Source organism: Coregonus lavaretus (assembly GCF_964263955.1).
Source record: "Coregonus lavaretus genome assembly, chromosome: 29".
In the NCBI taxonomy this organism is placed as follows: domain Eukaryota; kingdom Metazoa; phylum Chordata; class Actinopteri; order Salmoniformes; family Salmonidae; genus Coregonus; species Coregonus lavaretus.
The window spans coordinates 30,088,962-30,161,050 of NC_140016.1; the positions used below are offsets into that span (position 1 = coordinate 30,088,962).

The 72,089-nt window shown below is 43.7% G+C and overlaps 2 protein-coding genes and 1 pseudogene across 3 annotated transcripts in view; all 3 read right to left on the reverse strand.

Moving 5' to 3' along the window:
• Nucleotides 1-5,504: 5,504 nt before the first annotated feature.
• Nucleotides 5,505-33,138, reverse strand: LOC311105062 (neuronal membrane glycoprotein M6-a; the record flags this gene model as incomplete). The annotated part of the gene is made up of 7 exons (XM_084147052.1): nt 5,505-5,657; nt 7,456-7,521; nt 7,802-7,878; nt 8,140-8,293; nt 8,791-8,947; nt 12,864-13,056; nt 33,102-33,138. The coding sequence occupies 7 exons, from the start codon at nt 33,136-33,138 to the stop codon at nt 5,505-5,507; spliced, it is 837 nt and encodes a 278-aa protein (XP_084003178.1).
• A 12,057-nt stretch (nt 33,139-45,195) lies between these two features.
• Nucleotides 45,196-68,187, reverse strand: LOC311104626 (spermatogenesis-associated protein 4-like; annotated as a pseudogene). The gene is made up of 6 exons: nt 68,172-68,187; nt 67,322-67,425; nt 67,087-67,216; nt 66,767-66,885; nt 66,319-66,543; nt 45,196-45,484 (listed from the first exon to the last, which is right to left on the reverse strand). The product of its transcript is annotated as a spermatogenesis-associated protein 4-like (transcript).
• Nucleotides 68,188-68,394: 207 nt separating this feature from the next.
• LOC311105184 (ankyrin repeat and SOCS box protein 5-like) overlaps nt 68,395-72,089 on the reverse strand; it is a gene marked incomplete at both ends in the record, with an annotated part of 4,652 nt that continues 957 nt past the window's right edge. The window contains 6 exons of the mRNA XM_084147240.1: nt 68,395-68,522; nt 68,735-68,926; nt 69,233-69,367; nt 69,659-69,809; nt 70,024-70,131; nt 70,223-70,302. Of these exons, the coding sequence (XP_084003366.1) occupies nt 68,395-68,522; nt 68,735-68,926; nt 69,233-69,367; nt 69,659-69,809; nt 70,024-70,131; nt 70,223-70,302 (794 nt within the window). The remainder of the gene's footprint in view (nt 68,523-68,734; nt 68,927-69,232; nt 69,368-69,658; nt 69,810-70,023; nt 70,132-70,222; nt 70,303-72,089) is intronic.

The following is a 72,089-nucleotide window of genomic DNA, read 5'->3' on the forward strand; positions in this document are numbered from 1 at the left end:
ATTTGTTTAACACTTTTTTGGTTACTACATGATTCCATATGTGTTATTTCATAGTTTTGATGTCTTCACTATTATTCTACAATAAAGAAAAACCCTTGAATGAGTAGGTGTGTCCAAACTTTTGACTGGTACTGTATATATTTGTCACATGCGGCAAATACAACAAGTGTAGACCTTACTGTGAAATGCTTACTTACAAGCCCTTAACCAACAATGCAGTTTTAAGAAAATAGAGTTATGAAAATAGTTATTAAATAAACTAAATTAAATAAAATATAAATAATGTTGTACAATAAAATAACGATAATGAGGCTATATACAGAGGGTACCGGTACCGAGTCAGTGTGCGGGGGTCCAGGTTAGTCGAGGTAATTTGTACATGTATGTAGGGGTAAAGTGACTATGCATAGATAATAAACAGCGAGTAGCAGCAGTGTAAAAACAAAGCGTCTGTACTTAAATCCGAGACATGTTACGTTTTTATAGTATGTATTAATTTGTGGAAGTCCATCATCCATTTGGTATGATATGTTACGAATCACAATTTGCATGATATGTTACAAATTGCAATTCGTACAATATGTTATGAATATGGAAAATGTACAACATGTTACAAATTTGCAAAACGTATGAGATGTTACGAATTCCAATTTGTTGTGGCTAACATTAGCTAGGTGGCTAGGTGGCTAACGCTAATGTTAGGTAGCTGGCTAACATTAGCTCTAGGGGTTAGCGTTAGGGGTTAGGGTTAAGGTTAGGGTTAGGGGAAGGGTTAGCTAAAAGGGTTAAGGTTAGCGTTAGGGTTAGCTAACATGCTTTGTTGCAAATAAGCTAAAAAGTAGTAAGTAGTTGCATAGTTGCTAATTAGCTAAAATGCTAAAGGCCTGTAATTTTTATCATAGGTACACGTCAACTATGACAGACAAATTGAGATTGGATCATCCAAATGCACTCTAGCAAACTTCAGACGGGCCTGGACATGTACTGGCTTAAGCAGGGGTACACGTCTGGCACTGCAGGATTTGAGTCCCTGGCGGCGTAGTGTGTTACTGATGGTAGGCTTTGTTACTTTGGTCCCAGCTCTCTGCAGGTCATTCACTAGGTCCTCTCCTTGTGGTTCTGGGATTTTTGCTCACCGTTCTTGTGATCATTTTGACCCCACGGGGTGAGATCTTGCGTGGAGCCCCAGATCGAGGGAGATTATCAGTGGTCTTGTATGTCTTCCATTTCCTAATAATTGCTCCCACAGTTGATTTCTTCAAACCAAGCTGCATACCTATTGCAGATTCAGTCTTCCCAGCCTGGTGCAGGTCTACAATTTTGTTTCTGGTGTCCTTTGACAGCTCTTTGGTCTTGGCCATAGTGGAGTTTGGAGTGTGACTGTTTGAGGTTGTGGACAGGTGTCTTTTATACTGATAACAAGTTCAAACAGGTGCCATTAATACAGGTAACGAGTGGAGGACAGAGGAGCCTCTTAAAGAAGAAGTTACAGGTCTGTGAGAGCCAGAAATCTTGCTTGTTTGTAGGTGACCAAATACTTATTTTCCACCATAATTTGCAAATAAATTCATTAAAAATCCTACAATGTGATTTTCTGGAAAAAATTGTCTAAATTTGTCTGTCATAGTTGACGTGTACCTATGATGAAAATTACAGGCCTCTCTCATCTTTTTAAGTGGGAGAACTTGCACAATTGGTGGCTGACTAAATACTTTTTTTCCCCACTGTATATACACTGCTCAAAAAAATTAAGGGAACACTTAAACAACACAATGTAACTCCAAGTCAATCACACTTCTGTGAAATCAAACTGTCCACTTAGGAAGCAACACTGATTGACAATAAATTACACATGCTGTTGTGCAAATGGAATAGACAACAGGTGGAAATTATAGGCAATTAGCAAGACACCCCCAATAAAGGACTGGTTTTGCAGGTGGTGACCACAGACCACTTCTCAGTTCCTATGCTTCCTGGCTGATGTTTTGGTCACTTTTGAATGCTGGCGGTGCTTTCACTCTAGTGGTAGCATGAGACGGAGTCTACAACCCACACAAGTGGCTCAGGTAGTGCAGCTCATCCAGGATGGCACATCAATGCGAGCTGTGGCAAGAAGGTTTGCTGTGTCTGTCAGCGTAGTGTCCAGAGCATGGAGGCGCTACCAGGAGACAGGCCAGTACATCAGGAGACGTGGAGGAGGCCGTAGGAGGGCAACAACCCAGCAGCAGGACTGCTACCTCCGCCTTTGTGCAAGGAGGAGCAGGAGGAGCACTGCCAGAGCCCTGCAAAATGACCTCCAGCAGGCCACAAATGTGCATGTGTCTGCTCAAACGGTCAGAAACAGACTCCATGAGGGTGGTATGAGGGCCCGATGTCCACAGGTGGGGGTTGTGCTTACAGCCCAACACCGTGCAGGACGTTTGGCATTTGCCAGAGAACACCAAGATTGGCAAATTCGCCACTGGCGCCCTGTGCTCTTCACAGATGAAAGCAGGTTCACACTGAGCACATGTGACAGACGTGACAGAGTCTGGAGACGCCGTGGAGAACGTTCTGCTGCCTGCAACATCCTCCAGCATGACCGGTTTGGCGGTGGGTCAGTCATGGTGTGGGGTGGCATTTCTTTGGGGGGCCGCACAGCCCTCCATGTGCTCGCCAGAGGTAGCCTGACTGCCATTAGGTACCGAGATGAGATCCTCAGACCCCTTGTGAGACCATATGCTGGTGCGGTTGGCCCTGGGTTCCTCCTAATGCAAGACAATGCTAGACCTCATGTGGCTGGAGGGTGTCAGCAGTTCCTGCAAGAGGAAGGCATTGATGCTATGGACTGGCCCGCCCGTTCCCCAGACCTGAATCCAATTGAGCACATCTGGGACATTATGTCTCGCTCCATCCACCAACGCCACGTTGCACCACAGACTGTCCAGGAGTTGGCGGATGCTTTAGTCCAGGTCTGGGAGGAGATCCCTCAGGAGACCATCCGCCACCTCATCAGGAGCATGCCCAGGCATTGTAGGGAGGTCATACAGGCACGTGGAGGCCACACACACTACTGAGCCTCATTTTGACTTGTTTTAAGGACATTACATCAAAGTTGGATCAGCCTGTAGTGTGGTTTTCCACTTTAATTTTGAGGGTGACTCCAAATCCAGACCTCCATGGGTTGATAAATTTGATTTCCATTGATACTTTTTGTGTGATTTTGTTGTCAGCACATTCAACTATGTAAAGAAAAATGTATTTAATAAGATTATTTCATTCATTCAGATCTAGGATGTGTTATTTTAGTGTTCCCTTTATTTTTTTGAGCAGTGTATATACATACATACTGTACATACGTACATACCATTTTCTTTTTGTAATTACTCAATGTTACACTGTACTTACTGCAGTAACCCTACTCTTACCCCAACCCAATTGGACATTGGAAATTACAATACTTGTTAAATTGTACTTACACGAATAGTTACAGAGTATTATGAACACTGCAAAGTGTTAACGGGGAATAAACACACAAGACCCACATAGTATTTATTAACAAGTACACAAGTGATTTTTATTAATGCAAGCACATTTTTTCAATTGAAAGCCTGCTACTACGTAAGTAAGCATTCTTGTGAAAGTACAAAAGATAAAGCCGAAAGCATTGTCAGGTCATTTACTGTAGGAGCTACATTGGCACAAGAATCAGTTTAAGACATTGTTGATAGCTCATCACAAACTAAACAGACACAACTCAAACAAAACAGTCTAATATCAGTAACATAATGCTGTTAGCGTGGGGGGTTTATTACTGCACATAACAAAGGGTTGACCCAGCAAGACAGGCAAAGTGTAAATAAAATGACTTTTGAGTTAATAATTCTATACCATTAATGCATGTCCATGCCACGAAAAACATCTAAATTCACAGTCTTTACCTAACATTACAGTTATCCAACTCTGAGTTGAACAGCAATGTGCTTACACCTAGAGAGAGCACAGAAATGGTCAAATAAGTTCACGAAACTAGCCAGGCAATGAAATGGTAGGCCACCTTCATAGTCCTATGGCATAATGATGTGTAAGCATGAAAATCAAACGTTTAATGTCATAAACAAAATAACTTACTGTGTGACAAACACTTTTCTTACGTCTGATAAATCCACCAAAAAGTGACATTTTATCCCAACAACTTTTTTTAGCGTCAAGATTTTTTGAAAGACTGAGAGATGAATAGTGGATTCAACCACAGTAACTTATTTTTATTATTTTATGAATTGTCCTGAATTTGAAGTGCTAAACATATAAGTATGCATTTATATATCAATATATACAATGCAGAAATCTGCAAAAACTTGTTTCATACCAGTATCTATAAAGTTTGACTTTATGAAATTAAAAAAGGAGGTATGAGGACATATTTGCATGTGCTTGTGTGGCGTATGATTACAGACAATGGAATCATTCACAGTTCTTGGAACAGGGTTCTCCAACCCTGTTCCTGGATAGCTACCCTCCTGTAGGTTTTTGTTCCAACCCTATTTGTAACTAATCTGATGCAGCTGATCAACCAGCTAATTATTAAATTCAGGTGCGCTAGTTACTGTTGGAGTGAAAACCTACAGGACGGTAGCTCTCCAGGAACAGGGTTGGAGAGCCCTGCCTTACATACATAGCTTTAAATTGTCAAGATGCCTCATATAGTAATAAAATAATCCATTGTTTATCATTTTGGGGACAAATGTCTTATTTGATATTGATCTAAGTGTTTCCTGTTTAACAGGCTTGGCACAGCTAGTAAATAATATATTTTTTAATAAAAATTTGGTAACACTATCGTGTAACTGGAGTAAAAAAAAAAAACTTCTAGTAAGATTCTAATTTATTTCACTTCAAAGTTATTATTTAGATCCCTGGCAGTACTGGTATGTAAAGGCTTCAGGAGCTTTAAAAGTTCCCCTGTGTGATTGAAAAAGTATTAAAAACTGATCACCCAGCCATTTACATAGTTCTTTAAAATGATATTTATATAGACACACAAACATGAGAAATGTGCTTGAAACCCGTTTAAGCCCCAACTGACCACCTCAAAAATGAAGAGAAATAAATAATACAAGGGGAAAAAATAATGACACTTGATGCAACTATAAAACTTGTAAAAATCCAAATGAAAGTTCTCCAAAGTAACAACGTATCCGAAAAATACTGCAGCTATCTACTTCTAATTCTACTACGTGCTAAACTACCAAATAATATTTAAAAAAACACAATAATACAGGTGATGATAATAATGATAATAATAATAATAATAATAATGCAGTCCATAAGAGTGGTAATGGGGCTCGTCATCTGAAATGCTGTTTGGGGGGGTTGTATGAGGGTCCCCCGGACCACTTTGTCATATGATGCACCAGTGACATCAGCGGTGGCGAGGACCCCGGGCACCACCCAACCCCCTCTTTAGGGGATGGTGGAGAGGAGGGGAGGGGGGCAGGGTGGCAGGGCCAGGCCTCACACTGGCCTTATGTGTAGGCGTTGAGACGCTCCTTGGAGCGGGTGGAGTGGATGTCGTGGAGCTCCTGCTCTTCTTTGGACTTGATGTCCTCATACTTCTGCATCCTACACGCGTCCTTCACGTAGGCCCAGTTGGCCGACAGCACCATCAGGTAGTGGATCTGAAACAGAGATGAGTCACCAACAAGTTCAGTCAGGGAGAAAATCAAACATGCCGCAAACTATTGGTCTTTCAATTCACCACTGACATTGATTAGGGAAAGATGAATGCCTGCCACAAAATGGAAGAAAGTGTACCATATTTTCACCGTGTACTTAATTGGAAAACACAATTTTGGGTCCATTTCTCTTTCAAATGTGGAATAGTCTCTATGAATGAATATAGCCTCTAATGAAGCTCCTTTTGCCAGACTCTATTAGAAGAGGGATTTGCAGCAGAAATATAAAGTGCAATTATTGTGGGCCACAACTTTTATTCAAGCTGAAAAAATGAGTTACAATAGGTATTTTAGGGGTGAAAAACAGTGTATTGAATTCAAGATATTCTTTGTTGATATCTTTTAATTTTCTAGTACAATTGTGTCATTTCACTGACATGCCAGCAGGTGGCAGTACATTAGAAAAAGTGGGCAGTATCCAGGGTTTCCATGGCAGCAAAGGCTCCATTGAGACACTGCCATTGTGAATGTGTTGTGGTTAAATGACTGTGGTTGTTACATTGCCACACCTTTCACATTGAATCATGGTCATTATTAGCAGCCTGCTAATGGATTTAATTCTACACAAAGACCAACTGGTCTATAAAGGATTCAAACATACGGGGGGTATGAAAAAGAAAAAAAGAATGTATGCACTAACTGTAAGTCGCTCTGGATAAGAGCGTCTACTAAATGACTAAAATGTAAATGTAAACAAAAGCTATAGTCTCAACTGTGAGGACTGGAAAATACTCTACATCCATTCATCATCTCATCTCATAATTTGTATTTACATTTTAGTCATTTAGCAGACACTCTTATCCAGAGCGACTTACAGTTAAGTGAGTGCACACAATTTCATACTGGCCCCACGTGGGAATCGAACCCACAACCCTGGCGTTGCAAACGCCATGCTCTACCAACTGAGCTACATCCCTGCTGGCCATTTCCTCGCCTACCCTGGACGACGCTGGCTAATTGTGTGCCGCCCCATGGGTCTCCCGGTCACGGCCGGCTACGACAGAGTCTGGATTCGAACCAGGATCTCTAGTGGCACAGCTAGCACTGCGATGCAGTGCCTTACACCACTGCGCCACTCGGGAGATTTTGTTTTATTAATCAATTAAATAATCAGCTAATCAGCTTTATTGACGGGTGTGTGTACCACTGTTTAATTTTCCCAGCAATTTGTTTTGTTAAATGTCGGGCCGCACTTTGCACCATCATCCTTGACTAACGACCACATTCCCTTTCTTAGAAAATGGCTCCTCACAAATTACTGAGTGATGTTTTCACCAAGCTCTGGGCCTTTCTTCTCCCAGTTTCCATGACAACGATGTGACATGCCTTGCATCTCTGAGAGAGAGAAAAACCTTGTCCCTCCACTGCGCCAAATACAGCCTCCCTAGCCATTCTCACAGGCATATAGCAAAACATAGATTTTTAGCTATAGAAATCAACCCCGTTACTGCTTGTATTTGACCTATTATTGTAATTTATAAAATGGCCATGTCAAATGAAAACCTTGTATTTCTATTTGTTAGCCTATAGACTAGTTCAATAAATCGGACATGTCTGATTCATATTTTCTCATGAGAAACATGAGATATAATCTATACAGCGGCTTGTACAGATCTCAGAGGTTCACATACAGATTACATGGTCCATTAGATGTGATATTGTCTTCAAATGGATATGAATCAAAGCTGTAATGTCACATATATCAACAGAGATAAAAAAGTCATTGGTTTTTGTGTCTCACCATAGCAATGACAGCTGCTCCAGCACCAGCCAGGGCACAAATGAACAGGTGGAATGTCATGTCCAGCTGTGTTAAAGACAAAGTAGAGGACATGTTAGTCAGGCATCCCCATGTTACTCGCCTTTTACTTTGTGATCAAATTAATTACATGAGAAGCAAAAGCCTTCATATGAATGGGAATGTTTTTAAATACATGGTAATTATGTATAAGCTTTCACACATCCATATTTCAATATTATTTCAGATGTTTTATTACTTTGGAAGCAGGAATCACATATTACATAAACAAACATATACTGTACTCACATGATATGTCAATGTTTGTCAAGTGTTTTATTTGACATACCTCATTTGATTCACACATTTTGTAAAACTTCTCAGAACCAGCGCATACAGTTTTCCCCTCCCCAATTGGCACAATACCTGAAATGAGGGGAGAACAAGACATTTGCACCTGTTATTTCCATTGTCAAATACAACACCGAAATCAAACTAAACCATGAAGCTGTCCTTTACACGTCATGCCTTCCCAAAGCTGTATTTCACCTTTTCAACCCATTTCTGTGCAACAGTAACAACACTTAGTAAATCTGTCCATCAGTAGCCCACCCCCCATGGACAATACTGTATGTTGGAAAAAGCCCAGAGAGAAGCATCAGACCAAGCTATATCCTGATTCCTTACCATATTGGCGCGGGTCCAAGCACAGAGTGGCACCCTCCAGGATAGTGGTGTTTTGGCAAATGGTCCAGATGTTGAAGTACATGAAGACGGGGAGGGAGGTGAACGCTGTTACCCCGAGCCAAGCCAGCATGAAGATGTACGTCAGCATGATAAACTAAGACAGATAGAGGAGAGTCATTAGATTTCAGGTTGCAATTGTTATACCGTGCTCCAAACAATGATTTAGGAATAACATTGACATCCCACCAATTTCCCATCAGGATTTATTGAGACCGAGTCTATATAAGTGTTTCCCAAACCTCTCCTCAAGTACCCCCCATTCCACTTATTTGATCTATTCCAGTACTAGCACACCTAATTCAATTCATCATGGACTTGATGATTGGCCACTGGAAACAGGTGTGCCAGTACTGGAATAGAAAGTGGAATGGATGGGGCTACTTGGGGAGAGGTTTGGGAGACATTACGGTCATTAAGCTCTAAATTACGCACACATTTTATCTACAATATTGTGATATATGGCATTACAATTTTAAAAGCTACTTTGCCCCTAAGGGCCACTGCATTACATACAGGTCATTCATAGAAAACATTACGAGATACTCTTGAATGTCAGTAAACCTCATCATTCAGTGATCAATTATCCCTTACCCAAGCACTGACGCAACGTCCACAGGTGGTGATCTTGAAGTCTCCATACAGGTCCTTGATGGCTCCGCTGGTAAAGAAGCCCTCCACCATCAACAGAATACCGTAGACAAAGAACGCTGAGGCGATGCCATAGATCACATACTTGATTATGTCAATCCTAGAGGGAAAAAGGGAAATGTGTGTGAAAACAACTTTAATGTACAGTTATTGCATTGTTGTTTCATTGTCGTTTCATTGTTGTTTATACAATCTCTGTAACTTCTGCTTAGTCAAACTTATCATGAAGTTGTATAGATAGCATGTACTTACATTGGATAGTGTATTTATATAGTAATTATACAAGTGACTTATTGTCCCCCACAATGAAATCGGGGAGGGAACTGTGGATCTGTCTCCGTCCGTTAGTACATTAGCACGGTCGTACGTTCGTCACACAAGATATCTCAGACAGCACTGGCCTGATTTTGATGAAACGTGGTTGAATGATGCATCTTGCCATGGAGATTCATCATTTACAAAATTACACTGATTGGAACAAGAGGGGTGCTATAGTACTCAACTGAAATTCCCAAATTACACTGATTTGCCCAAGAGAGGGTGCTATAGTAATCAACTGAAATATCAAACTTTGCTATTGTCATGAAAATTGGTTCACATATGCAGCCTCATAAGGACCTATAAGCTCCGCCCATTCGTTTTTCTGCTAATTAGACTTTTTGTCCGCCACCAAATTTGAACAAGCATATCTCCTGCCCCACTTGAGCTACAGTCATGTAATTTTGGACATATGCATCTCCTCATGAGAAACAAGTTTCCCATAACAACCTATATAATTTTGGTACTTATTTTGCACACGCACAGGTAGTGTACAAAACATAACTTATATTTCATTCCTCCAAATTAACAGTGAGGTCTGGTCGCCCGACAACCTGCCCGCTTGACCCCATCCCCTCCTCCCTTCTCCAAACCATCTCTAGAGACCTTCTCCCATTCCTCACTTCCCTCATCCACTCATCCCTGACCACTGGCTGCGTCCCCTCTGACTTCAAAATGACCCGAGTCGCTTCCCTCCTCAAGAAACCAACACTCGACCCCTCTGACATCAAACATTTTCTTTTCTTTCCAAAACACTTGAGTGTGCTGTCTCTGACCAACTCTCTCGCTATCCGTTCCAGAACGATCTTCTTGACCCTAACCAGTCAGGCTTCAAGACGGGTCACTCAACCGAGACTGCTTTCCTCTGTGTCACGGAGGCTCTCCGCATTGCCAAAGCTGACTCTCTCTCCTCTGTTCTCATCCTCCTAGATCTATCCGCTGCGTTTGACACCATGAACCTTCAGATCCTCCTCTACGCCCTCTCAGGGCTGGGCGTCTCAGGCTCCGCACACTCTTGGATTGCATTCTACCTGGCAGGCCGCTCCTACCAGGTGACATGGAGAGGATCTGTGTCTGCACCACATACTCTCACTACTGGTGTCCCCCAGGGCTCAGTTCTAGGTCCTCTCCTCTTCTTTCTATACACAAAATCATATTCTCACATTGTCTCTCCTATCATTGCTATGGGGATGACACTCAACAACTTTTGTCCTTCCCCCCTTCTGACACCCAGGTGGCAAAACGCATCTTTGCGTACTTGACAGATATCTCATCTTAGATGTCGGCCCACCACCTCAACCTCGACAAGACGGAGCTGGTCTTTCTCCCGGGAAAGCCCTACCCACTCCAAGACCTCTCCATCATGGTTGACAACTCCATGGTGTCTCCCTCCCAGAGTGCAAATAACCTTGGCATGACCCTGGACAACACTCTGTCGTACTCTGCAAACATCAAAGCAGTGAGTCGCTGCTGCAGGTTCATTCCCTACAACATCCGTAGAGTTTGACCCTACCTCACACAGAAAGTGGTGCAGGTCCTAATCCAGGCCGTTGCCATCTCCCATCTGGACTACTGCAACTCGATGTTGGCTGGGCTCCCCGCTTGTGCCATCAAACCCAACTTATCCAGAACACTGCAGCTCGCTTAGTGTTCAACCTTCCCAAGTTCTCCCATGTCACCCCGCTCCTTCGCACAAGTCGAAGCTCGCATCCACTACAAGACCATGGTACATGCCTACTGAGCAGCAAGAGGAACTGCCCCTCCCTAACTTCAGGCTATGCTCAAACCCTACACCCCAACCCGTGTACTTCATTCTGCCACCTCTGGTCTCTTGGCCCTCCCACCTCTACGGGAGGGAAGCTTCCGCTCAGCCCAGTCAAAGTTCTTCTCTGTCCTGGTACCCCTTGCCCAAACATCTGAAACCCTACCTCTTCAAAGAGTATCTGAACTAATCAGTAACTGAAAAAGTGTTAAACAAATCAAAATATATTTTATATTTGAGATTCTTCAAAAGCCACCCTTTGCCTTGATGACAGCGTTGCACACTCTTGGCATTCTCTCAACCAGCTTCATGAGGTAGTCACCTGGAATGCATTGCAATTAACAGGTGTGCCTTCTTAAAAGTTAATTTGTGGAATTCCTTTCCTTCTTAATGCATTCTTAATGCATTTGAGCCAATTGGTTGTGTTGTGACAAGGTATACAGAGGATAGCCCTATTTGGTAAAAGACCAAGTCCATATTATGGCAAGAACAGCTCAAATAAGCAAAGAGAAACGACAGTCCATAATTACCTTAAGACATGAAGGTCAGTCAATATGGAACATTTCAAGAACTTTGAAAGTTTCTTCAAGTGCTGTCGAAAAAACCATCAAGCGCTATGATGAAACTGGCTCTCATGAGGACCGCCACAGGAATAGAAGAACCAGAGTTACCTCTGCTGCAGAGGATAAGTTCATTAGAGTTACCAGCCACAGAAATTGCAGCCCAAATAAATGCTTCACAGAGTTCAAGTAACAGACACATCTCAACATCAACTGTTCAGAAGAGACTGTGTGAATCAAGCCTTCATGGTCGAATTGCTGCAAAGAAACCACTACTAAAGGACACTAATAATAAGAAGAGACTTGCTTGGGCCAAGAAACACGAGCAATGGACATTAGACCGGTGGAAATGTGTCCTTTGTTTTTGAGTCCAAATTGGAGGTTTTTGGTTGTGAGAAGCGGTGTGGGTGAACGGATGAGCTCCGCATGTGTATTTCCCACCGTAAAGCATGGAGGAGGAGGTGTTATGGTGTGGGGGTGCTTTGCTGGTGAAACTGTCTGTGATTTATTTAGAATTCAAGGCACACTTAACCAGCATGGCTACCACAGCATTCCGCAGCGATACGCCATCCCGTCTGGTTTGGGCTTAGTGGGACTATCATTTGTTTTTCAACAGGACAATGACCCAAGACACCTCCAGGCTATGTAAGGGCTATTTTACCAAGAAGGAGAGTGATGGAGTGCTGCATCAGATGACCTGGTCTCCACAATCCCCCAACCTCAACCCAATTGAGATGGTTTGGGATGAGTCGGACCGCAGACTGAAGGAAAAGCAGCCAGCAAGTGCTCAGCATATGTGGGAACTCCTTCAAGACTGTTGGAAAATCATTCCAGGTGAAGCTGGTTGAGAGAATGCCAAGAGTGTGCAAAGCTGTCATCAAGGCAAAGGGTGGCTATTTGAAGAATCTCAAATATACAGTATATATTTTGATTTGTTTAACACTTTTTTGGTTACTACATGATTAAATATGTGTCATTTCAAAGTTTTGATGTATTCACTATTATTCTACAATGTAGAAAATAGTACAAATAAAGAAAAACCCTTGAATGTGTAGGTGTGTCCAAACTTTTGACTGGTACTGTACGTTGGAATATTTGTCACTAATTGGAACCAGAAGGAGGCCTACATCATATGTGGGGGACATGTTTACTGTAGACTTGTTTGAAAATCATTTTAAACCGAGATGGTGTTGTTTTACCAGATTACAATGTTTGTCTTTTCTACCCCATCTGCAATTACTGTACATTTAGGTTCCTCAATGTCAGGTTCCTCAAAGTACATAGCAGCTACTTGGTATAGGGGTAACTTTCAGTTGGTATACAACAGTATATCTCAAATGTTTCCAGTGTAGCTCCTAGGTATGTAGCCTGCTCACATGGTGAACACGTCCAAGGAATCCACGGGTCCTCTGACAACCTCAAAGTAGTTCTGCAGGATGGTGACGGTCCCAGAGAGGGCCTCGTGCCCGCAGCCGCAGAACAGTGCCACCCCAGCGTACAGCAGGATGGTAGCGATGAGCGACGGGTAGGGGATGCCGCCCAGGCATTTGATACAGCACTCCAGGCATCCTGAGCATGCACAGAGAAGAGAGACAGAGAAGGTCAGACATCACTCATGAAAGACAAAAGGGAATGTTCACTATATACAGTAAATCACAGCCTTGGGACAACAGAGGGTTGGAGAAAAACATGATTGAGAGTACTGGTTGAGAGTGCTGGACAAAATCTTGAGATGAATCAATCAGACTAAGCTGTGGTCAATACAAGGCTTTTATATGACCACAACAACCACTAAAAGGTTGTTGTGGTTTGATTTGCATATAGAAGTTGGTAACCATAGTAGTAGTTACCATAATCAATATGGTAACTGTTTCTAAACATTGATATTATGTAACTGGGTGGCACACTTCATGGGGTTTCGACACAAAATATCCTTCACCTAAGAACAATGTGGTACAGTATGGTATCTTTATACACAGTGGTCATCCTGTACACACTGATGGTAAAATGCAGTAAGAGGTGTTCTAGGTTGTGATTCTAGGTCCAGAGATTGATATACAGCTTAGTATGAGGAATAAGGTAAACCCAGCTGAACCCCTATTGAACCCAGCAAAGCCCTGGTGCAGTTGACCCTTTCAGCCTGAGCCCTAGGTGAAGTCTGACCTCTAGGCATCCAGGGCGTCCACTCTGTCTGATCACACATCCCAGGCGATCAGGGTGAATAGTTAATAGGGTTCCGTGCCTCAGTGTCTTTGTGTCTGTGGATGAAATGTATGGATGTATTTGACTGGATTGTTGTGTTTCTAATAAATGTTGTGTCCATATCAGGAAAGCATCACACACCCATTGAATGTTCCTGTATGTTAGTGTTTGTGTATGTATCTGGACAGTGAGTTAATCTTATGAGTAATGGCAGCTATGCCAACATACTCTACAAATACATTTTATACATGCATAGCTTTGTTTCAGGCTAAAGCAATATGCATCAGGTTTGTCCCATTCCAATTTTATTAGGGAACCTCACTCTTTCATGGTCAGATATAAGCTGATATTGAGTCAAATAGTATTTCCTCTCCTCCCAGTACACTCTGAAATATGCTCCCCAAATCAGTGAACAGTACTAATGAAATGCACAAATGTAATTTCACGCTCATACAACTGGAGAATTTCCTCCAGTGCATCTACATCACTTGATTAATTATTCCCCATTCATCCTTATTCAATCCCTGCTCACGTTTCCCATTCAAAAAGAAAAAGTATATGAACGAAGCCGAGTCCATTTTTATTGTAATTCTCAGAGATACCAATCAAGAACATCTCCATCATCGCAGCCAGGCAGTCATTTCCTCTATCACGCCTCGTGTTGATCTTCCCTCGCGCTGCGATGCGAAAGCAATAACCCTCTTCTTCCTCCCTCCTCCACGCTCTGCTTCTGTTTATATACAGACTGTGAATAGAATACCAAGTAGTCTAGCTAGCTACCTCCGCCACAGCCTGCTAGGTTGGGGAGGGCTGAGAGTCTCAGACTGATCCTCATCCTAGGCTAGCCTATCTGCATCCTCGCAGTTGTATTCCAATGCCAGCCTGTATCGTTGTGTCGTCATAGCCGATTCACCTCGTTTCCCAGCTATGACATCTCTATTTAGCGGCTCTCTTCGCTTTCAGTGGGAATGGGTGACAATAAGAGAGTGTCAAGTGTGCCTAGCTGTGACAAGAGAGCTCTCTATTGTATTGAGGGCATGTGACTTAATTGCCCATTGATGTTAATGAGTCATGTCATGTTCGTTAAAATGGTTTTATTAGGCTTATACATTATTCAGATATGTCACCCATAATTGGAGGACACATTTATTTGAGGTGTATTTTAAAAGGGTCTTTGTAATGCTTTGCACTAAGTTGTGTCTATTTATTATTACAAAAATTAGTATGTTAAAACACATGTAAACTACACAGGTTTAAAATAGGAACCTAAGGTGAAAGAAATATATACACTAGCGGTCAAAAGTTTTAGAACACCTACTCATTCAAGGGTTTTTCTTTATTTTACTATTTTCTACATTGTAGAATAATAGTGAAGACATCAAAACTATGAAATAACACATATGGAATCATATAGTAACCAAAAAAGTGTTAAACAAATAAAAATATATTTTATACTTGACATTCTTCAAATAGCCACCCTTTGCCTTGATGACAGCTTTGCACACTCTTGGCATTCTCTCAACCAGCTTCACCTGGAATACTTTGCCAACAGTCTTGAAGGAGTTCCCACATATGCTGAGCACTTGTTGGCTGCTTTTCCTTTACTCTGTGGTCAGACTCATCCCAAACCATCTCAATTTGGTTGAGGTCGGGGGATTGCGGAGGCCAGGCCATCTGATGCAGCACTCCATCACTCTCCTTCTTGGTAAAATAGCCCTTTCATAGCTTGGAGGTGTGTTGGGTCATTGTCCTATTGAAAAACAAATGATAGTCCCACTAAGCCCAAACCAGATGGGATGTCGTATCTCTGTAGAATGCTTTGGTAGCCATGCTGGTTAAGTGTGCCTTGAATTCTAAATAAATCACAGACAGTGTCACCAGCAAAGCACCCCCACACCATAACACATCTTCCTCCATGCTTTACGGTGGGAAATACACATGCGGAGATCATCCGTTCACCCACACCGCGTCTCACAAAGACACGGCGGATGGGGAACCAAAAATCTCAAATTTGGACTCAAGAACAAAGGACACATTTCTACAAGTCTAATGTCCATTGCTCGTGTTTCTTGGCCCAAGCAAGTCTCTTCTTATTATTGGTGTCCTTTAGTAGTGCTTTCTTTGCAGCAATTCGACCATGAAGGCCTGATCACATAGTCTCTTCTGTACAGTTGATATTGAGATGTGTCTGTTACTTAAACTCTGTGAATCATTTATTTGGGCTGCAATTTCTGAGGCTGGTAACTCTAATGAACGTATCCTCTGCAGCAGAGGTAACTCTGGGTCTTCCATTCCTGTGGTGGTCCTCATGAGAGCCAGTTTCATCATAGCGCATTATGGTTTTTGCGACTACACTTGAAGAAACGTTCAAAGTTCTTGAAATGTTCCGTATTGACTGACCTTCATGTCTTAAAGTAATGATGGACTGTCGTTTCTCTTTGCTTATTTGAGCTGTTCTTGCCATAATATGGACTTGGTCTTTTACTAAATAGGGCTATCTTCTGTATACCCCCCCCCCCCCCTACCTTGTCACAACACAACTGATTGGCTCAAATGCATTAAGAAGGAAATAAATTCCACACATTAACTTTTAAGAAGGCACACCTGTTAATTGCAATGCATTCCAGGTGACTACCTCATGACACTGGTTGATAGAATGCCAAGAGTGTGCAAAGCTGTCATCAAGGCAAAGGGTGGCTATTTGAAGAATCTCAATTATAAAATATATTTTGATTTGTTTAACACTTTTTTGGTTACTATATGATTCTATATATGTTATTTCATAGTTTTGATGTCGTCACTATTATTCTACAATGTAAAAAATTGTAAAAATTAAGAAAAACCCTTGAATGAGTAGGTGTGTCCAAACTTTTGACCGGTTGTGTATATAAGAATGTTAGTCTTCTTTTCATAACTTATACATTTTTTGGCATAGCTTGGCTTCCACACTTCCATTGCAGAAACGTTGCAGGCATTCACGTTAGTGTTGACGTATATGTCTGCCACTGGGCAGAGTTAGTAGGCGGTGGTGTGATTTATGGATCACTAGCCACGACAAATACTGTTATAATATCCCTGGGACTTGACTATGAAGACTAAAGCTATATGGGATAGTGTTGCTATGGCAACTGCCATGGGTTGATCATTTTCACATTAACATTTTAGTCATTTAGCAGATGCTCTTATCCAGAGTGACTTACAGTTAGTGAATGCATGAATTTTTCATACCGGCCCCCCGTGGGAAACGAACCCACAACCCTGGCATTGCAAGCGCCATGCTCTACCAACTGAGCTACACGATCACACCAAACTCTGTCTCGAGGGATGGGGCATTCATGATTGGCAGGTAAATGAGGTTACGGTATGTTTTTTTCAGTATAAAGGCAATTGATGGTATCATATAATGACAAGGTTTGGGAGCAAATTAGCATTAGACCAATAGGCCGATAATATACAGTATGTAATCAATATGTTGTACAAATAATTTCAACGACTGTATGTATGACCAAAATATATTATGGCCATATTTGCATTACTCATTCAATATTTATAGGAGAAGGAGATACCATATATTGGCATTAACACAGATTTCACTGGCACTTTTGTCTTCTAACGAGTTTTCAATCTCAACAATTCTCCACTGGAAAACAACAGCAACTCCTCCCATCATCACACTCTAATTTCACAGAACGACATTGATATTGAGATTCCTGGCTCAATCTGTGTGTGTTGACGCTAGGCTAGTGAAAATGACAACTAGTATGAATTGACTGCCATGCCAAACGCCATGCTCTACCAACTGAGCTACATCCCTGCCGGCCATTCCCTCCCCTACCCTGGACCAATTGTGCGGCACCCCATGGGTCTCCCGGTCGCGGCCGGCTACGACAGAGCCTGGATTTGAACCAGGATCTCTAGTGGCACAGACAAGACAAGGAGTAACACGAACTGAGAACAGCTACAGTTTTGCCTGGAGACAAGTGAAATTAACTGTTGTTTTTAAAGATTGGCCAGTGGTCAACAATGACATATATTGTCCTTTATAGCCTATTTATCTCATATTCATACAAGTATTACAGCTGGAATCCTTAATTACAACAACAAAGAAGTTACTGCAAACAACAAAAACTTGTTTTGTAGCTCTGACATCATTGCATGTGGATAGAACAGCAACATATGTAGGGGAGAGTGGGGTAAATAAAACCAAAAGGGTTTCTAGGAAACCATAAACAAAATGTATCATTTGACCTAATATTTAGGAAGAGGTCATCATTTCATGGAGTCTGTGAAGGAAGAAACCACATGGAAAAAGTTAGGTAAAAAAAACAGATTTTCACCAGGTCAAATTAATTTATTGTGATAAAGGTTTCATGATGCTTGTATCAAAACCAAAGTAGATACTTTTAATATTGTTCTATACATCAGTTGGGGTCTCAATAAGCTTCAATATGAGGCTCTAAACCTAGCATGAAAGTGCATCCTTGTGTTGGCTAATATAGTCAAAATGTTTGCCTTGGGTAAGTTGAGACAATGGTTGAGCTAATTGAAATTTTCTTCCCAGGCATAATGCAAGGCGCCGCTGGGATATGAGGTAACAACAGGCCTGGTCTATGTTAAAAGTGTTTTTAAAAAAGTACAAAGTGTTTGTTAGGTGTGTTAAAAGATAATAAAAAACAACTAATCCCTTTGAAAACGGCCTATGTGGCATCGATATGAGTCAAAAACATTTATTCTAGTGTCAAAATTGACTACAAAGTGTAAATAGGATCATTTTGGTCATAAAGTCAGTCTCGTCTAAAACAAAGTTTGGAACCTCAGTGCGTCACAACGAGTAAATGAAGGTTGGGTTTGAATTACAATTATGTCAACAAATCATGCCCCTTTTTGCCAAGCTCCGCATGCAAATCGCACCCACGCCCACTTTTCTTCCCTTAACTGAATGGGGATCTGTTGTTGCATCACCCCTAACCAACGCGTACAAAGGACCACTGCCGTTTGAGACTGAAAAGCCCTATAAGGAGTGAACATGCAATGCATGCTTCCAGCGGGATGCACAGCCAACAACTATGGTTTGCATGCCCTGCCGAAGGACCCTGTCATAATGCGGAATAGGTGGTTGGAGTTTGTTGGTCCACAGTGGTGGTGACTATACCAGTAGCTAGACCATAGACTGCTGGTTATGTATCTGGTTATGTATATTTTGATAATCAGTAGCTATAACCATCATCGCTAGCATAGCTGACATTAGCTAGCTGCCAACTAGCTAGCTAGCTACCTATCTAGCTAATTGGCTAACGTTAGCCTACCTCAATACATCTTGGATTTGGCTTGGAAACACAACAATATTTAAACAGGTGGCAAATCATTTGTAGGAAAACCTTTTCATGATTGTGATGTCACCTGATTTACTTTAGATACAGTAAAACTCTAGCCAGCTAAGATTGAGGGGAGCACCGTATTTTAGCTACCTAACATTAACATTGCTAGGTACACTACATGACCAAAAGTATGTGGACACCTACTCGTCGAACATCTCATTCCAAAATCATTGTCATTAATATGGAGTTGGTCCCCCCTTTGCTGCTATAACAATCTCTGCTCTTCAGGGAAGGCTTTCCACTAGATGTTGGAACATTGCTGCGTGGACTTGCTTAGTGAGCATTAGTGAGGTCGGGTACTGATGTTGGGCGATTAGGCCTGGCTCGCAGTTGGCGTTCCAATTCATTCCAAAGGTGTTCGATAGGTTTGAGGTCAGGGCTCTGTGCAGGCCAGTCAAGTTCTTCCACACCGATCTCAACAAACCATTTCTGTATGGACCTCGCTTTGTGCACTGGGGCATTGTCATGCTAAAACAGGAAAGGGCCTTCCCCAAACTGTTGCCACAAAGTTGGAAGCACATAATCGTCTAGAATGTCTGTAGCGTTAAGAGTAAGATTTCCCTTCACTGGAACTAAGGGGCCTAGCCCGAACCATGAAAACCAGCCCTAGACCATTATTCCTCCTCCACCAAACTTTACAGTTGGCACTATGCATTCGGGCAGGTAGCATTCTCCTGGCATCCGCCAAACCCAGATTCATCCGTTAGACTGCCAGATGGTGAAGCGTGAATCATCTCACCAGAGAACGGGTTTCCACTGCTCCAGAGTCCAATGGCGGCGAGCCATTGTGCATGGTGATCTTAGGCTTGTGTGTGGCCATGGAAACACATTTTATGAAGCTCCCGCCGAACAGTTATTGTGCTGACGTTGCTTCCAGAGGCAGTTTGGAACTCGGTAGTGAGTGTTGCTACCGAGGACCAGTGGTGTAAAAAGTACCCAATTGTCATACTTGAGTGAAAGTAAAGATACTTTAATAGAAAATGATTCAAGTAAAAGTGAAAGTCACCCAGTAAAATTCTACTTGAGTAAAAGTCTAAAAGTATTTGGTTTTAAATATACTTAACTATCAAAAGTAAATGTAATCCTAAAATATACTTAAGTATCAAAAGTAAAAGTATAAATAATTTCAAATTCCTTATATTAAGCATATGTTATATGTTTATTTATTTATTTATTTATTTATTTATGGATACCAGGGGCACACTCCAACACCATTTACAAAATAAGCATGTGTGTTTAGTAAGTCTGTCAGATCAGAGGCAGTAGGGATGAGGGATGTTCTCTTGATAAGTGTGTGAATTGGACCATTTTCCTGTCATGCTAAGCATTCAAAATGTAACAAATACTTTTGGGTGTCAGGGAAACTGTATGGAGTAAAAAGTACATAATTTTCTTTAGGAATGTAGTGAAGTAAAAGTTGTGAAAAATGTAAATAGTTAAGTACAGATACCCAACAAAAACAACTTAAGTAGTACTTAAAAATATTTTTACTTAAGTACTTTACACCACTGCCGAGGACAGACGATCTTTACGCGCTATGCGCTACGCGCTTCAGCACTCGGCGGTCCCATTCTGTGAGCTTGTGTGGCCTATCACTTCGCGGCTGAGCCGTTGTTGCTCCTAGATGTTTCCACTTCACAATAACAGCACTTACAGTTGAACGGGGCAGCTCTAGCAGAGCAGAAATTTGACGAACTGACTTGTTGGAAATGTGGCATCCTATGACGGTGCCACGTTGAAAGTCACTGAGCTCTTCAGTAAGGACATTCTACTGTCAATGCTTGTCTATGGAGATTGCATGGCTGTGTGCTCGATTTTATACACCTGTCAGCAACGGGTGTAGCTGAAATAGCCGAATCCACTAATTCCAAGGGATGTCCACATACTTTTGTATATATAGTGTATTTTTTACGAACTCTGCCAGTAACAGTAATGGCATTATTGACATTTAAAGTCAATTTGACAACATCATATTGCAAAGGTATGTCCTACTAATTATTTGCCTACTTTAGCAATGTCATCATATTTCCATGCCACTGTAAGTTAGTGTAATTGAGACTAAACAGTCACTAGCCTCCGAGGTGCAACCCATGTCTAGGCACAAATACATATTGGATGCAGCTATGGTGGTACTAGCTAACTCATGTCTGTCTACAACAGTGTACTAACTAGCAGCAACAAGCTCAAACCAACCCAGGGCCATAGCAAACCATGTCACAGTTGGTTGCATACTGTAACGTCGTCACTGGCCTGAATATAATCCAATCTGGAGCCAGTCAGTATACATCTCTAAAGCATAGAATTGGCTTCCAAACGAGATTACATTATTTCTTGAGCTATGTTTATAATTGAGGGGTGATGACAATCGTTGACCCTGTTTTTATTTTAGACAAAGTGCACAGTTGGGTGCCAGACTGATCCCCTGGTCATGAACGGATGCTGGGACCTACCAGAAGGAGCAAAGGTGGGTATCATAACAAGTCCTGCAATGTGATTGCAATTGTTTAGCAACCTCCAAAAATAATTTAATTCACTGTTCACTTGTTATTTTCACAAATTGTCAGGCAACACCTCAGAATAAAAGTGTGTCATGCAACACAAATACCCTTGTGACACTTCCTCCATTGTTGCCAGTCTCCCTCGACTCCTATGAAAAGGACACGCCATCATGAGGTCTCTGATAGTGACCCGAGTTATTGCCCTTATGACACAGACGGCTTCATCAACAACGATGTATTCAAAAATATCCGGCTTGATAAAATAGTAGGCTAATTCCCCAGCCAAGCAGATAAAACTAGTGGAGTCATTTTGGTAGTGAAGTGCATTAGCAAAAAGCTTTGTCCTTTCCGTAGAACAAAATGCAATTGACCACTTGGGTGCCTATTATATCATCCTGTCACAGGCCCTCCAAGTCAACACCACCTCATAAGATAGCCTGCTGCAGTTGATCGAGAGATGTCCAGTTTGCAGCTGAACATGCAGCATAGAGAATATCAGCAAGGGGGCCCTCATCAGCATCATGCAGACATGCCCTCATTGTGAGCATTCCTATGAATGGAACAGTCAGCCACATGTTGGCAAATATCCGGCCAGCAACCTTCACCTGTCAACGGTAACAGCTTTCACAGGCTCATTATTTGTACAAATACAGAAGGTAACCCACTTCATTACTTTTATACATTTGATAACCCAATTGTGAAACAAAATGTATGTAAACTTACATTATTTGTTGCTTATTTTCTACTTCTTAGATGCATATAATGTCCAGGCCATAACCTAGCCTGGTGGAACCAGCCTGATCGGAACCAGCCCATTCTATTTCACTTCACATTTTATGATATCTGAAGTGAAATAGAAAGGTGAACGCAGCGATCAGGTTGGTTACACCATGCTAATCATAACCACCATTGATAATGTAATCAGTGCTCTGGTGTGTGTGTGTGTGTGTGTGTGTTTATGTGTGTGTGACAGACCAGTATCTTTGATGAGGCGCCAGAAGCTGATCTACGCTGCTCTGACAAAGACCTCACCCCCAGCTTCATCTCTAGCCTGCTCACCAACATTTTACTAGACACAACTTTTATTTTTTTGATTATTGAATGGTATCAGTCAATATGGGGAGGGAGAAACCCTGTGTATTCTGTACCAGGATCAGGGAACTCCTGTTGTATATGGGACACCACACAGGAAGGTATGACCACTCTGACACGTTTCCAAGGTAGCCCCATTACCACTAGACAAAATGCCGATAGGCACAGTATCTGTTTCTGGCTGGGAATGACAATGGAAGATGAAATGTACACATTGTTATATTAGCGGAACACTGCTTCTATGGTATTATGTACGGGTTGTTTATTCTACATGGACCTGTTACTACATTTCAAAGTTATCAAAACACTTAGTTTAGAATATCTACATAAATTCAGCAATTGCATTCTTCTCATATTACACTGTAGGCTACTGACCTATTCAAAGCTTTCCTCTGGCATCTCACCATACACCTGCCAGTAGTTATTGAACTCAACCTGCAGGAGGTTTTTTTGTTCTGCAGGCAAGGTTCTGACAGATGGGTGTGTCTTGGTGGTGGCAAGGACACACCCAAGAAACACCCACATCAAACCACACCCCCAAGCCAAATCGCGTTTGGCTTTTGTCATGACCGGCAGCATTTCTTGAGGAGCAATCCAAAAACGAGGCCAAATCAGCGGGTGCAGTTCCCCTTTAACTATTAAAAGACAAAAAAGTGATCGTGATTGTATTGAATTGTGGTTGGGAAATAAAGATGGACTTGGTTTTAAAAAGGTAGTGGTAATATTTCATTCAGTATAGAAATATGTAGGCGGCTTAACTTATCCAGTCCCACGGAGCAAATTGTGCAGCTCTGTTTTCAAAACTGTAATGTTTACATGAATTCTTATTGATTTTCAGAGATATACAACATCCTGAAATATATTTAGATATCTTTGTTAGAAATAATACAATATTACCCTTAACGGAGTGATGCTGAATGTAAAAAATGGCTCAACTAACCCCACTCTCCCCTACTGCAATTTATTTTACATTGATGTGCAACGCTCCCCACCTCTGCTTCGTCAACAAAACAAATACAATAACTATAGTTAGGGACCGTCAATAAATTACACAATGTAAATGGGACAATATTTTCATGTTGCACATCTTTTAGTTGTCTCATTAAATGCTTTCTACAATTTATAGTTGGTTTGATAATTTTTAATAATTGTAATTTGGAGCTATTGACCTTTTGAAATATTGTGTAATTTACTGATATTCCCTAACTAGCCACATAAGGATATCGAATGTTAAACCAAATTGACCATGGGCATTATGCTCGGGCTGCTCCGAATTGATAAATACTTAGGTGTTGCCAGCTGTGGGCATGTGGGCAGGATTAAAATGAACCCAACCCAAGGAAAACTGTTACGATACCCTTCATTCCGTGACATATATATTTTATTAATATCATCTCGCAAATCTTTTGGAAGAGACTGACTTTATGACAAAAATTATCCTATTTACACTTTGTAGTACGTTGTGACACTAGAATAAATGTTTCTGACTCATATCGATGCCACAAAGTAGCTTTTTAGGGGCTGTCACTTTTTAAAAGGGATAGTGTGAGATTCTGGTAGACTTCAAGTCATTGCGCTAATGCTAGTTAGCATTGGCTCGCAAAATAACCTTCAACTTCCTTCAAACTGCACGCAGAAACATAAAAAATGGTATCCAAGAGTTCATCTGACTCTGGGTAAGTAGAAAAATGGCTTAATTGCCAGAATCTTGCACTATCCCTTTAAATTATGATCATACTTTGCTCTTGAACTTTATTTGTATGATTAGGGCACCATTAAATATAAAATTAACTTACTACAGTATATCAAAACATGGCTACACGTGGATAAGCTTTTAGCTACAAATAAATGCTGAATCAAGAGACAGGCTCCACCTTCAATTGACCCTTCGCTATGCCCTGCCCCAGAATTTTGGGCAACCAATCGCAACGTTCTGTTGGATAGCAACTGGCGTCGAGTCCGACTCCTCAATCAAGCTCACCTTTTAAACGGTTTGAAGCCAGTGAGGGCAATGGCAAAAACTGAGAGTTTATCAAATAATAAATTGTTTAAATTGGCTAGGCTAAATAATTTAACAGTGCACCAAAGGTACTTGCAACTGTGATTCCTGAAATGCAAGGCCTGTTGGAGTATTTTTTTTAATCTGAAATTGCTTGGTTGCTGGTTAGCTAGTTAGCTAGCTAGCTAGCTCTCAGTCTCATTGGCCACCATTAAAAGTGTTTCTAATGCTAGAAAGCTAGCTAGTTAGTTATCATAACTTTTCTCCAATTGTATGTTAGCTAGCTAAGTTAGCTATATTATGAATACAACTGTCATCTGCTGTTTGGGAGCAAGTTAGCTCCAAAGGTGGTTAATAGCTTTGACTGTACGCTTACAGTGCAATTGTAATAACAGTCCACCACAACATACCCGAGAGTCTTCTGATTAGCAAGGGGTAGTCTATGTTTAATTTCACTGTGTATTAAAACCACAGTTTGAGATCATTGAAGAGGGGTTTTCTCTAGTAGTTTGAATGAGGAATTGGGCTTCAGAGGGAAATGTTGTCCGAGGTTGCAACAGTAACCAGGGGGGGGGGGGCTTAGAGAAGGGTCAATTGTACCCCACACAAAAAGCCTCTCTTCAAAAATTGAAGCCTGTAATTTGGCCATGACCCCAAACATGTCTCTCCAGTCCAATCAACAGAAGGCATGTCTCTAATACAAAGAGAAAGGACACCCCTCTCCCATGCCCCCTCCCCATTCCCACCTCTTTCCCATCTGTCAGCGTCATGTCCGACAGGCAAAAGGGATACACACACACACGAGCACACAAACATGCACACATGCACACACCCTCAACAACCAATGACTCATATAAATGGTAGAGGTTACCATCATACAATGGTCACCTCTCAGAAAACATTGATGATGCAAAGTTTGATAATGAAGAGGGGAGGGAGGGAGACAGAAGGAGAGCTTGAGAGAGAAGGAAAGAGATTAAATGAGAGAAAGCAAATGAGTGTGGTTAGAGTGGCTTGTGGTGTATATAAGGTACATTTGCACATTTAATGTTCAATAGATCTTGTAGCCTGGAGACTTACACTAAGCAGTGGGGGGTATGGTTGGATGTTTTAGTCTGCGAATGTCGGAAGAGTCTCGACACTCGCTTTCCCTATACCGTTCGTTCGGCCCCTTCCCCTGCCTGGAGCGAGCAGGTTTTCAGAGCTCTGCACGCCCCCGACTACTCTGTGCATGTTTAATCAACCAGTATGGTTGCCATGTCAACCGCGGTGCAAAATCTGAGAATAGACCGGTTACTTCAGAGCTGTGACCCACTTACTGTGTGTCAACAAATTCACTGGGACAATGGGTGAATGAGACGCATTACACAGATAACCCTCTGGGGTGAAGTACAGTACAGGCCCAGGTCAGGTCTGAAAGCCCAGGCATTGGTTTTTAAAGGGACTCAATGAATCAACCGCCCCAACCGATGTACATGCTTCTGTAATGGTTGGTGAGATTTCTAACCATGCGAGCAGGTTTTGTGCAGATGTCTCCAATGTCTGATTTTAAGTTCAGTCCAAAATGACTATATTTACCATTAAAATTACGTTTTTAGATGCACAATTCATATTTCTGTTAATATGATCACATCATATAAAATCATATAACCTTCGATAAAAGATAAGACAATCCCCACCGTCAAGTTATTGAAATATGTTGTCACGTTTTTTGAGCACTTGCTAGACACTATCTCAAATCTGATGTCAAATCACACTTTAGTGAATAATTATTGTGATAACATTGTGAAAACCCTAAAAAGTTGGCCAGTAGGGGAGAGTGTGGTAAGTTGAGCCAAAGGCATCAGTTGAGCCACCCTTGTTTATAGGAAACTATATACAAAATGTATAATTTGACCAAATAATTATGAAGAGGTAATCAATTCATGGAGTCTGTGAAGAAAGAAACCACATGGAAAAGTGGTAAGCAAATTAGGTCCGAAAAACGGATTTTCACCAAGTCAAATACATTTATTATGCTAGAAGTTTCATGATGCTTGTATCTAAACCAAAGTAGATACTTTAAATATCTCTATAAGCTTCAATATCAGGTTCTAAACCTAGCAAAATGTTTGCCTTGGGGTAAGTGGCCTATGTTAAAACTGTAAAAGAAAAGTACAAAGTGTTTGTTAGGTGTTCAACCTGTGTTAAAATATGCTTAAAATGATTGAAAGACAAAAAGTGTTTGGGAAATAAAGATAGACATGGTTTTAAACAGGGTGGTAATATTTCATTAAGTACAGACATTTGTAGGTGGCATAACTTACACTGTCCCATACCCAGGGTAAGTTGTGCCAAGAGACCACTTTTTTTTATACTGTAATGTTTACAATAATTCTGGTTATTTCCATGGATACACAACATCCTGAAATATATGTAGATATCTTTGTTAGACAGAATTCTATACTTCCCTTGGCAGAGTGATGCTGAATGTAAAAATGGCTCAACTTACCCCAATCTCACCTAATAGCTGTGACAAAAGTTTGGGGAACATTTGGGAACAATTGGTGGAACTCCCTTGAGCTGGAGGGAGGCAGCTGGAGTCCGAAACAATGGAAGTGGAAGAGCATGTCAGCAGTGGAGAAAGACAGAATTCACTGTGTGAGAAGAAGAACTCCATGGATAATAAATGCAAGAATTTGGGAGAGGGGAAACCAGGCATCAAGACATGAAATGTCACAGTCCATGTTAGAGGGGCTCAAAATGTGCAATGCTGCATTATAACACAAATGTCCAGTTTATATGGGGCAATAGAGCATATGACGTGTGCTAATGGTTCCACATTGCACATTTCATTAGTTTACATTTAATATACTACAGCAATGCAATATCTGAATGATATAGCTTCCCTACTTCAATGAATGTTTTAGTATACAGTTGAAGTCGGAAGTTTACATACACTTAGGTTGGAGTCATTAAAACTCGTTGTTCAACCACTCCACAAATTTCTTGTTAACAAACTATAGTTTTGGCAAATCGGTTAGGATATCTACTTTGTGCATGACACAAGTAATTTTTCCAACAATTGTTTACAGACAGATTATTTCACTTATAATTCACTGTATCACAATTCCAGTGGGACATAAGTTAACATACACTATGTTCACTGTGCCTTTAAACAGCTTGGAAAATTCCAGAAAATGATGTAATGGCTATAGAAGCTTCTGATAGGCTAATTTACATCATTTGAGTCAATTGGAGGAGTACCTGTGGATGTATTTCAAGGCCTACCTTCAAACTCAGTGCCTCTTTGCTTGACATCAAGAGACAATCAAAAGAAATGAGCCAAGACCTCAGAAAAAGTTTTGTAGACCTCCACAAGTCTGGTTCATCCTTGGGAGTAATTTCCAAACGCCTGAAGGTACCACGTTCATCTGTACAAACAATAGTATGCAAGTATAAACACCATGGGACCACGCAGCCATCATACTGCTCAGGAAGGAGAGGCGTTCGTCTCCTAGAGATGAACGTGCTTTGTGCGAAAAGTGCAAATCAATCCCAGAACAACAGCAAAGGACCTTGTGAAGATGCTGGAGGAAACAGGTACAAAAGTATCTATATCCACAGTAAAACGACTCCTATATCGACATAACCTGAAAGCCGCTCAGCAAGGAAGAAGCCACTTCTCCAAAACCGCCATAAAAAAGCCATACTACGGTTTGCAACTGCACATGGGGACAAAGATCGTACTTTTTGGAGAAATGTCCTCTGGTCTGATGAAACAAAAATATAACTGTTTGCCCATAATGACAATTTTTATGTTTGGAGGTAAAAGGGGGTAGCTTGCAAGCCGAAGAACACCATCCCAACCGTGAAGCACGGGGGTGGCAGCATCATGCTGTGGGGTGCTTTGCTGCAGGAGGGACTGGTGCACTTCACAAAATAGATGGCAATATGAGGAAGGAAAATTATGTGGATATATTGAAGCAACATCTCAATACATCAGTCAGGAAGTTAAAGCTTGGTCGCAAATGGGTCTTCCAAATGGACAATGACCCCAAGCATACTTCCAAAGTTGTGGCAAAATGGCTATTCAAGGTATTGGAGTGGCCATCACAAAGCCCTGACCTCAATCCTATAGAAAATGTGTGGGCAGAACTGAAAAAGTGTGTGCAAGCAAGGAGGCCTACAAACCTGATTCAGTTACAGTAGCTCTGTCAGGAGGAATGGGCCAAAATTCACCCAACTTATTGTGGGAACCTTGTGGAAGGCTACCCGAAACGTTTGACCCAAGTTAAACAATTTAAAGGCAATCCTACCAAATACAAATTGAGTGTATGTAAACTTCTCACCCACTGGGAATGTGATGAAAGAAATAAAAGCTGAAATAAATAATTCTCTCTACTATTATTCTGACATTTCACATTCTTAAAATAAAGTGGTGATCCTAACTGACCTAAAACAGGGAATTTTTACTAGGATTAAATGTCAGGAATTGTGGAAAAACTGAGTTTAAATGTACTTGGCTAAGGTGTATGTAAACTTTCGACTTCAACTGTAGATTCCAAGAATTCATATTTGCTGTGGAATTTTCCCTCTATTGAGCCTTGATTCCTGAGCACATTATCACACATTGGCAATAAAACTTGATCAACTGAGTTGAACAGAAGGAGAACTAATTCCTTGCCTTGGCTCAGTTAATCCTAACAGGTGGGCCTTACTCAATCTTTCCTTTCATTCAGAGCTGGAGCAGTCACAGCAGTATGTCATTACAAATGCTGCCTAAAGTGGAATTGATTCCTCCGGATCATGCTAGGACATATGATTATGACTTCATTTAATGTTTTGACATAAGAAATGAGTTTTAATTAAGCCATTTTATTTTGGGGAATTAGGTTCGTCCACTGTTGATGTTGGTGCCTTGTGGCACGCGGCATGAAGCGCTACATTTGGCTAACAGATGACGAGAGCTGAGTCCACCTGGTGCATCTGACTCACAATCTGAGATTTGCAGTCTGAGAAGGAGGAAGGAAGAAGGTATATGGACCATAGAGATCCTATAATACAATATATTCCTATATTTTATTAGTTTCTAGAACCTCAAAATAAGAGTAAGGCCCAATCTATAACTCTGTACTTTATATTATTATTATGAAGTACCCCTCTTCCATTTGAAAGCCTAAATGGATCTGTAATATAAGTAGCAATATAACCGAAGATCAACACTAAGATGATCAATACCTGTCAAATGACAATTGAAGGTCCCTCGAAATTGTTAATGGTAAAAAATAAATGAAATGCAAACTATTTGTGGGTGTTTATTGTTATTTTGAGGATTTACAAAGCAGCACTGAGAGGTATAAAATACACTGTTTTTCAATGCATGTACAGTTACGTTGTGTCTGAAAACCATAAGATGTCATGTTCTGTACAGTAGGTGCATTACATTTTGCTCTTCTCTCATGGTAGCCCCCTGGCTAGTCCATAGTGCTCCTAATGGCTGGAAAGGGCTACAGATGACCTATAGAGCTCTGGTCCACATATAACAGCTGACCTCATAGAAGGTGACGGGGGATAGTTGCAGGAGGAATGACCCCAGAGAAAGTGCACTTACAACTGTCCTCTTAAATACATAATGGACTCAGGGTTCTCTGAGGTGGGGGGTCAGATTGTGACCAGTCACCCCAAAATGATAGTTAGGTCACATAGACTATTATAGAAAAGCAAAACTGTTTAATGCTGTTTCTTCCTGAGAGGTTGCTCAGATTTCTGGTTACAGCACAGAGCACATAACAACACTGTATATATAAGTGTGGAAAAAATGCATGGTAAAAGCTAGGTGTATAAATATAAAGCTAAGTATAAATCATTATTAAATAGTTATAACTCATTGTTGTTTTGGTGCTTGCCAAATAATAGTTTTATTTATGGCTGCACTGTGGATTATTACTGTTATTTAAAAAAAAGTATAACATAAACCACATAACCTCACTGTGAGGGTATTAGTGTGAGACCATACCCAAGTCCCCCTCAATATGGCTACTGTAGCTGTGTATAGTCAAATGTATTTTTCTTGTGTCAATACTTGAAATGTCATGACAATTTTGGGGCAATTTTCTGTTTGTTTGAGGTAGTTGCTTTTTCTGTTTAGGGGGTGGTTTTAGGGATAAGGTTTGCATGGAGGAACCAAACTGCAAATATTAACAGAGAAACAAAATTCCATTATTTGCTAGTGGGCAAGACACACTGCATATACTGTAGCAGCATGTAGGCCAGTCTATTACATGCCACTTACATTATTCATGCATTCGGTTCACATAATTGCAAACAGGAGCATCAAATTGTCTTGTTTCAAGCACTAGACTTCTAGCTAGGTGTCCCTAGATGTAGTTCTAGCATGTGTAAACAGTGTTGCTTCCGTCCCTCTCTTTGCCCGAACCTGGCTCGAACCAGGAACCCTCTGAACACATCAACAACCGCCATCCACGAAGCTCCATTACCTATCGCTCCACAAAAGCCATGGTCCTTGCAGAGCAAGGGAAACTACTTCAAGGTCTCAGAGCGAGTGACATCACCGGTTGAACACTACTAGCACTCACCGCTAACTAGCTAGGCATTTCACAACGATTACACCTGGTCCCGGACCTGTTTGTGCTGTATCCAACTATGATCATTGTCATGGTTTAGCATGATGTAAGGCCATAGGTGTTGGCTATACAGCGCAAAAAGGTCTGGGACCAGGCTACTGAAGTTCATCAGTCAGTGTGTTGATTCAGTGAGGAAGCACTAAAGAAGAACATTAATGTGGAGCAGTACTCAGCCAAACTGCTTTAGTGCCATGTTTTGATGTATAACTTTCCAGATATGATAGAGAAGATATGTGCCAGTTAGCCACATTTGGGACAGTGGGGCCGCAGCACCAGTAGTGGAACGCATGCTTGGCTAAGTAATTATATATGGACTAACAAGCTGGTTTCTTCAGCCAAATGAATGGAAATGGTGTACTAAAGACATGCATGTACAGCTTGGGTGCTAGTCTCTTTCAGTTGGGTGAACATTGAGGGAGATTGCAAACTGTATGATGTGACAGATTGGGCTTTCAGGAAATAGAATTCACACAGAGAGAGTGAGTACACACCTAGTAATGGCGACAGATGTGTATTTAATCAACACTGCTATCAGGTAGTTTCCGGTAGTCATCCCACAGGTTGGAGACATTATAGTCTTATAGAGTCATGAACCATACTGTGAAAACAGATTTCCTGAGCCAATGTAATATTGCAGCCACCAATGGTATTAACATCTTACCACACAATAAAGGCATATCACTTTGCAATAAGTATTTCTAGGTAAACTAGCATCCATGACACTCTCACACACACAAACGCACTCACATGCACACAGACACTGTGTAAACTGATTGGCCAGGATACCAAAATGTAATCTGCAGGAACAGAACAGAGAGCAGAGAGTAGCTGCAGGGATAATGACTAGACTTGGCCAGTGCCATGGCAACTGTTTCAGCTCTCCCTCATGCCTGTGTAGCACTCACTGGTTTTCAGGGATGAGAGGAAGGAGGGTGGGAGGGACGGGGAGGGGAGGAGGCAAGAAAAGAAGCACAGACGTATGAAGCCCTGTCACATGCACAGAACCTGGGAAGGAGGGAAAATAGGAAGGAAGGAGGAAGGAGGAGTGGAGGGGGGAGACACACCTCAGAGAACGATAGCATCCTTTATTCATAAAGAGAGCAATTGAATTAATATGGGAGAATGCAAATTCAAACTAATGCCAGCACCTGGTAAACATTAATGTATTTATACACAACTATTTTCCCCTAAAAGCGTACACTTAAACACAGGTGGATGGGAGGGGTTGGGTTTGCATTATAAATAGAAACCCCTCTGCACAAAGCAAACGACATACCCTGCATGCACATGAACAAGAGAGAAATGTTGACATGCATCAAATCCTGTTGCTTTTTTGGGGGGGTTGTTAAAATAATAAAAGAGCTTTGATTTTAATACAATAGCTGGACATGCGGATATTCTGGATACAATGGTTTTATTAGTGAACGGAGCTGGCTCGAGGTCTCTTGTCTTCAATGTTCCCCTGAGCCATCTCGACAGGCATGCGAGAGCCTTGCCGAGACGCCAGTGAACAAAGACAATTCTCCCTGTGCTTTCACAGTTAACGTTCATAGAAGCAGTTCACACCACTCTCTGACTGTCTCGACAGCAGACAACACACACACACAAACACACTTCAGTCAAGCAGACACTCAGTGGACAAAGGAACAACCAAAACAGATGCTCTTTTATACCCAGTGTATTAACCAAATATTTGCCCAATCCTTTCTGAATTAATAGTTCACTGACAGATAGACAAAGATATTAGGAGAGGATTTTACTTAAAGGTAATCTCAATCCATCCACCTAAATGTAAAAAATACTATTTCTCTTTCCTTACCTTTCTGAGTCTGCCCCTCATCCATATCTTCTTCCATCTTGGCTATTCTAGATGTAGAGCAACTAGAGATGTGACAGAAGCTCCTTGGTTTGCAGGTTCAAAACCCTGTTTCTGTGTGCGAGGGATAGTCCACAGAGCTCTCTCTATCTCGCTCTCCCTTGCTCTCTCTCTCTGTCTCTCTCTCTCTCTCTCTCGGTTCTGTGTTGAGACTGCTTGTCAGCAGTGATTTCATTCAAGTGGTCGAGCCGTGAGAGAGATCAGTGCGTCTTCACAGTGCTGTCCATTGCGAGTCGCTCTGGCAGTGGAGAATAGGGCGTTGTGGGAGCAAAAGGGTGGTCTCAGTAGGCAGTATGTTTGCAGGAGAGAGGGCTAGCAAGCACAGGTGCTCAGAAAGCAGAGAGAGGCAATGGTCTCAACCATAAAAACAGACCCGAGTAGGCGAAGGAGTTGCGTCGTCGGGTTGAATGTGTCCTTCACGATCAAAATAGCGTTTAAAACAAGTTTTTATCCATGGTCCCTCATTTTCCACCTGTGGGCTACCATTTGTAGTAGTCCATTCGAAAACTGGTTCACTTTAAGACAAAAATATCTGGAAAATGATGGTCATACAACAAATAATTAATCTGTATTTAGTATATAATATCAGTTTATAATAGGTGTTTACCTTAAGACATGCATTAACCACAGTGATAAAATAATAACATCCAAAATTAGCCTGCGGCATACACTCATAGAAAAAAGGTGCTAAGTAGAACCATAAAGGGTTCTTCTGCTTGTCTCCATAAATAGTACTCACACCCCTTCACATTTTCCACATTTTGTGATTTTGTGTCACTGGCCTACACACAATACTCCATAATGTCAAAGTGGAATTATGTTTTAGAATTTTTTACAAATTAATAAAAAATAAAAAGCTGAAATGTCTTGAGTCAATAAGTATTCAACCCCTTTGTTATGGCAAGCCTAAATAAAATCGGGAGTACAAATTTGCTTCACAAGTCACATAAGTTGCATGGACTCACTCTGTGTGCAATAATAGCGATTTTTGAATGACTATCTCATCTCTGTACACCTCACAAACAATCATCTGTAAGGTCCCTCAGTCGAGCAGGGAATTTCAAACACAGATTCAACCACAAACACCAGGGAGGTTTTCCAATGCCTTGCAAAGAAGGGCACCTATTGGTAGATGGTTAAAAATATAAAAAGCAAACATTGAATATCCCTTTGAGCATGGTGAAGTTATTAATTACACTTTGGATGGTGTATCAATACACCCAGTCACTACAAAGATACAGACGTCTTTCCTAACTCAGTTGCCGGAGAGGAAGGAAATCGCTCAGGGATTTCACCATAAGGCCAATAGTGACTTTAAAAAAGTTATAGAGTTTAATGGCTTTGATGGGAGAAAACTGAGGATGGATCAACATCATTGTAGTTATTCCACAACACTAGCCTTTACAGAAAAATGTTTTGGGGAAAAACATGCATTCTGTTTGCAGTAAGGCACTAAAGTAAAACTGCAAAAAATGTGCCAAAGAAATAAACTTTATGTCCTGAATACAAAGCGTTATGTTTGGAGCAAATCCAACACATCACTGAGTACCACTCTTCATATTTTCAAGCATGGTGGTGGTTGCATCATGTTATGGGTATGCTTGTGATCGGCAAGGACTAGGAAGTTTTATAGGATAAAAAGAAACAGAATAAAGCTAAGGCACAGGCAAAATCCTAGAGGAAAACCTGGTTCAGTCTGCTTTCCAACAGACACTGGGAGATGAATTCACCTTTAAGCAGTAAAATAATCTAAAACTCACGGCCAAATATACACTGGAGTTGCTAACCAAAATGACATTGAATGTTCCTGTCACGACTGCGCAGGACACAGAACTCTCGGATACGTAATTTTAATACGAAAAGGATCCAAAAGGACACAGGGAGGAAATAACCCGCTCACAAAATAGACAACCGTGAAGGGGAAAACAATCACACACAAAGTACAGATACGTGCTTCTACACCTGCATTACTAGCTGTTTGGGGTTTTAGGCTGGGTTTCTGTACAGCACTTCGAGATATTAGCTGATGTAAGAAGGGCTATATAAAATAAAATTGATTGATTGATTGATACAGATGAGAGACAGGGGTAATTATAAGGGAAACAATTAACATAATGACGAACAGGTGTAAACAATACAGACAAAACTAAACAAACACAGATAACATCGAACGGCAGTAGCTAGTACTCCGGGGACGATGAACGCCGAAGCCTGCCCGAGCAAGGAGGAGGAGCAGCCTCGGCAGAATCCGTGACAGTACCCCCCCCTTGACGCGCGGCTCCAGCCGTGCGCCGACCACGGCCTCGGGGACGGCCAGGAGGACGCGGAGCAGGGCGAGTTGGCTGACTCCGGTGGAACTCTGTCAACAGGGAGGGATCTAGGATGTCCCTCCTAGGGACCCAGCACCGTTCCTCCGGACCGTACCCCTCCCACTCCACGAGATACTGCAGACCCCCCATCCGACGCCTCGAATCCACGATGGAACGGACTGAGTACACTGGAGCCCCTTCGATGTCTAGTGGTTGCGGAGGGGCCTCTCGTACCTCATTCTCCTGGAGTGGACCAGCTACCACCGGCCTGAGGAGAGACACATGGAACGAGGGGTTAATGCGATAATTAACAGGCAGCTGTAACCTATAACATACCTCGTTCAATCTCCTCAGGACTTTAAATGGCCCCACAAACCGCCGGCCCAGCTTCCAGCAGGGCAGGTGAAGGGGCAGGTTTCTGGTCGAGAGCCAGACCCGATCTCCCGGTGCATAAACCGGACCCTCACTGCGGTGGCGATCGGCGCTCGCCTTTTGCCGTCTGATGGCCCGCTGCAGATGGACGTGCGCAGCGTTCCATGTCTCCTCCGAGCGCCAAAACCATTCATCCACCGCAGGAGCCTCGATCTGGCTCTGATGCCAGGGTGCCAGAACCGGCTGATAGCCCAACACACACTGGAAAGGAGTGAGATTAGTGGAGGAGTGGCGGAGTGAGTTTTGGGCTATCTCTGCCCAGGGAATATACCCCGACCACTCCTCCTGCCGGTCCTGGCAGTAGGACCTCAGAAACCTACCCACATCTTGGTTTACTCTCTCCACCTGCCCATTACTCTCAGGGTGAAAACCCGAGGTAAGGCTGATCGAGACCCCCAAACGTTCCATGAACACCCTCCACACTCTAGAGGTGAACTGGGGACCCCAATCAGACACTATATCCTCAGGCACCCCGTAGTGCCAGAAAACGTGAGTAAACAGGGCTTCGGCCGTTTGTAGGGCTGTAGGAAGACCTGGCATAGGGATGAGACGGCAGGCCTTAGAAAACCGATCCACAACGACCAAGATCGTGGTATTCCCCTGGGAGGGGGGAAGGTCCGTGACAAAATCCACCGACAGGTGAGACCACTGCCGTTGTGGAACGGGGAGAGGTTGTAACTTCCCCCTGGGCAGGTGTCTAGGCGCCTTACACTGGGCGCACACCGAGAAGGAAGAAACGTAAACACTCACGTCCTTAGCTAAGGTGGGCCACCAGTACTTCCCGCCAAGACAGTGCACCGTCCGACCAATACCAGGATGACCAGAGGAGGGTGACGTGTGAGCCCAATAAATCAGTCGGTCACGGACCTCGAGCGGCACGTACCTCCATCCCTCTGGACACTCTGGGGGAGAAGGGTCTGTACGTAACGCCCGCTTGATTTCCGTGTCGACCTCCCACACCACCGGTGCCATGAGACAAGACTCCGGTAGTATGGGAGTGGGCTCAATGGACCTCTCCTCTGTGTCATATCGTCGGGACAGGGCGTCTGCCTTAACGTTCTGTGACCCGGGGATATACGTGATCTTAAATACAAACCGGGCCAGAAACATGGCCCACCTAGCCTGACGAGGGTTCAGTCTCTTCGCTGCCCGAATGTACTCCAGGTTAAGATGGTCCGTCAGAATGAGAAAAGGGTGGTTAGCCCCCTCAAGCCAATGTCTCCACACCTTCAGGGCCTGGACCACAGCTAGCAGCTCCCTGTCCCCCACGTCATAATTGCGCTCCGCCGGACTGAGCTTCTTAGAATAGAAAGCACAGGGGCTGAGTTTTGGAGGCGTGCCCGAGCGCTGAGACAGTACAGGACCGATCTTCGCCTCGGACGCATCCAACTCGACTTGGAACGCCAAAGAGGGATCCGGATGTGCCAGCACCGGAGCTGAGGTGAACAGGTCCTTCAAATGACTAAACGCCCTGTCCGCCTCAGCCAACCACTGCAAACGCACCGGGCCCCCCTTTAGCAGGGAGGTAATGGGAGCCGCTACCTGTCCAAAACCCCGGATGAACCTCCTGTAGTAATTGGCAAAACCCAAAAACCGCTGCACCTCCTTTACTGTAGTTGGAGTCTGCCAATTACGCACGGCTGAAACGCGGTCAATCTCCATCTCCACCCCTGACGCAGACAACCGGTGTCCCAGGAAGGAGATGGACTCCTGGAAAAACAGACATTTCTCTGCCTTCACATACAGATCATGCTCCAACACACGACGTACCAGGGACACATGCTCGGTACGTGTAGCGGAGTATATCAGAATGTCATCAATATACACCACTACCCCCTGTCCATGCAAATCCCGGAAAATCTCGTCTACAAATGATTGGAAGACTGAAGGAGCATTCATTAGACCGTATGGCATGACGAGGTACTCATAGTGACCCGAGGTGGTACTGAAGGCTGTTTTCCACTCATCTCCCTCCCGAATGCGCACCAGGTTGTAAGCGCTCCTGAGATCCAATTTTGTGAAGAAGCGCGCCCCGTGTAATGACTCCGTCATACTAGCAATCAGAGGGAGAGGATAGCTGTATTTAATATAGCTGTATTTGATCTGATTGAGACCACGGTAATCAATACACGGGCGTAAACCCCCATCCTTCTTCTTCACAAAAAAGAAACTTGAGGACGCAGGAGAAGTGGAAGGCCGTATGTATCCCTGTCTGAAGGATTCGGCGACGTATGTCTCCATAGCAGCCGTCTCCTCCTGAGACAGAGGATACACATGGCTGCGAGGGAGCGCCGCGCCAACCTGGAGGTCTATCGCACAATCCCCCTGTCGATGAGGTGGTAATTGAGTTGCCTTCTTCTTACAGAAGGCGCTTGCCAAATCGGCATACTCAGGAGGAATGTGCATTGTGGGCATTTGGTTCGGACTCTCCACCGTCGTTGCCCCTACGGAAACACCTACACACCGCCCCACACACTGATCAGACCATCCCTTGAGAGCCCTCTGTTGCCATGAAATGTTGGGGTCATGAGATATTAACCAGGGAAGTCCCAACACCACTGGAAACGCAGGAGAGTCAATTAAATACAACTGTATAGTCTCCTCATGACCCTCCTGCGTTTTCATCTTAAGTGGCGCTGTGACCTCCCTAATCAATCCCGACCCCAAAGGCCGGCTATCTAGGGCATGGATAGGGAAGGGCACATCGACTGGTAATATAGGGATCCCTAACTTATATGAGAAATGGCAATCGATAAAATTCCCAGCTGCGCCTGAATCGACTAGCGCCTTATGCTGGGAGTAAGAAGAAACTTCTGGAAACATCACTTGGATACACATATGAACAGCAGAGAGCTCTGGGTGAGTTGGGACCTTACTCACCGGGAATGACTCATCAGTGCGCTGCCTGCTGCCTCGATTCCGAGGAGACCCTCCCCAGCACCGAACCGCCGTGTGTCCTCGGCGGCCACAGTTGGTGCAGGGGACAGCCTCCTTCCTGGCCTCCCTACTACCAGCACCCCGAGCTCCATAGGGCTCGGCTCGGAGGTGCTGGGGAATGGAATGGACGGCCCCAGCGCTGGACGTCCACGGGTAGCCAACAGGGTATCCAAGCGAATCGACATGTCCACCAGCTGATCGAAGCTTAGGTTGGTGTCCCTGCAGACCAGCTCTCGACGAACGTCCTCCCTCAGGCTGCATCTGTAGTGGTCGATGAGGGCCCTCTCATTCCATCCCGAATTGGCAGCCAGAGTCCGGAAGTCCAGTGCGAATTCCTGCGCGCTCCTCCTCCCCTGTCTGAGGTGGAATAGACGCGCACCCGCCGCCTTCCCCTCCGGGGGATGATCGAACACTGCCCTGAAGCGGCGGGTGAACTCCGCATAGTTCACAGTAGCGGCGTCTATCCCTCCCCACTCGGCGTTGGCCCACTCCAATGCCTTGCCAGACAGACAGGAGATGAGGGCGGACACGCTCTCGTATCCCGAGGGTGCCGGGTGAATGGTTGCCAGGTAAAGTTCCACCTGGAGCAGGAAACCCTGACACCCGGCTGCGGTGCCATCATAAGCCCTCGGGAGCGAGAGCCGAATCCCACTGGACTCCGGATGTGAGACGATAGGAGTAGCCGATGGTGGTGGTATCGTTGGAGGAGGTGTGGGCAAACCTCCTCTCTCCCATTGTCCCAAAGTGTTCATAACGTTATCCATAGCGCCACCAAGATTTTGGAGCATCGCTGCCTGTTGTAGGACGCGCTCCTCAAGTGATCCAGTCGGTGCCGTCGCTCCTGCTGACTCCATGGTAAGGTGTGTGATTCTGTCACGACTGTCTGTGAGATGCGGTAAACGAAGTCAGGCGCAGGACACAGAACTCTCGGATACGTACTTTTAATACGAAAAGGATCCAAAAGGACACAGAAAATAACTCCACGCAGGGAGGAAATAACCCGCTCACAAAATAGACAACCGTGAAGGGGAAAACAATCACACACAAAGTACAGATGAGAGACAGGGGTAATTATAAGGAAAACAATTAACATAATGACGAACAGGTGTAAACAATACAGACAAAACTAAACAAACACCGATAACATCGAACGGCAGTAGCTAGTACTCCGGGGACGACGAACGCCGAAGCCTGCCCGAGCAAGGAGGAGGAGCAGCCTCGGCAGAATCCGTGACAGTTCCTGAGTGGCCTAGTTATAGTTTTGACTTAAATCGGCTTGAAAATCTATTGCAAGACTTGAAAATGGCTATTTAGCAATGATCAACAACCAAGTTGACAGAGCTTGAAGAATTAAAAAAATAATAATGTGCAAATATTGTACAATCCATGTGTGCAATGATCTTAGAGACTTACCCAGAAAGACTCACAGCTGTAATCACTGCCAAAGGTTAGTGTATTCTACCTTGTATTGACTCTGAGGTGTCAATTCTTCTGTATTTCATTTTCAATAAATTGATAAACCCTTCTTGCCTTCCAAAGAATCCTTCTTGACTTTCAAAGAATCCATCTTGCCTTCCAAATAATCATCACATAACCCTTTCTTCCAAAAACAGTTCTTAGGATGAAAAAGGTTCTAATCACAACCCTTACCACATGAAAAAAATGCTACAGTATACTATGGTAGAAATACTATAGTATTCACTGTAGTGAATAAAGTCCTCAAAAAGACTACAGTGAAAACTATAGTATTTACTGTGGTATACTGTAGTATTTATAGTTAACTAAATACTGTAGTAAAATAAAACTGTAGTATATAATGTAGTATTTACTGTAGTGTTTTTGCAGACATTACTGTAGTATTTAGTTACAACTACCTCATCCCTATATTGTTATTTATTTTGCTCATTTGTACCCCAGTATCTTTATTTGCACATCATCTCTTGCACATCTATCATTCCAGTGTTAATACTAATTGTAATTATTTTGCACTATAGCCTATTTATTGCCTTACCTCCATAACTTGCTACATTTGCACACACTGTATATATGTATTTCTGTTGTATTTCTGACTTTGTTTTGTTTTACCCCATATGTAACTCTGTGTTGTTGTTTTTATCGCACTGCTTTGCTTTATCTTGGCCAGGTCGCAGTTGTAAATTAGAACTTGTTCTCAACTGGTTTACCTGGTTAAATAAAGGTGAAATAAAAAATAAAAAAAGTATTTAATATAGTGATTTTGTTTTATTATCTTTGACACAGCAGTGGAGGTTTTCTCCTTCAGGACACCTACTAGAGAAATACTAAAATAGCACATTTACATAACCTGTAGGTAGGACTGGGGTCTGAATGGATAGTTCAGAGCTTCTGCTCTTTTCTACAACCAATAGGGAACACAATATATGGTCTGCACTTGTCATGTAGGTTTCTCACTTATTGGTGGCACAAATTGTGATATGGGGAGGGGAATGGGCAAGGTATATGCAAATGAAATACTGTATTATTTACTTAAACTTAGTTAAAAAAGTGTAGTGTTTTTGTGGACATTACTTTAGTATTTATTACAGTGCTTTTTTTTGCTGATGATACTGTTGTATTTACTATAGTATTCTACAGTATACTACAACATTCTATAGTAAGTACTACACATGATCAAGTGATAGCACAGTGTGTAGTATAGTATTCTACAGTATGCTACAGTTTACTATATAATTCTATAGTAAGTAATGTAGTATTCTAAAGTAAACTGTAGTATTTTTTTTTTTACAAAGAACCATCATCTTCCAAAAAGGGTTCTTCAGATGATAACGGTTCTTGGTAGAACCCTATCCCTCTGAAGATAACCCTTTTGGAACCCTTTCTTTTAAGAGTGTAGCCAGTTCTTTGATTACTGAATGAATACAATTGCAATGCTGATACAGTTATGGGGTGAAACTATTGCTCTGTGAGACAAGTGGATGGATTCCCTTACAAAAAATTATTGACATTTTGAAACTGCAGTAAAAGTGCAGTAACTGTGGTCGACTGTGGTATATTGGATGCAGTATTTGAAGCACACTGCGGTTATACTGCACTCCGATTGCAATCTTTTTTCTTAAGGGTTGATGGGGTGGATTGATGGGGTGGTTTGATGGATTGATGGATGAATGGATGGATGGTAGACACTGGATGGATGGTAGACACTGACAGTCCCCCAAGAAATGGTTGACGCTTTTAAGTCAGGGAATATGTCAGTATCAGATAGGAAGGGGATGACGTATTGTGTTATTGTATCATGTCATGAAAGACAACCCTGAAGGGGTGTAATGACGTAGCATGCATGCATGTTGCTAGGTAAAACTACAGTGTGTCTGAAGTGATTTAAAATAATCACATGCCAAACATTAATTATGCAAAGTATTATGTAACATCACTTTATATCTTAGGTGAAACTAGAAATATGTGCGAAGATGATTCTTATCACTAGGGTAATTACCACAATGTCTCACCTGATATCAGTTTACTTCATCTCATGCATTTGAACTGAGAATTGCAGCCCAGTGTTTCTCAACTTCCGTCAACTAAGCCTACTTTCAACTGAAAGAGATCAGGGGCCTTATCTATCTACTAAGCATCTTAGAGTAGGAGTGCTGAACTAATACACCTTTCACATAGGATTCACAGTATGTTGCCTGTAAAAACAATTGGGCAATGTTTATATAATCCCCTTCCAAACAGCCCCATTCAGCTGACCCTGTCGTTGAGATTGTTGTCATGGTAACCTGATGTGACAGCAACAAGTAAGAAAGACAGAATGCATTGCTTTTCATTTCTTCACATTCACAACAGATAGTTAGCAGCTCGCCATACTTGTAAATAATTTATAAATATTTACCTTGTAATGTGCTACTTTTCCTGTTATGGTGAATAAAAAGTTGGCTACAGTTAAACTGAAACGTTGTCGGATACGATTTAGATTTAGAGAGTTTAATTAGTCACATGCACAGGGTTGCAGATGGAAATGCAAGGTACAGTGAAAATCTTAAGCTCCCAGCACCAACAGTGCAGGTTAAAGGGAAGTGAATGAAACAAAGGGAATGTCACGCTCGTCGGGAACAGAGGAGGACCAAGGCGCAGCGTGGAATGCGAACATTTTATTTAATTTGAATGAACACACGAACAAAACGAAAACGTGACGTCCCTGGTTACATACACGAACCAACACGGAACAAGAAACCACACTGAATGAATGCCTAACGGCTACCTAAGTATGACTCCCAATCAGAGACAACGAGCTACAGCCGTCTCCGATTGGGAGCCACCCTGGCCAACATAGATATACAACAACTAGAACAAACACAAATGAAAACTCACACCCTGGCTCAACATACCAGAGTCCCCAGAGCCAGGGCGTGACAGTACCCCCCCCTAAAGGCGCGGACTCCGACCGCGCCAACCAAATACCACAGGGGAGGGACCGGGTGGGCACTCCGCCTTGGCGGCGGATCCGGCTCCGGGCATGATCCCCACTCGCTCTCTAACCCCCCAAAGTACCCCTGGTCCGGTCTGGCCCTGCTGACCGGAGCTGGACTGCACACTGGTGGAGCGGATTGCTCTAGCTCCGGCGTGAAGCAGCTGACCCGTGCTGAACCAGGCACCAGTGGAACAGGCACGGGCTGTGCCGGACTGACGACGCACACCACTGGCTTGGTGTGGGGAGCATGAACGGCCCGAGCCGGGCTGACGAAACGCACCACTGACTTGGTGCGGGGAGCAGGAACGGGCCGAGCCGGGCTGACGAAGCGCACCACTGACTTGGTGCGGGGAGCAGGAACGGGCCGAGCCGGGCTGACGAAGCGCACCACTGACTTGGTGCGGGGAGCAGGAACGGGCCGAGCCGGGCTGACGAAGCGCACCACTGCCTTGGTGCGGGGAGCAGGAACAGGCCGAGCCGGGCTGACGACGCGCACCACTGACTTGGTGCGGGGAGCAGGAACGGGCCGAGCCGGGCTGACGAAGCGCACCACTGACTTGGTGCGGGGAGCAGGAACGGGCCGAGCCGGGCTGACGACGCACACCATTGGCCTGGTACGGGGAGCAGGAACAGGCCGGACCGTACTGGGGACACACACCACTGGTCCTACGCAGGGATCTGGAATGGGCCGGACCGGACTGGTAACACACCCCAGTACCTCTCGCCGTGCCTCTACACCTTCCATCCCCTCTTCGACCAGTGGCCCCCGTAACCTGGCGGCCTCCTCTGCCAACCCGCTGGGCAACTCTGCCGCGGTCTCCTGCTGGCCCGTCGTCCACGGCGTTAGCCCCCCCCAAAAAAAATTCTGGGCGTCTCTCCTACCCGTGGACCAGGTCTCTATGTCCCTCGCCAGCCTTTCGCCCTTCTGCTTCCATGTCAAGCCCTTCTCTTCCTCACCCGGCTTGACCCAGTCGAGGAGGCGAAGGAGATCTGCTAGAGATCTCCCTGGCGATGGCTCCTGGACACGCTGCTTGGTCCAGTCTTGGTGGTTTCTTCTGTCACGCTCGTCGGGAACAGAGGAGGACCAAGGCGCAGCGTGGAATGCGAACATTTAATTTAATTTGAATGAACACACGAACAAAACGAAAACGTGACATCCCTGGTTACATACACGAACCAACACGGAACAAGAAACCACACTGAATGAATGCCTAACGGCTACCTAAGTATGACTCCCAATCAGAGACAACGAGCTACAGCCGTCTCCGATTGGGAGCCACCCTGGCCAACATAGATATACAACAACTAGAACAAACACAAATGAAAACTCACACCCTGGCTCAACATACCAGAGTCCCCAGAGCCAGGGCGTGACAGGGAAGTGAATGAAACAATAAAAATAATACATTATAATATATATTTACAACTGGAACATGAGCATTGACCATTTGGGGAGGGGGGTAAATGTCAGTTGAGGTGGGTGGAAAAATATCCTTAGAGGAACAGCTGTGGTCCGGGGGTGCAGAAGTGAGACAGGGGAGCAGGTAGCTGACTAGTGGTGGCTATTCAGCAGCCTGATGGTCTGGAGGTAGACGCTATTGGACAGTCTTTCAGTTTTTGCCATGATGCTCCTATACTGCCCACGTCTGATTGATGGAAGCGGGGAGAACAGTCCGTTGCTCGGGTGGCTGGGGTCCCTGATGATCTTCTTGGCCTTCCTGCATAGGTGTCCTGGAGGGCAGGCAGTGTGCATCCAATGGTGCGTTCGGCTGAGCGTACTACCCTCTGTAGCGCCTTGCGGTCAGCAGCGCAATATGCTCTCGATGGTGCTCCTGTAGAACACTGTGATGGTCCTCAGGGACAGGCTGAATTTCTTCAGCCTCCTGAGTTTGAAGAGACGATGTTGTGGCTATCTCACCATGGTGTCCGTGGGGTTTGACCATTTCAGCTCCTTAGAGATGTGTACGCCGAGGAACTTTACATGTTTCACCTTCTCCATGGCAGTCCCGTTGATTAGGCCTGATTCCTCCTGAAGTTCACAATCTGATCCTTTTTTTTTGCTGATGTTGAGGGAGAGGTTGTTTAGCTGGCACCAATCCATCAGAGTGCCTACTTCCTCCCTGTAGGCCATCTCGTCATTGTTGGTAATCAGGCCTACTACTGTCATGTGAGCAGCGAACTTGATGATGGAGTTGGACCTGTGAGAGGCCACGCAGTCGTGGGTATACAAGGAGTACAGGAGGGGACTGAGGACGCACCCTTGTGGGGCCGTCGTGTTGAGGATCAGTGTGGAGGAGGTAATGTTGCCTACCTTCACCCGTCAGGAAGTCCAGGACCCAGTTGCATAGGGAGGAGTTCAGTCCCAGGGCCATGAGCTTTGAGGTGAGCTTGGAAGGCACTATGGCATTGAAGGATGAGCTGTAGTCGATGAACAGCATTCTCACATTTGCATTCCTTTTGTCCAGGTGGGTGAGGGCAGTGTGCAGTGCAATGGCAATTGCATCATCCGTGGATCTATCTTTGCGGTAGTTTAATTGGAAAGGGTCGACTGTGAAAGGGAGGGAGGAGGTGATGTGTTCTTTGACTAGCCTATCAAAGCACTTCATGATGACGGAAGTGAGTGCTATGGCTAGGGAGTGTCACACCCTGGCTCTGTGACTCATTATGTTGAGCCAGGGTGTGTGCATTCTATGTGTTCATGTTCTATGTTGGGTGTCTAGGTTGTCGATGTCTATGTTTGTATTGAGTGACTCCCAATCGGAGGTAACGAGTGTCAGCTGTCGGCTCGTTATCTCTGATTGGGAGCCATATTTATACTGTGTGTCTTCACCTTGTGTTTGTGGGTTTTTGTTCCGTGTTCGGTTAGTGTAACCGTTTGGACTTCACGAGTCGTGTTTTGTTTGTTTATAAGAAACTTCGATATAATAAAGTCATGTTTCTTTCACACGCTGCGCCTTGGTCTACTTCGCTACTAGACGATCGTGACAGAAAAACCCACCAACACAGGACCAAGCAGCGTGTCCAGGAACAGGCAACCTGGACGTGGGAGCAGCGTCGGAGGGTCGAGTGGCAACCCCAAGAAATTTTTAGGGGGGGGCACACGGCATGGACGACGGGGCTGACGGAGGCAAAGATGGGGCGAATCCAGGAGGCCACCAGGCCAGGGGTACACCGCCCTGTACGTCCTGTGCGGATGCCTCACACAGAGTGTGTGAGGGTAGGCATTCAGCCAGGACGGGTGGTGGCCGCTGTTCACTCCAGGCCTCCTATCCGTCTCCACAGCCCGGTTCGGCCTGTTCCTGCCACCCGCACCAAACCTACGGTGCGCGTCGCCAGCCCGGTCCGGCCTGTTCCTGCCACCCGCACCAAGTCTACGGTGCGCGTCGCCAGCCCGGTCCGGCCTGTTCCTGCCACCCGCACCAAGTCTACGGTGCGCGTCGCCAGCCCGACCCGGCCTGTTCCTGCCACCCGCACCAAGTCTACGGTGCGCGTCGCCAGCCCGGTCCGGCCTGTTCCTGCCACCCGCACCAAGTCTACGGTGCGCGTCGCCAGCCCGACCCGGCCTGTTCCTGCCACTCGCACCAAACCTACGGTGCGCGTCGCCAGCCCGGTCCGGCCTGTTCCTGCCACTCGCACCAAACCTACGGTGCGCGTCGCCAGCCCGGTCCGGCCTGTTCCTGCCACCCGCACCAAGTCTACGGTGCGCGTCGCCAGCCCGACCCGGCCTGTTCCGGCCACTCGCACCAAACCTACGGTGCGCGTCGCCAGCCCGGTCCGGCCTGTTCCTGCCACTCGCACTAAGCCAGGGGTGCGAGAAGTCAGCCTGGTAAGGCCCGTTCCTCCTCCACGCACAAAGCCAGGGGTGCGAGAAGTCAGCCTGGTAAGGCCCGTTCCTCCTCCACGCACAAAGCCAGGGGTGCGAGTCGTCAGCCTGGTAAGGCCCGTTCCTCCTCCACGCACAAAGCCCGGGGTGCGAGTCGTCAGCCTGGTAAGGCCCGTTCCTCCTCCACGCACCAAGCCTACGGGGTGCGTCGTCAGCCCTGTCCGGCTCGTTCCTGCTCTCCGCACCAAGTCTGTGGTGCGCGTCGCCAGCCCATTCCGGTCCATTCCTGTTCCACGCACCAAGCCAGGGGCGCGTGTCGTCAGTCCGGCTCCGGCCAGCGGGGCTAGACAGGACCAGGGGTACTATGGGGGGTGTATCGGAGGGTGGTGGTCAAGGCCGGAGCCAGAACCGCCACCGAGGAGGTATGCCCGCCCAGCCCTCCCCTGTTTGGGGTTTTTGAGGCGCGGTCGCAGTCCGCGCCTTTAGGGGGGGGTACTGTCACACCCTGGCTCTGTGACTCATTATGTTGAGCCAGGGTGTGTGCATTCTATGTGTTCATGTTCTATGTTGGGTGTCTAGGTTGTCGATGTCTATGTTTGTATTGAGTGACTCCCAATCGGAGGTAACGAGTGTCAGCTGTCGGCTCGTTATCTCTGATTGGGAGCCATATTTATACTGTGTGTCTTCACCTTGTGTTTGTGGGTTTTTGTTCCGTGTTCGGTTAGTGTAACCGTTTGGACTTCACGAGTCGTGTTTTGTTTGTTTATAAGAAACTTCGATATAATAAAGTCATGTTTCTTTCACACGCTGCGCCTTGGTCTACTTCGCTACTAGACGATCGTGACAGGGAGTCATTCAGTTCAGTTACGTTCATTTTCTTGGGCATGGGGATGAAGCAGGTGGGGGTAACGGCCTGAGCTAGAGAGAGATTGAAAATGTCTGAAAACACAACAGCTAGCTGGTCTCCACATGCTCTGAGAGCGCGGCTAGAGATGCCGTCTTGTTTGAATTACATACATACGTCCTCCGTGGAGACCGTAGCTCACAGTAGTTATGCTCGAAGTGTGAGAAAAATGTGTTTAGCTCATCCAGTAGGTTGGCGTTGGTGTCCGCGACATGACTGGCTTTCTTTTTGTAATCCGTGATCCTTAAAAGCCCCTGCCACATACACCTCGTGTCCGACCCGCTGAACTGCTCCTCCACTTTGTCCCTATACTTATGTTTCGCCATCTTGATCCATCTACATAGGTCGTATTTGTACTGTTTAACCATACAATTGTGCCTGGTCACCATCTCTGTCCTTCAGTTCCCGACAAGGCTGCCATCAATCCACAGTTTTTGATTTGGGTACATTTTGAAAGACACCATCGGTATCACATCGTCTATGCATTTTTTTATGAATCCAGTGACTGAGTCGGTGTATTCATTGATGTTATCCCCAGAGGCGACCCGGAACATATTCCAGTCCACTTAATCAAAACAGACCTGACCACCAGAACTTACCTCTTGAGTCTTTGTTTGTAGGCGGGGAGGAGCAAAATGGAGTCATGGTCAGATTTGCCGAAAGGAGGACAGGAGAGGGCCGGTAATGTTCTGGTAATTATGTGAGCTGGCTAGCTACAGATGTAGGATCTTAATTTGAGCCAGTTTGCTACAGCAGGAAAATAATCCTGCAGCAAAAGGAAATGTGAATTATTATGTGGAATATAATTAATGGACATTTTTGCAGGTGTTGATACATTTTCACAGACTGTTCTCTCTGCTACCGCATGGCAAGTGGTACCGATGCATCAAGTCTGGAACCAACAGGACCCTGAACAGCTTCTACCCCCAAGCCATGAGACTACTAAATAGTTAAACAAATAGCTACCCAGACTATCTGCATTGACCCTCTTTGCACTAACTCTTTTGACTCATCACATATGCTGCTGCTACTGTTTATTTTCTATCCTGCCTCCTGCTGAAAGGTGAATTATTCTCCCAGGTTCTGGTGATGTCACAAGTGTAGAGAGGAGTAGGCAGGAGGCAGTCGCAGGTTTAGAACTACTGAATTTATTACAGTTTTTTTCAATTGTTTAAGCACAATTTTGAAAACAGGGCCCGGTTTGTCAAAACACTACACACAATTAGCAAATCCCTACACCAAAGTAGCACAACACTTCAGATAATTTGCAAAATGGAACACTTTTGTCAAAACTATACACGACTTCATAAAAACAATATTTTGTTAGCATACGAAACACACACATTTCATATGACTTCAATCTTTTTGAACCAGTTACACACTGCTGTTGCTAACCTAAAACACTTTTAGCAAGTCTAATTCTCAGTGATTAGAGTACTGTAAATGAAGTACACAGAGAAAGTGCAACTACACAAACACTACACAAGACCAAATCAGTCAACATGTCAACATGGAGAATCACAACAAAACATGTCCCAGTTTTCATGCTACTACAGTAGTGTGCATAACACTGTTAGCTCAGCAAACAGACAAACGTAAATTACTGCATCCAGTACAGGTTACAATTACAGTAAATAACAACAACAACAAACATAAAAAATAATCTGAAAAAAACTGACAATATTGTACAGAAAATACTACAGTAAACATACAATACATTATCTCTTCGCCTAGCTGGATCTGGCCAGAGAATTTCATCAACATCACAAGCAATATCCTCATTAGCAAGACAACACGGGAAGAACCGTCTTGAATGTTGAATCCATCCTTACACAGCTGCGGCATCGACTTGGTCACAGGCGTCCTCCATGGCCTGAATGAGGGGTACCGGAGCCTGGGGCTGGAGATCGTAAACCTTCCAACGCCATGCAGAGAAAAACTCTTCGATAGGGTTTAGAAACGGAGAGTATGGTGGAAGGTATAGTACTGTCAACTGTGGATGGTGTTGAAACCAGTTCTGGACCAAAGCAGAGCGGTGGAATGACACATTGTCCTAGATGACAGTGTATTGCATCTGGTGCATTTCATTACCTGCTGTGACGATGTGGTGCAATCGGTCCAAAAATGTGAGAATGTGAGGTGTGTTGTAAGGGCCCATTTTGGCATGACGGAGGAGAACCCCATGCTGTGAAAAGGCAGCGCAAAGGGTGATGTTACCCCCACGTTGCCCTGGGACATTGATTATAGCCCTGTGGCCAATGATATTTCTGCCTCTCCTTCTTGCTTTTGTGAGGTTGAACCCTGCCTCATCAATATATATGAATTCATGCAGGATTTCCTCAGCATCCATCTGCAAAACTCTCTGAAATACAGTGAAAGACAAGATTGTGTAGTTCAGGATAGGTCTAGTATACAGTCAATGTAAAAAAGTCATGTGTGCAGTATGCAACATCACAGTGCTAAAGTGAACAATACAAACCTCCACATACTCATGCCGCAGCCATTTGACCCTCTCTGAATTCCGCTCAAAAGGCACTTGATAAAGTTGTTTCATTTGAACCTGATGTCTTTTCAGGATGGGTGCCAGTGTTGACTGAGAGACCTGATGGACATTATTGAAAATGGCATGGTCACTGATAATGTTGGCTTGTAGTTCTCTGAGCCTGATAGCATTATTGGCCAAAACCATGTTTATTATCTCTCTCTCTCTTGTTCTTGCGTGAATATGGGCCCCCTTCCTCCTTGTCGTTCCCGACCCTCAATCCTATGTAGAGAGTAATACATGTAACTTACTGTACAATGTCACAGGAAGGGGTATCACAAGTGCTGATATGGTGCATAAAATAAGCGGCTGATTACTGTAACTGTAGACAGATCTTCTTTCACCTGTTTTCCTGTCGAAAAGTCCTTATGACAGATGCCACTCTATATCTGCTAAGATTTGGCTGAACTCTCAGTCCAGCCTCCCTCAGCGTCAATCCGTGGGTCACAACATGGTCCACTAGTGTTGCACGAATGTCATTTGATAAGTTTGGTACTCTTCTTCTTTGTGCACGTTCTCCTCCTGCTTCAGGTCTTCCTCGACCTCTGGCTCGGCCTCTGCCTCTTCCTCTACCTCCTTCTCCTCCTCTGTGTACTCCTCCTCTCACCCTCACACTTCTTCTGACTCCTTCCATTTTGGTTGAAGGCAGGTGAACCTACCTGCTGCATTTTTATAGTGCTTAAACCTGATTGGTGTGTCTACAATTTAGCAATCATGTGTTTGTGCACTTGATGGCTGTGTTTAACAGATTGGCTCATAGGTGTGGTAATTTGACAGTCAGTGCTTTGGAATTGCAAGGAACTGACATCATGATTTACTTCTGTGTCTGATGTATACAAGTGTGTTTAGTGTTTTGCAAATCACTGTGTGTAATGTTTTGTAAATAGTGTGAAGCTGACAATGTGCTTACAGTTGTGCAAATCTAGCCTTGTGTTTTGCTCCTTGAGTGTAAGGTTTTGCTAATTGTGGGAAAAGTTTAATTTTAGTGTGTAAGCAATCGTAAAAAAAACTGTAAAGCACCATAGCTTAAAGCGGGACGAAACCCACAGTGCAAAATATAAAGTATTCAGGAAATAGTAGGAGCGATTCCTCTCAGGAAAACAAGCAACATATACAATGACCGACAAAGACAAATGACAGAGGGAGTATATATACAGTGATAGAGTGGGGATTGGAACCAGGTGTGTGTAATGATGACGAGACAAGTCCGGTGTTGATGAGTTAAGGGCGTTTGCCACCAGCAGGTTCAGCAGCAGCTAGAAGGCCGGCGACGCCGAACACCTGAGCTGGACAGGAGGGAGAGGCAAAGTGAAGGCTGGTGTGACAGGTGGAAAGCATACTGAACCAAGTTTTCTTCTAGGATTTTGCTTGTGCTAATCTCCATTACATTTCTTTTTTATCCTGAAAAACTCCCCAGTCCTTAACGATTACAAGCATACTGTACTCATAACATGATGCCCAAAATATAACACTTTGTGTTGAGGAGAAAAAGTGAATTGCTTTGCCACATTTTTTTTAAAATATTACTTTAGTGCCTTTTTGCATACAGGATGCATGTTTTGGGATATTTGAATTCTGTACAGTTGTCCTTCTTTTTACTCTTTCAATTAGGTTAGTATTGTGGAGTAGCTACAAAGTTGTTGATCCATCCTCACTTTTCTCCTATCACAGCCATTAACTCTCTAACTGTTTTAAAGTAACTCTGTAAGTGTTTTATGCCTGTATCTTTGTAGTGACTGGGTGTATTGATACACCATCCAAAATGTAATTAATAACTTCACCATGCTCAAAGGAATATTCAATGTCTGCTTTTTTATTTTTACCCATCTACCAATAGGTGTCTTTGCGAGGCATTGGAAAACCTCCCTGGTGTTTGTGGTTGAATCTGTGTTTGAAATGCACTGCTCGACTGAGGGACCTTACAGATAATTGTATGTGTGGGGTACAGAGATGAGGTAGTCATTCTAATCATGTTTAACACTATTATTGCACACAGAGTGATTCCATACAATTTATTATGTGACTTGTTAAACAATTTTTTTAAAGTCCTGAACTTATTTAGGCTTGCCATAACAAAGGGGTTGAATACTTATTGACCTAAGATATTTCAGCTTTTCATTATTTATTAATTTGTAAAAATTTTGAAAAACATAATTCCACTTTGACATTATGGGGTAATGTGTGTAGGCCAGTGACAAAAATAAATAAATAATAATAATATTTAATCCATTTTAAAATCAGGCAGTAACACAACAAAATGTGGAAAAAATAAAGTGGTGTGAATACTTTTTGAAGGCACTGGATATGTACATATCTACCTTCTACCTCACTTGGCAGCAGCTAATGGGGATCCATAATAAATACAAATAAACCTGCACATCGACTCGGTCCTGGTACCCCGTGTATATAACCAAGTTGTCATTAATTATTGTGCATTTATTCCTTGTGTTATTATTTTTTCTATATTTTTCTCTCTGCATTGTTGGGAAGGGCCATAAGCATTTCACTGTTAGTCTACACTTGTTGTTTACGATGAATGTGACAAATAACATTTTATTTGAAGCTTGACATTTCAAAGTGGAAATTACAAACTTCAGAAGCCTTTTTAAACCTCAAATACACTACACGTTTTACATTTCCTGCATTTCAGGAAAGTTCTCCTGCAACAGGGTGATCAAATTAATATCCTACATCTGTAGCTAACAAGCTAGCAATGAACCAAAACATTGTCTAGAAAGTGGCTTAGTTGCCTGGCTTGTCCTAAATACATTTTGAAACAGATGGGTTTTTTGGTGAAAGAAATAGAGCATGTAACATTTCTATATGGACCAGGCTGCTGCAATATCATGCTGTTTATGTGTTTATACTTAGGACATGTTTGATGTCTGACAACAACAATAGAATGTTCATGATTTATTGCGTGCCAAAAGCCAGTAAGATGAAAGCAGATGTTTATACTGAGGCGTTGGCGGGACTTTTACATACAGTATATTACCGCTATTATGACTACCTTGGTTGGCGGAAAACAAACTACAGGCTTTGATGCCGGCAATACTTTTCAGATATAAAGAAAGGGTGGCAAAAAGTTGACGGATTGGTCCAGTTGGTGACTTTTCATCTTGGTTTGAAAGGGGTATAAGATCAGTCCCACTGTCCATGTAATCTTATTCATTGTGATCTAAAAGGCAAAACTGATCCTAAATCAGCAATCCTTCACTGAGTAGCTTGATACATATGGCACAGAAAAAAGACAACTTCTGTGAATGTTCCATGAGTGAAATTCAAACCATTGGTCAATGATTGGGAACATTTATTTAAATAATCTAACATTATATTAACATATTTGTTCACGTCCCTGATGAAAGAAAGCTAATTATTCAATCACATGTTGACAAAATAAAATATTGAGAAAATTGCAGTATCTCTGTATTTCATTGTGGTTACATTCCACTCATATCTATTCCCAGTATGGATTAAACACCTAACTTGTATGCAGTGCAGTGTGATGGTGGGGGTAGATCTGCTCCACTCTTTTCACAATGATATGCTATATTTAACTTCTATAGAGAGAATAAAAAGGGCTCAATTTAGGGCCTGGTGTTACAGTGTAGGTAAGGGGCCATTATTTAACATGGAGTTATGTAAGGTTAGACACAGTGGCAATAATGGTAGAGTGGTGGGAGGCTGCCATTAAATGTCACACGATAGCTGCATTTCACAGTTTGCATCCCAAATGTCAACATATTCCCTTTATAGTGCACTACTTTTGACCAAGCCTGGTCAAAAGTAGTGCACTGCATAGAGAATAGGGTATAATTTGGGGCAAAGCAGTGTCCTCCCACTACATTACTTTTTCATTGGACTGTCATTGGCAGTTTGGTAATTGCATTTTTATTTATAAGTGTTAGTGCTTTACAGCCATATGGGAATACATTCAACTAAATAAATTAATTTAAAAAAAACTGTTATCAAAGTACGCTGTTTAAATTAGTATCTCAGGGAGAATGGAAAACAGTTCAGTTTAAAATGAATTTGAGCCAGCCTTATGAGAATTTAGTATGTACAGTTAAGTAGCTGACAGCTAATTAGTCATGAATGCATGTTTTATTACCAAATTGAATAAAATATGTAAATGAGCAAGTGTGGTTCATTGCCTGCACAAATATAGAACACTATATTAAAATCTCCTATGAAGGATGCACCACTAAACACACACACGCACACACACACACACACATACACGCACGCACACACACATTCTTACACACACACACACACACACACACACACACACACACACACACACACACACACACACACACACACACACACACACACACACAAAGCGCCCCACCCTTGGCCTGGATACCATTGCCTCACACACACAGGCCTGCCGTGGCTGCTTTGTTAATGGCGCTGGGAGATTTGCTGTTGGGGGTTGGCGTCTTTTCTGGGGGAATCCTTAGCTCGCAAGCCCCCGAAATAACCCCCTGGCTAGTCATGTTCCTGTCTGTGCTTTCAATGAGGGGGGCTGACCCCCTCCCTCCCCCTCCTCATGCCCACTTCCCTCCCTCTCATCCCTCCTGTTTAGCTCTGTCAGTACCGATGTAGGGAATGAGAGAGAAAAAACGGCAGATGGCGAAACGCTCTGTGAGGGCATCTAGGCAGTATGCATCCCTCGTCAGTTGGCTGGCACTGCCAAGCCCTGTATGAAATGAGGTGTAAGAGTGTGTGTGTGTTTGTGTGTGTCAGTGTATGCGTGAATGTGTTTGTGTATGAGCGCATGCGTGCATGTGTGTGTGGACGCATGTGTTCGTGCGTCCATGTGAAATTATATGCCAGCGTTTGTTGCTCATCACAAACAGAAGGAGCCAAAGAAGCTCACAGTAAGCTTATTACTGTCTCCTGGTTGCTCTCCAGTTTGTGCTCTATGTGCTCGCAAGTTGCCATAGCAACCAACGCCAGATATCGTTCAATAGGAAAGATATGGAATAAATAATAATAGCACCTCTGTAACCTCAGCCACTCCCTCTATTCATCATCACGCTCAAAACATGGTTTATTGTCCTACTTATTTCAGAATGAAATTAAACTGAAAAAAAAAATCACAATATGTATTTGTACAGCGGCATTTTTTTCTCTCCATTGAAATCTACTGTATTATTTGCTCAACCTCGAAAACCCAGCAATTCCAGTACAAATCACTGGGCAACCGAACAAGTCAAAAGAGTGTTCAGTGTTAAGTGCTAATGTGTTTTCACGCCCAGTCAAGCTGAGAGAAATCAACAGATCAAAGTTTGCAGAACACCAGTGAGGAGGTTCATACGTGAATAGAGCTTTGGTTCTCTTTGACAACCATAGTAACAAGATGGGGGTTGTTTGAATGGAGCTATGGAGAGTGAATTCATGTTTCCTTTTAGAGAAAGACACTTACAAAACGACTATGGAGAGTTAGAAGTATATTTAGTATGACTCATTTTTGCTGCATATCAACTAACATGCAGCTGACACTTAATAAATGCTGCTAGTAGTTTGCATATGATTTGTCGATAGACATCATCTGTGGGCGAAAGGGTAAAAGACCACATGCATATCCGACGGCTTTGAGCAGATGCTGGATATCGCATAGCCTCAATGTTCATAGGTAAAAAAGAAGACTTTCCAGTGTACTGTAGCAACATTTTGACCCTTAGGTTGACCTGAAATATGGGTGCAAGAAACACACTAAGCTATGTATAGTTAACGCATAAAATCTGGAAATCTATACATTTTCTTAGGGAAAAGGGTAACACATACACTGAGTGTACAAAACATTAGGAACACCTTGTTAATATTGAGTTGCACCCCCTTTTGCCCTCAGAACAGCCTCAATTCGTCTGGGCATGGACTCTTCAAGGTGTCGAAAGCGTTCCACAGGGATGCTGGCCCATGTTGACGCCAATGCTTCCCACAGTTGTGTCAAGTTGGCTGGATGTCTTTTGGGTGGTGGACCATTTTTGATACACACTGGAAAATGTTGAACGTGAAAAACCCAGTAGCGTTGCAGTTCTTGACACACTCAAACCGGTGCGCCTGGCACCTAATACCATACCCCGTTCAAAGGCACTTAAATCTTGTCATCCTTTACACTAAGTTTACAGCTCAATTGTAAATTGACCATCAAGGGAGCAGGCTACGGAGCAATTTAGGACCAACAGAGCACCCCATTGGGAGTTAGAATTGTATTTCAGTGTAATCTGAATGGAGGTGAAGAGCAAACGCTCTTTCAACACCGCTGAAGATTATAAAAAGGGGTTTGTCACAAAATATTCCTGAATTATGCAGGATGATAAGCAACTTGTAAAGACTCTTCCAAACCAAAATAATATAAGTGGTTATGAGGGTAAATCTTTATTTTAAACTTTGTACTGTACATAATGTCATGACAGTTGACAGTGTATGGCAATTGCCTTGACACAGTCTCGATGCAATGAAAACCATTATGATGATGCGATGCCAGCAGTAAGCAGGCACATTAGCTGACCTAACAAAGGTTTGAAAGCGTCTGCAAAATGGCATATTTTATATACAATTGTAACAAGTATATAGTCAGTTGATATGAGCAGACACCAGCTCTGGCAGTTGAAAGTTCAGATCTGTTCCAATCAAGTAAACAGTTTTGTAAAGAAAATACCTTCCTAATAATTAGAAGCATGGTTATGTTCATAGCCGTGGACAGTACGGATGCTAATTTTTTTTACAAAAGTAGTGCACTGGGCCTTTACTACTCCTGTATTCAGGGCTGGTCCTCGCCATTCTGCTGCCCTAGGTGCAGAGCATGTGAGCGGAATGGAGCGGGCGGATTTTGGACAGAGCGCAGAGCGGCATTTTTTAAAGGACGGAGCGTCGCCCTATATCCCGCTCCAATTTCACTCCGCTCACACCACGAGTCTGAAGCATGCTCAAGCCTGACCCAGAATCCATCTGTGTCTTGCACAGTCATCAACAGTAGACTATTTTCAGTCAAAACTCGGCTCAATAATGGAGTTCACCAAGTACTTCAAAAAGGAAAATGAGAAGTCATACAGGTGTACTATTAATATAAAACTAACAATGATGATGTGGTACAAGAAAAAGAATGTGGTGACATCGTTTCAGTCAGTAAAGATTCATTTTGGAATCTAAAAAGACACATCTCTCGAAAACACGAAAGTGTGCTACGTGAACACGCTGGGAAGAAAGCAAAAGGTTAGCAAGTTGAATACGGTAACTTGTAACAAAAGTGTAAAGTAAATATAGCCTAATATTCAAACAAATTCGTTTTGTCATTCAAAGTAGGCCTAATATATGGTTTGTTTAATTTAATTTGTGTTGTCCATGAATTTGTATTTTATAGAGCGAGAGGAGCAGCAGCAGCAACAAGAGAAAAGGGTTGAGGAATTCAAAAGTTTCTTCACTGCACGCAAAGGCCCAACCATAACAAGGGAGAGAAAAAGAGAGCTAGATGTAGCAATTTAAAAAATGATTTACATGGACTATGAACCGCTGAGTAAAGGAGAACGCGAAGGGATGCAACACTTCGCCAGCGCAGCTCAACCGGGCTACACCCCCCCATGCTACATCACCGTACGGGACACGCTCATGCCACATGCCCTGGAAGAGATGGAAGCCAAACTGCAAGACCTACTGCATAATGGTGATGAGCTCGTTCTGTCAGCGGACATTTGGACCAGTAGAAGAGGGCACAGCTTCCTTGGCATCGTGGCCAGTTTCATTGATGGGACATTCCGGGGGCACGCAGTTTTGTTAGGCTGTGCGCACATACAGGGGCACCATACCGCAGATCGTATTTACCAAAAGTATGAAAGTGTACTGAAATATTGGAACGTGCAACGACGTGTGATTCGGGACTGAAGAGGAGGCGGAGGGTGAAGTGACCGCGGATGCCAGCAGCAGCGCAGAACATGAAGAGGAGGATGAGGGACCACCTGTGCCCTCGCAAGTCCATGTGGAAGTGATAACCACTAATGTAGAAACTATGATAAATCAGTACTTTACTGTGTCAAATTTACATCTTAGATGCCCCATTCACATGCTTCATCTGGCGATCAAAGACACCGTTAACGAGCACGACAACATTAATAGGCTGTTAGTGAAAGTCGGGCACCTGGTGAAAAGTGTACGCAAGAGCACCCTGAACACAGAGGAAACCAACCAATTAGGTGTCCGCCCCACAAATGGCGATGGAGCAGCCAGCTGCGGATGATTCAGTCGTTCATCCGGTTATTCCAAAAAGACCCGTTATGGCAAAACAAACTCAAGTCTAATGTTGCTAACATCACCCTGAATCAAGTACGGCAGCTGACGCACCTTGTCAGTGTGCTGACACCACTGGCAGACCTCACAGAGAAAATGCAGAAGGAGCTGGGGAACCTGGGGATGATCCTCCCTGCTGTCACAGAAATCAAATCCCTGCTCACCGATGACACTCACGCTGCACTTCCAATGGGCATCGCTGCTTTTGCAGAAACATTGGCAAGCAATGTGTCAATTCGCTATGGAATATACTATACTGATAAACATCTCATTTTAGCATCAGTGTTAGATCCCCGTTTCAAGACAGAATGGATAATCCGAGATGAGTCTGTATGCAACAAACTCGGGGAGATCCGCGACCTCCTCATAAAAGAAGCTGAGGAAATGAACGCTCCCAGCTGTCACGATCGTCAGGGAGAGACCAAGGCGCAGCGTTGAATGCGAACATTATATATTTATTTAGAATGATCACACGATCAAAACAACAACGATAACGTGACGTCTACAGTATAACACAAACCACAAACACAAAGTGAAAGACAGACAGTTAAATATGGCTCCCAATCAGAGACAACCAGCTGACACTCGTTGCCTCTGATTGGGAGTCACTCAGGCCAACATAGATAGACAACGACTAGAACCTAAACAAAATAAACACCCTGGCTCAACATACGAGAGTCCCCAGAGCCAGGGCGTGACAGTACCCCCCCCCCCCCAAAGGCGCGGACTCCGACCGCGCCAACCAACCACAACAGGGGAGGGACCGGGTGGGCACTCCGCCTCGGCGGCGGATCCGGCTCCGGACATGACCCAGGCACGGGTTGTGCTGGACTGACGACGCGCACCCCTGGCTTGGTGCGTGGAGGAGGAACGGGCCTTACCAGGCTGACGACGCACACCGTAGGCTTGGTGCGTGGAGCAGGGACAGGCCGGACTGGGCTGACGAAGCACACCACTGACTTGGTGCGGGGAGCAGGAACGGGCCGAGCCGGGCTGACGAAGCGCACCACTGCCTTGGTGCGGGGAGCAGGAATGGGCCGGACCGGGCTGACGAAGCGCACCCCTGACTTGGTGCGGGGAGCAGGAATGGGTCTTACCGGGCTGACGACGCACACCGTAGGCTTGGTGCGTGGAGCAGGGACAGGCCGGACCGGGCTGACGAAGCGCACCCCTGACTTGGTGCGGGGAGCAGGAATGGGCCGGACCGGGCTGACGAAGCGCACCCCTGACTTGGTGCGGGGAGCAGGAATGGGCCGGACCGGGCTGACGACGCGCACCACTGACTTGGTGCGGGGAGCAGGAATGGGCCGGACCGGGCTGACGACGCGCACCACTGACTTGGTGCGGGGAGCAGGAACGGGCCGCGCCGGGCTGACGAAACGCACCACTGACTTGGTGGGAGTGGCAGGAACAGGCCGGACCGTACTGGGAACACACACCACTGGCCCTACGTGGGGATCAGGAACAGGCCGGACCGGACTGGCAACACACGCCAGTACCTCTCGCCGTGCCTCTACAACCTCCTTCCCCCTGGTGACCAGTGACTCCCGTAACCTGGCGGCCTCCTCTGCCAACCCGCTGGACCGCTCTATCGCGGCCTCCTGCTGCCCCGACGTCATGAGCCCCCCCCCTAAAAAATTTCTGGGGGTCTCTCCTCCCCGTGGGCCAGGCCTCCATCGTTCTCGCCCAACTCTCGCTCCTCTGTCTCCAACTCCCGCCATTCAGCTCCTCAATGGGCTTGACCCAGTCGAAGCTCTTCCTCAACTGGTCCCAAGTCCACCCTCTCTGCTCCTCACTAGGCTTGACCCAGTCGAGGTTGCCACGGAGATCTGCTAGCGATGGCTCCTGGACACGCTGCTTGGTCTGGTTTTGGTTGGTTTCTTCTGTCACGATCGTCAAGGCGCAGCGTTGAATGCGAACATTATATATTTATTTAGAATGATCACACGATCAAAACAACAACGATAACGTGACGTCTACAGTATAACACAAACCAAATCAGAACAAGAAACCACAAACACAAAGTGAAAGACAGACAGTTAAATATGGCTCCCAATCAGAGACAACCAGCTGACACTCGTTGCCTCTGATTGGGAGTCACTCAGGCCAACATAGATAGACAACGACTAGAACCTAATCAAAATAAATAATAATAATAATAATATGCCATTTAGCAGACGCTTTTATCCAAAGCGACTTACAGTCATGCGTGCATACATTTTTGTGTATGGGTGGTCCCGGGGATTGAACCCACTACCTTGGCGTTACAAGCGCCGTGCTCTACCAGCTGAGCTACAGAGGACCACAATAAACACCCTGGCTCAACATACGAGAGTCCCCAGAGCCAGGGCGTGACACCAGCGGGACACCCGAGACCGACACCCCACCCGCCGCTGACCTGAATCCCGAGCCTGAACCAAAAAGACCTTGCCTGTTCAGGTAATACTTCAGCGAGCAGCTACGCATAACCGGAGACGCCAAAGGTGAAGTCGAAAATTACCTCTCATCCCCGAAACAGAACCCGGACGCAGATGTTATTCGATTTTGGAATGAAAACTCCACGTCTTTTCCCCGCCTGGCTAAAGTAGCTCACATTGTGTTCAGCATCCCAAGCGGGTCTGCGAGCGCAGAGAGGGTTTTCTCCGCTGCTGGCCTGCTGTCAAGAAACCACCGCATGAGTCTGAAGCCTCAGACATTGGCCAAACTTGTGTTCTTGAAGGTGAACTCAAAAGAACTGTAGATAAGGAAAGCAAATCATTTTTTAAATTTTATTTTAAAGTTTGACAATGGATATAAGCCAACATTTTATCCACGTGCACGCTGCGCAAAAGTTCAGTTATCAGAATTTTGGCCTAATAGTTCATTTACTTTTAAAACTTTGATGTATAGCCTGTATATTTTTATTTATATAATTAGGCCCATTGATTCGTTTAATTTTACAGGACTTTTTGTGTATATTCCTTCTTACATAGGCTATGCCTAATTTGTAATTTGAAATAAAACATTTATATTTGGAAAATGTTGTCGTTGCTCTTTAGTTCTTTGGGAGGTAAGGCTGTGGTTTAAGCTAAAAGTGAAAGGTGAAAAGACGTATTTTGCGGACGTTGAAATCAGGTTCATTTTCAGTTCTGAATGAAAGTTGAAAATATGTCATTTATTGATGTCTATACTTCAACCAAATCAAGGCTGGTTCAGACCAAATCTGAACCAAACATAGACGTCTATGTTTGGGCCAAATCAAGGCTGGTCCAGACCGGACCGAAAACCAAAGTCCGTGGAAATAAAGGCTGGTCTGGACAGGACCAAAAAAAGATGTCCAAAAGAAGTCGGCATCGGTCCGTGCTTACTGGGGTGTAGCCTACTGGTGTCTGCCTGCAATGGAATTTTATGAATGCCTATCCATGTGTTAGGCCCACCATTTGTAAAACTGGCTGTTGCATTGGCTATACTAGTCCTGATTCCTGTGACTAATCAATTTGGCTATTTAAACTCTGAATATCAGCTACCCAACTTTATCAGGAGTTATCCTGAGCCTATTTGCAATGTGTTTACACAAGCGGGAAATGCATAAGTATTTTATTTTTTGCTATGATCAGCTCATACAAACTTGAAACCATTGATCATGACATCATGACATTTGATTGGGCGCCATTTAGGTTAGGCCATTTGATCGGAGAAACCTGCATGATGTAAAAAGTGTCTTTCTCATTACATTGTCATACATTTTATCTCCAGCCTGTAGTCGACAGAAAAGGCCACATACTCGTTGTACCATATACTATATCTGCTACATGATTTATGTTAGATGATTTTTTTGACGGAGCGTTGGTGGAGGGTGGCAGCAATGCCTCTCTCCAACAGCACCCTGGAGAGGCGCGCTGGGAATGGACAAGCAAAATGTTTTGCGCCCCTGCCTTTCACAAAGTGGGCACTACTTATCACAGGGCGGCATCAGTTTTATGTGCTGTTGGAGGTGCGTCTTGGTCAGTTTAGCTCAGAAAATGTCTCCTCTTCAATCTGCCGCCATAGGCGGCCGCCTAATCCTGCCTAAATAGCGGGCCGGCCTTGCCCGTATTAGTGGACCGATATAGCCCTCTGCAGTGCGGGAAACATTTTATTTGCACTGTCCTGGGCCTTTACTACTCCTGTATTAACGGACCGATATAGCCATCTAAAGCATGGGGAGAAATGTTTTTCTCTTAACTCCCCCCCCTCACCCTCTTAATTTGCAGCACCCCCACCCCCAAACATCTTCCTGTGGCTATGGTTATGTTGCTGGCCATGGGCTGTTTGTTTGGGATCCTTTATCTAAAACGCTGCTCTTGTTCTATTATAAAGGTTACATGTGCTCGCATTACTGAGTCTTATCACAGGTGCAAGGCAAAGAGGAAATTATCTGCACACATTATTGTAACGTTCCCAGAGGTGGAATTGTATAAGCTGTGCAAACAAAGAACATGTAGAATTGCATGAAATGTATTTCTAAAAGTGCTTTGGGGGTGTTTTTCTGCTAAGGGGACAGGACAACTTCACTGCATCAAAGGGATGATGGACGGGGCCATGTTTACATTTTAGTCATTTAGCAGACGCTCTTATCCAGAGCGACTTACAGTTAGTGAGTGCATACATTTTCCATACTGGCCCCCCGTGGGGATCGAACCCACAACCCTGGCGTTGCAAACGCCATGCTCTACCAACTGAGCTACAGAGGGCCATGTACCGTCAAATCTTGGGTGAGAACCTCCTTCCCTCAGCCAGGGCATTGAAAATGGGTCGTGGATGGGTATTCCAGCATGACAATGACCCAAAACACACGGCCAAGGCAACAAAGGAGTGGCTCAAGAAGAAACATATTAAGGTCCTGGAGTGGCCTATCCAGTCTCCAGACATTAATCCCATAGAAAATCTGTGGAGGGAGCTGAAGGTTCGAGTTGCCACACGTCAGCCTCGAAACCTTAATGACTTGGAGAAGATCTGCAAAGAGGAGTGGGACAATATCCCTCCTGAGATGTGTGCAAACCTGGTGGCCAACTACAAGAAACGTCTGACCTCTGTGATTGCCAACAAGGGTTTTGCAACCAAGTACTAAGTCATGTTTTGCAGAGGGGTCAAATACTTATTTCCCTCATTAAAATGCAAATCAATTTATAACATTTTTGACATGCGTTTTTCTGGATTTTTGTTGTTGTTTTTCTTTCTCTCACTGTTCAAATAAACCTACCATAAAAATTATAGACTGATCATGTCTTTGTCAGTGGGCAAACGTACAGAATCAGCAGGGGATCAAATACTTAATTCCCTCACTGTAAATTTGTTTTTGTATGCGTTCTGGTACTTCAGAGCCCCCCAGGTCACCCCCCTCCCGGGCTCACTTTTTGTTCCTGCACCTCACAATTGACAAATTAAGCACTGGAAGTAATACATTAGTATGGGTCCTTTCTTCACACAACAGCTATTGCATTTTCAATTAAGTCCTTCATTAGCTGAAATTGAATGGAGAGAGTGAGTGTAATACATCAGAGAGAGGTGGTTCGGTGGACCATGGTCATGTGATAAGTAATGACTGATACCTGAAGACTTGTGTCAGCTCCTAAAGGAACCTATGGTTTAGCTCAGCTGGCTAACACAGTTTTGTGACATTTAGACGACCCAGCCTCAAACCCACTCAGTCACAACAAACTACCCAGCTAGCACATAATGTTCTGAGAACAACTTTCTGGGAATGGTGCAGGATAGTTCCTTGGCTTTGGAACATGCTCTGCACATTTAAGAAGTTAACAAATAAACATTTCCTAAAAGTTCAAACATGGTTACATTTCATTTCAATGTTCTAGGAACGTTCTCCAACTGGTTTGACATTGGGAATGTTCTCAAATAGTTCAGAGAACGTTAAGAAACAACGTTGTTCTGTGGGAATTTCAGTACTTCAGCATAACGTTTCGATCTCTATCCTCTATCTTGTTAAGTGTGTTTGGATGTGTTGGCTGCGCACACTAATTGACCACACCTGATCTTAATGAGTGCTTGTTTCCTTTGAAATGGGGTTAGTTTGAATAGACTACAAGTAACAGCTTTGTATGCATAAAAAAACTATCAGATGTGAGCTCCATCCTGGTGGCGCAGTGGACTAGGGGACTAGTTGAATTCTATGAATAAAGAACAGAAGATTATAGGTTCAAATCTCACTGATGCCGTGTCACAATAAAAAATAAGTGTTTGCATGATTAATGTGTAAGAAATGTGTGTCCCATCTGTGCTTGGAGTTCAAAAAAGTTTAACTAAAATAAGCTAGCAGTGTTATTAAAAGGCTTATTGAAACATTCAGTGAAAAGTGTAAGCAAGTTATTCAAAAACCTCAAAATAACCTATAATTTCCATATTCAGAGTGTTAATAAAACCTCCCAGGAAAACTTTAAAGGAACCAGAGTAAAGCGTTGCAACCTCCATGCAACCTAAAAAGAAACGTTCCTAGAACAGGCAAAATGTCCACTTCTGTTCTCAGAATGTTTAGAAAACGTTTTACCTGTCAGAAAAAATATGGCTTCGTTCCAACAACTTCCAAGGGACCAAATGTGCTATCTGGGTAGTCATTATAAACATGGCTGAGATAGTGCAAAGAATATGCCTAGTGCATCTAACACATACTGTATTATTATTATTATTATTATTATTATTATTATACTGTAGTAACAACCTTCCAAGTACAATGAGGGAAATGGCAGACAGACAAGATAGGCTGACAAATGTCCTATTCACATTTCATTCAATGCTGTGTATGTTATAACTGGAATGTTAATAGATAGCACGGAGCTATAATACAGCATGCATTTTTCAAAACTAGCGTTGATCGTGCTTTGACTTTCAACCTCCCTTGCCCATGACTTTAAACCAGACACAGCACCTCCACCTGCTGGTAACCAGCTGAAATTGTAATTTTAGAGCGTATACTAATGGTTGAGCTACTGTAAGTGTAATGGACTAGTGAATAACTAGATAATACCTTCCATGATAGTTATTGAAAACTGTTGTACTTGTATTAGTTAATAGAGGTATAGAGGTACTTTTATTAGAGGTAGCGTGTCAGAGGCAAGTCAGAGGCATCTCTCTCACAAATACACACCAAACGGCTGCATCTCCTGGCCTTTTAATTAGTGAGTGTCTGTCTGTCTGATGCCTCGATCTCCCTGAAACAGACAATGACTTTGCTCCTGATGGATGATTCACATGACTATATAAAAGGGAAGAAAAAGGGAAAGTGAGTAGAATTGAAAGAAAGCCTACAGTGTAGACTTTACTGTAAAAATGGTGGTGGTGAAAAAAACTGTGTGAATAACTTACTTGCGGTTCCACTGTGTTTTTATATTTGAATAACATCAGCAATGAATCACAATCACATGGTAGTTCTGTCGAACCCTAATCAGCCCCATGGTTTGTCGAAGACCCCACTCTATCCCGATTGAGGGTGCACTCACTGGGGTTCTGGGCTCTCTCGGCCGCCCTCTGCTCCAGGTGCATGTGGAGGATGGCCTGCACCTTCCTCTGGTTGGTGGAGATGTTGGGCTCGGCAATGACCTCGGTCAGCCGCAGGTTGTTCTTGATGGCCTTGGAAGCCTTGGCCCAAGCCACCATGGGAAGCTGCTCCTGGTAGTCCCTGTCTGTGAAGTCAATCTCCCCGCACTGGATCCCTTTAATCCTGGACAGTTATATCACAGTTACTGTATATATAGATAATGCCTTACAATGGTGAGTGCAACGGACAGTCTAGATTCACAAGGCTAAGAAAATCACTCCTTTTATGACCAGTTAGCCTTGATTTGGGCCAAGCCAGTGTCTATGCATGGTGACCCATTGTCTATTGTAATCATGTATTGATTAAAAGGAGAGGATATAAATTGGTTGCGCTTGCTATGTCTCACCTCCTGTTAGTTAAGATGGTGTACATCACCTGCACTAGGAGCTCTGCTGCTCCTGGTTTGCAGTGGATGGTCCTGTTGATAGCTTATTTTAGCAGATGGATGTTTTGTTTAGCTAGAAACTGAGTAGAGAGTAGAGATGGATTTTCCATTATTCAACATGACACACAAAAGAAAAAAACAGATGTCTTGAGTATAGAAAGGCAGCCTTCTCACAACAAAAACATTGATGCCTTTGCAAGTGCACATAGGATTATACCCACCAGTTTATTTGTACTCATACACCTATCATTTTGTTACTGGCCATGCCCTCCATGCATTACCCTCTCTATTTGTGCCCAGTTGCCCTGTTTGGTTGGAAGTGATGTCCCATTGTAGTAGGAGTGCATGGGGAAGTCTTCATGATAATACCAGGAGAACGTTTCTGCCACAAGGTAGCCATTGGAGAAATCCCTGGAGAAGGGAAAATGTGATTCTTTGGATAGATAGTCTATAAACTGACTGTTAGGTTATTTCAGTGAGCAATACTTTGCAGTTTGCTAATAAATGTACACTCACTTGCGCATTCTTTGGAAAAAATGACAAATCCAGGCTTTTTAGCCACTTCAGAACTTCTCGTGGCAATCCTGTCTTTTTGGCAGGCTGTGCATAAGCATTGTTAGCTAGCCAATCAGCTGTAGCTAGCGTTTATGAACCAGCCACTGTTGCTGTTGCTTTTCCTGTTCAGTATTTAGCTAAAGTTGTTACTATATAATACTGTGTCTTGTAGACACATTTTGGTAAATGAGCTAGCTAAGTTAACTAGCTTACTAGCCCATATGATATGACACATTCAAGATGTTGATCAACAGTTCCATGGCAACGGCCCTACTTCTTCTTTCTCCGGGGAAAGTGAATGTTTTTGCGGGAAGGTACATTGTTGCAACCCACTGGAAATAGAAAATGTTGCCACACACTGAAAGCAGCTTGCTTTTGAAAGACTTGCATAATGCAAACTAAACCATAAATTCAAAGCGTTTTAATACGATAATAGCTCGCAGCTCAGACAATGATATCGCATATAATAAAACACATCAAGCAAGCAAATGTATATCTATATTTTGGAGTATATGAATGCATGAATGAATTGTTCTCCATAATGGTAAGTATTTAGGTGAATTTCAAGTTTTTTAGATGCACGTCTAATGTAAATCACAGAAAAAGGTGAATACCATTATAATATAATAATCAAAATTAAGTCAATTTGTCTATAAAACGCATGCACTTTAAATGGTGCTATTGTATGAGCATACGTGCCAGCCATTTTTATTGACTAAATATTGAAAAGATGCACTCATTTTCTAAGTGCGTTTAACAATCCAGCTCTGGATTTATATGAATCTCTCCCTTGAAAATGTTCATAGCAAACCATGGTTGTTGGTCATTGCTCCAATCCCAAATTTGAGCAGTTGATCTTGTGAACCATACTAAAATCAAGTATAAGCTAAATCAAGTATGCATTTCATTGCTTAAGGTGCCAGTTGTGTCAAAAGTGCTCCTTCAATCATTGCAGGCTGTTGAGTTCCCATGAATGATTGACACAAGGAAGATGCCACCACCACAGCCTATGACATTGTGATGTTCTCTGCTTATCATCTGTACTGGAGGTAGTTCTTGAGGGGGTTGGGCAGGGGTAGATGGTTGATGAGGTGAAACCTGTCGCGGCCCACACAGTCACGTATGCGCTGTCGACACAGCTGACTCAATGGCTGGGGCGTGGCTGAAAAAAATAAAAAACATATCATGCTATGCACCCAAAATATATGTTACTTTTACTTTACATTACGTTCCATTGCATTATTCCATTGTATTCTATTCCAGACAAAATATAATGGAAAGCTAGTTGGACTTGGGTTATGAAGCAAAAACACTACGAGACTTTGGCTATAGGAATTCACGAAAGATGACTCTGAATAAACCTATAGAACTTACCCTCATAGACCAGAAGGAACCCTTCTGTCAGGCTGCTGGGGGGAGCAGCCTCCACAGGCCTCTGGAACTCCATGTTCCTGGCGTTGATATCCGCCCCAAAGTCCAACAGCAGCTTAACAATGGCTGTGCAGTCCTTTTCAGCGGCAGCGTGTAAGGGAGAGTCCATATATATACCTTTCTGTACATTTGCTCCTGTGTGGAGGGAAACCAAGGTAAGCTACTATGGATTTAATAGTCCTTGGTCATTCAGTTACAGGAATTAAGTACTCTATCGCTGGTATAACATGATGTATTTAGGGGGGTGCAACATATTAGTGGTGTAGAAAAGAGCAGATGCTCTGAGCTATCCCACCAAGGCCAAGCTACTGCTGCATAGTGAGAGTGTTATACATTTACATTTCACCACTTTGGGAGACAGTAATAATCTTACCACTAGTTTTCACTCCTCCTCTCATCATACTAAGGTGCTTTGGCAGAGAAGAGGTGCAAGTGCCTCACCTTCCCTCAGCAGCCTCCGGACACACTCTATCTCCCGAGAGACACAAGCGGTGTAGAGGGGCGTTCCCAGGTGAGGAATGTCAAAGTCCACATCTGCTCCCCATCTGACTAGAGTCTCCACACACTCACTGTTGCCTGCCCAAGGTGGGCACATACATGGAAGTCATAACAATCAGCTTTCCAATTAATAATTACGGATAATTATTGTACCCGTAATATCCTCTAAGCAATATCCTCTCAAACTTGCACTGTTACGTCAAATACTGTACGCTGATTGGTGACATTTTGATTCAGATTTTTAAGTTTGATGTATTTGCCTCAATCCCAAGTTGGAATACAGCCCAAAAGGTCAGTGAAGTATACTTCAAAGTTTGTACTATATGAATTAAGATAAGGATGTTGGAGTGATAAGGGTACTGAGCATACCTTTACTGCTGGCTTCGTGAATGGGCGAGGGCTGAAATACCAGAGCCTCGGGTTTGGCCCCGTTCTCCAGGAGGACCTCTGCACATGATACACTGCCCACTGAGCACGCGTTGAACAGGGGAGTCACCCCGTCAATGGTGGTGACGTTCACCTGCACAGTCTCATGTTAATTCTGACCACTCAGCTGAATAACATAGCACCATTTTGGGGCAGAGGAAAAATAACAAATGACAGAGAACAATACGTATTTTCATAAGCCTTATTGACATAATTCTTAATTCATTATTTACTAATAATGATTGTTTCATAAAAAAAGAACAAATAAAGTATTCTTGATTATTACTGTATATTCCCCAGTGACTCACATTGGCACCTGCAGCGATCAGAGCTCTGGCACATGCTACATGGTCTCCAAAGCAGGCCTCGTGGAGAGGACTCACATTGTCTATAGTGATAACATTTACATTGTGGCCCTGTGGGAGCAGCAGAACATGACCATAGTACATTTCAGAAGGTAAGCAGTGGATGCACACACTGAATTGAATTGGATTACCTTTGGCTCACCTGTAAAATGAGATTCCTCAGGGCGAAGAGACGACCTTGGCATGCAGCATCATGTAAGGGTGAGCGGTCTGCCCAGGACCCTGCAGCAAACACAAATGCTTATGTCACTCATAACAAGTCACAGTCTTAAAGATTTGATGAATGATTCAATTTCACAGGGCACACACACATTTGGGTCAATATCGAGAATAACGCCAGATGCATTCCAGACTGCGTCATCATTGTTACCTCCCTCCATATCACTGATCTACAGTGCATTCGGAAAGTATTCAGACCCCTTAACTTTTGTTTCCTCATCAATCTACACACAATACCAAATAATGACAAAGCAAAAATAGGTTTGTAGAAATGTTTGCACATTTATTAAAAACAAAAAAAATGAAATATGACATTTACATATGTATTCACACCCTTTACTCAGTACTTTGTTGAAGCACCATTGGCAGTGATTACAGCCTCAAGTCTTCTGTACTTTGCTCCGTTCATCTTTCCCCTCGATCCTGACTAGTCTCCCAGTCCCTACCGCTGAAAACCATCCCCACAGTATGACGCTGCCACCACCATGCTTCACCGTAGGGATGGTGCCAGGTTTCCTCCAGACGTGACGCTTGGCATTCAAGACAAATAGTTTAATCTTGGTTTCATTCAGCCTTTTGGCAAACTCCAAGCGGACTGTCGTGCCTTTTACTGAGGAGTGGCTTCCATCTGGCCATTCTACCATAAAGGCCTGATTGGTGGAGTGCTGCAGAGATGGTTGTCCTTCTGGAAGGTTCTCCCATCTCCACAGAGGAACTCTTGAGCTCTGTCAGAGTGACCATCGGGTTCTTGGTCACTTCTCTGACCAAGGTCCTTCTCCCCCGATTGCTCAGTTTGGCCAGGCGGCCAGCTCTAGGAAGAGTCTTGGTGGTTCTAAACTTCTTCCATTTAAGTATGATGGAGGCCACTGTGTTCTTGGGGACCTTCAATACTGCAGACATTTTTTGGTAACCTTCCCCAGATCTGTGCCTCGACACAATCCTGTCTCGGCGCTCTACGGACGAATTCCTTTGACCTCATGGCTTGGTTTTTGCTCTGACATGCACTGTCAACTGTGGGACCTTATATAGACAGGTGTGTGCCTTTCCAAATCATGTCCAATCAACTCCAATGAAGTTGTAGAAACATCTCAAGGATGATCGATGGAAACAGGATGCACCTGAGCTCAATTTCAATTCTCATAGCAAAGTGTCTGAATATGTAAATAAGATATTTATATATGTTTTATAATTTAGCAAACATTAAAAAAAAGAAAACAGTTTTCACTTTGTCATTATGGGTATTGTGTGTAGATTGATGAGGATTTTTATTTATTTAATCAATTTTACAATTAGGCTGTGATGTAACAAAATGTGGAAAAAGTCAAGGGGTCTGAATACTTTCCGAATGCACTGTATGACACTGCTGAAACTGTTCTATTCTATTTCACTACGTGTCAGGTAAAGTACTAAAGTTCCATGCAGTCCAATTGTGGGATGAATATATACTGAGCCAATATGTCTACACTCGGTTCAAGTTCTCTTGAAATAACCTACTTGATGTAGTAATCAAAGACCAAGCCACTGTAAGTCAGAAACAAAACATGTTCTGTGTACTACATCTAGCTACGTCACTGACCTTTAATAACACACAACAATATTTTACTCTGTGTTGCTGTTTGCTGCATCGGTGCTCCCTTTCCATGGACCAAGCATGTTGGCACACTGTCTGTCACTGACACTGAAAAGTTTAAGTGTTGTTTTGGTCTGCAGATCTGTCTTAGTGTTCCCATACGGCCATATCTCCATGTTACATCACTTGTTTGCGGAAGCCAGACGGAAGACATAGATGG